Genomic DNA, 71,465 nt, shown 5'->3' on the forward strand with positions numbered 1-71,465 from the left:
ATGCCCAAGTGCCCACACTCGTAATTCAATGCCTGGGGAGGGCAAAGGCAGCTTCTCCTGCCTCCTCTGAAGGCTGGAAATTGCCTCTTTCCCAACTTCTGGTGGGCCCAGTAGGCTCATGTTTTGCCCTCCCCAGGCTACAAAGGCTTCCTTGGAGCTAGGGGAGGGTAAAAACGCCCACCCACCCCCCGGAGGCGCTCTGGAAGCAAAAAATGGCCTCCAGGGCCTCTGTGAGCTAAAAATCAGATGGCAGGCAGACACATGCACACTGGAGCTGAACGAGGGCAACAGCTCGCGTGCCAGCAGATAGGGCTCTGTGTGCAACCTGTGGCATCCATGCCATAAGTTCACCATCACTGGAATAAAGTAAATTGCAATCTGTCCTCACCTTACGACCGTCATAGTATCCCACAGTGTCATGTGACCAAAATTTGAGTGGCTTGACAACTGGCATGTATTTACCAGGCTGCAGTAATCTTGGGTCACATGTTTGCTATTTTCTGATCTTCCCAGCTGTCTTCCAGCACTCAAAGACAATATTCCTAAGAGTTCCAGGTTCCTAAGAGGCCAGTAAGGGGCGTATATAAGTGCACTGGTGTGCCTTTCGTCCCCTGTCCAATTGTCTTTCCTTTCTCTCACTTATCATATATATTTTCTTTCATATATCCTCTCCTCTAAGTTCACTTTACCCCTTATATGTCTATTTTTCTTCCTATGTATTTGTGTATTGGACAAATGAATAAATAAAATAAATAAATAAATAGAGGAATCTAGATTTGCTCAGCAACTGCACAATTTAGTTAACAAGATGCAGTGATTCACATAGCAACCATGACCAAAAAAAAGATAAAATTGGGTGCAACTTATGTAAATGGCCCAAATCATAGTTACAAGTTGAGCACTAATTGCAGGCTCTGGTTCTCTATTTCTTCATTCAATAGTTCGCAGTAATGATTTCTCTGTCCCTCGACCCCTTGAATTTAATATCGGCTTCTGAAAAGAAGAGAATAATAATAATTTTATAATAATAATAATTTATTAGATTTGTATGCTGCCCCTCTCCGAAGACTTGGGGTGGCTCACATAGAACCCTGAATAGAATAGAATAAAATAGAATAGAATTCTTTATTGGCCGTGTGATTGGACACCCAAGGAATTTGTCTTTGGCGCATATGCTCTCAGTGTACATAGAGGAAAAGGATACATTTGTCAAGAATCATGAGGTACAACACTTAATGATTATCATAAGGGTCAAATAAGCAATGAGGAAACAATATTAATAAAAATCTTAAGAATACAAGCAACAGGTTACAGTCATAAGTGGGAGGAAATGGGTGATAGGAATGATGAGAAAAAACTAGTAGTGATAGTAGTGCAGACTTAGTAAATAGTTTGACAATGTTGAGTGAATTACTCGTTCAGCAGAGTTCAGGAAAAAACTGTTCTTGTGTCTAGTTGTCTTGATGTGCAGTGCTCTTTAGCAGTGTTTTGAGGGTAGGAGTTAAAACAGTTTATGTTAAGGATGCGAGGGGGGTCAGTAAATATTTCCATAGACTCTTGTTTACGTTCCAAGGCCCAACTCATTCCAAATAGCCTACCATTCTCTATAATTTCATTACTCCAATGGACTCTTAGGCCCGTGTGGATTGACCCTGTCTCAGTGAGTGATGGGAAGTGCTGTAGACACAGGCTCACATGGGAATGGTGGATCCTTCAGTTTCAGTGATTAGTTATTTTGGCCATCTGCTAATAGGTCAGCTTCAATCTTAATAAATCAGGGCATCCTGGATTTAGATTAGATTAGATTACGGTAGATTAGATTAGATTTATTGGATTTATATGCCGCCCCTCTCCGAAAACTCGGGGCGGCTCACAACAATAATAAAAACAGTACCCAATAACAAATCCAATGCCCACAAATCTAATTACAATTTAAAATTAGTAATTTCATAAAACAATCCCAATATATATAAAAAACAGGCACACAGTCAATCAATCAACAAAACAGCATGGGCAAGGGGGAGGTGTTTTAGTTCCCCCATGCCTGACGGCAGAGGTGGGTCTTAAGGAGTTTACAAAAGGCAGAGAGGGTGGGGGCAATCCTAATCTCAGAGGGGAGCTGGTTCCAGAGGGTCGGGCCCCCCACAGAGAAGGCTCTTCCCCTGGGTCCCGCCAGACGACATTGTTTGGTCGACGGGACCCGAAGAAGGCCGACTCTGTGGGACCTAACCGGTCGCTGGGATTCGTGCGGCAGGAGGCGGTCCCGAAGATATTCTGGACCTCATGGAACCATTGGGCTGGCAGGGAGGTCTTTTAATTCAACCCCCTACCCCAACAAGAGTCCTTAGACAAATGGCTGTCCAATTGTTTCCTGAAAACCTCCAGCGATGGAGCGCCCATAACTCCTCCTGGGAGGAAGCAAGCTGTTCATTGATTAATTGTTCTCACTGTCAGGAAATACCTCATTTCTCAACCAGCAAGGTAGGAATTTATAGTCCTAACATTAAAATTAGGGGAAAACTAATTCTACATCTGCCTTTAGTGTAAATCAGTAGTTAGTTCATCCCTAGCCCCTTATGACCCAACATCTAGGTGGTTTTTTTTCCTTTTCCCTGTTGTGTGAAAGTTTCCAAGATATGTTTTGATATTCTAAAATTCTAACACTCATAAAGGAGTTCTGAAGAGCCGGTTCAAATAACAGTTCTAGGAGAACACTTACTTTGTAGATTAAAGTAGGAGGAACTGATCTTCCTTTAAACTTGAAATTTCTTCTGCTCTAGACCAAAACCAATAGAGAAGAATTTTGATTTATTCAAATTTCATTTGTGCTATTTTTTTTCTTTACAAATGGCAAGGTTGCAGCAAAATCTGCTCTGTGAATGCATGCTGCTGCTCGTGGTGTGCAGTAGTTTCGCCTTGTCTCCTTTCATTTTGCATGGGGAGCAAGAATCCTGACCTCTGTCCCATCATTTCCTGCTTAAGCATTCTGGCAAAAAATAAATAAAAAGATGGGGCAGAGAAGAGACCAGAATTTTGTTTTTCAAAACTGGTGACAGACATAGCATGACATCAAAGAGCTTAATGGTTGTTGTTGTTTTTTAATTGAGAAAGATACCGTATCTACATTTCATTAACTGACTAGTTTGAGGATGCTCTGGCTCCAAAATAGCTTATTTAGATTTTTTTGACCCCTTGGAAATGTCCACTATTTATTATTTATTTATTGGACTTTTATGCCGACCCTCTGCGAGGACTCGGGGCGGCTTACAACATAATAAAACAATGTATAACATCTTAAATCCAATTAATTAAATATAATATCTAAAGAATCAAAACCCATAAAAAACACTAATTCCCATTTGATCAACTTTCTCTCAATACGTTCATTGGCCAGGTGGCAAGAATCTAATGGCCCCAAGCCTAGCGGCATAAATGAGTCTTAAGACTCTTGCGAAAGGAGGGTGGGGGCAGTACAAATCTCCAGGGGGGAGTTGATTCCAGATGGCCGAGGCCCCCACAGAGAAGGCTCTTCCCCTAGGCCCTGCCTATATGATAGTAGTTATATAAGTATCACAAAATCTCTGGGAAGCCCTCTGATGATCATCATGCTCTAGAAATAACTTTAAAACAATCCTCTTTAATAACTTTAAAACAACCTGGGAATTACAGGAACTGAATTACAGTCTCCTAAAAAATATCTGCTCCCGCTTTCTTCTAAACTAACAAATGGTTCTCAACTTTCTAATGCCGCGACTCCTTAATATTACAATGAAACAAATCTAATATTAAAACATACAAAACCCCATCATTTAAAACCATGCAGCACACACATACCAAACATGAAACATAAAAGCCTGGGGGAGCTGTCTCAGTTCCTCCATGCCTGGCGATACAGGTGGGTCTTAAGTAATTTGTGAAAGGCAAGGAGAATGGGGGCAGTTCTAATCTCTTGGGGGAGTTGATTCCAGTGGGCCGGGGCCGCCACAGAGAAGGCTCTTCCCCTGGGGCCCGCCAAATGACATTGTTTAGTAGATGGGACCCGGAGAAGGCCGACTGGGATTTGTGCAATAGAAGGTGGTCCCGGAGGTATTCTGGTCCGATGCCATGTAGGGCTTTAAAGGTCATTACCAACACTTTGAATTGTGACCGGAAACTGATCGGCAGCCAATGCAAGCCACGGAGTGTTGGAGAAACGTGGGCGAATCTGGGAAGCCCCACGATAGCTCTCGCGGCCGCATTCTGCACGATCTGAAGTTTCCGAACACTTTTCAAAGGTAGCCCCATGTAGAGAGCATTGCAGTAATCGAACCTCGAGGTGATGAGGGCATGAGCGACTGTGAGCAATGACTCCCTGTCCAAATAGGGCCGCAACTGGTGCACCAGGCAAACCTGGGCACATGCCCTCCTCGCCACAGCTGAAAGATGGTGTTCCAATGTTAGCTGTGGATCAAGGAGGATGCCCAAGTTGCGAACCCTCTCTGAGGGGGTCAATAATCCCCCCCCAGGGTAATGGACGGACAAAACATGAGCCTACTGGGCCCACCAGAAGTTGGGAAACAGGCCATTTCCGGCCTCCAGAGGGCCTCCAGGGTTGGGGGAAGCTGTTTTCATCCTCCCCAGGCATTGAATTATGGGTGGGCACTTGCACATGCACGATAGTGTGCCCTCACACTCTTTCGGCACCCGAGGAAAAAAAGGTTCACCGTCACTGCTATATACTAAATAAAATATAAAATTAGACAGTATTAATATTTATTATTTAATGATTAGAATTGGAAATTAAGATGACTTAATTGTTCCTGTTTACCAGTTGTGACTGATCTATAGGAAAATCTAAATTTCTCACCTTTCTGAGACTACAGATGAAATTTAAAAGCCTCTGATCACCTTTTAGATTTGCAGATTGGATATAGGGATATGATAATTACACTAGAGAGGATTTGGCCTATCTTCAGCTACATCAAAGGGTTTCTTTTCTCTGGCAGTTGAGAAACAATTAGTTATGTGAATATGACTGATAACAATGAGCTAGCTGTCACTGTTACCAAGTTTTTAAGTTAAGGAATTAACCTTTGAGAATTGCTGCTTTACTCTTCAGGTTTTTGGGTTTTTTTTAAAATCAAAAGTAGTATTGTCAAACTAGACCAATTTGGTGGGGGAAGGGGGAATCCATGGATTTTTAACGAAGTAGCCAAAAGTATAGATCATACTGATCTATCAAATTGCAATCTTTCTAGTCCCACATCAACAAAACTGAAACAAAACAGATGCATTCATAAAACTATTCTTACTCACAGTTGAAACTCTGCACTTGGAACTTGGACTCAGTTCCCAAGCGGCTGCATTTTGATTATGTGACTAATGGGATGCGGCAATGACTGTGCTTTTTTTTTTTAAAAAAACAACAACTTCCCAAAGCATAGAAAGATTATTTTTAATGACAGCAGAGTAGGATGCTATTTTCTCTTCAGCTCAGAAATTACCACCGGGAAAAACAGATACTAGCAAATTTCAGTTAGAAAAAACACACCTGTAAATTAGTGTCTGTTCAAAAAAAGAAATGGGAACATTTAATTCAGTAATGCAACGTACTATAGCTGACTTACGGTTTCTCATTTTTCTGTATTTTACATGCAAATTTATGTTTTGCATTGTTCTCCTCTATAAGGCCAGTTATTTATTTGTTTGTGTGTGTATGTATGTATGTATGCATGCATGCATGCATGTATGTATGTATGTATGTATGTATGTATTAGAAGAAGACAGTAGGACAGTAGGACAGGGACGGTGGGTATAATGGTGTGCTTATGCGTGGCCTTTACAGACCTCTTAGAAAAGGGGAGAGGTCCACTGTAGACAATCTAAGATTGAAGTTTTTGGGGTTTGGGGTAGAAACCACAGAATCAGGTAGTGCATTCCAGGCGTTGATCTCTTTATTGTTGAAGTCCTATTTTCTGAACTCTAGTTTGGAGTGGTTTACATTTAGTTTGTATCTATTATGTGCTTGTGTGTTGTTGTGGTTGGGTTGACCCACACTCATAAAAATAAAAACAGGAAATAGAAATTATTACAAATCCAGCATACCAAATGCAGCAATGTGCATATTTGTCAATTTTTTAAAGGGCTCATTCCTCTAAGCCAGTGTTTACCAACCTTGGTAATTTGAAGACATCTGGACTTCAAATGCTGGCTGGGAAATTCTGGGAGTTAAAGTCAAGATGTCTTCAAGTTGCCAGCATTAGGAAAAACTGCTTTAAGTGGACATAGGCCTTTTCAGTCTGCAATTTCCATTGCAGTACCACCAATGCTCAATTTACAATCACAATTGAGCCCCAAACTCATCTGGTTACGCGAAACATTTGTTAAGCCAATCACTGAAGTTGTTAAATTAGTAACAGGGTTGTGAAATGAATCTGGCTTCCTCATTGAGTTTGCATGTCACAAGGTTGCGAAAGGGGATAACGTGAATCCAGGACATTACAACCCATCATAAATATGACTCAAGCATCTGGATTTCGATCATGTGACTATAGGAATACTGCAATATTTGTTAAGTGTGAAGAACTTTTTGGGGCCCTTGTAACTTTGAATGATTGCTAAATGAACTATTGTAAGTAGAGGACTACCTGTACTAATGGAAGTGGTGGTAGTGGTGGTTTTCTTTCATTAATGTTATTAATAACTACAATAGGAATTTCTGTATTAAGGCTTCTATATATTAAGATAGAAACATAGAAACATAGAAGATTGGTCTATGGTCCATCTAGTCTGCCCTTATACTATTTCCTGTATTTTATCTTAGGATGGATAAATGTTTATCCCAGGCATGTTTAAATTCAGTTACTGTGGATTTACCAACCACGTCTGCTGGAAGTTTTTTCCAAGCATCTACTACTCTTTCAGTACAATAATATTTTCTCATGTTGCTTTTGATCTTTCCCCCAACTAACTTCAGATTGTGTCCCCTTGTTCTTGTGTTCACTTTCCTTTTAAGAACACTTCCATTCTGAACCTTATTTAACCCTTTAACGTATTTAAATGTTTCGATCATGTCCCCCCTTTTCCTTCTGTCCTCCAGACTATACAGATTGAGTTCATTAAGTCTTTCTTGATAAGTTTTGTGCTTAAGACCTTCCACCATTCTTGTAGCCCGTTTTTGGACCCGTTCAATTTTGTCAATATCTTTCTGTAGGTGAGGTCTCCAGAACTGAACACAGTATTCCAAATGTAGTCTCACCAGCGCTCTATATAGCGGGATCACAATCTCCCTCTTCCTGCTTATTATACCTCTAGCTATGCAGCCAAGCATCCTACTTGCTTTTCCTATCACCCGACCACACTGTTCACCCATTTTGAGACTGTCAGAAATCACTACCCCTAAATCCTTCTCTTCTGAAGTTTGTGCTAACACAGAACTGCCAATAAAATACTCAGATTGAGGATTCCTTTTCCCCAAGTGCATTATTTTACATTTGGAAACATTAAACTGCAGTTTCCATTGCTTTGACCATTTATCTAGTAAAGCTAAATCATTTACCATATTACAGATGCCTCCAGGAATATCAACCCTATTGCACACTTTAGAGTCATTGGCAAATAGGCAAACCTTCCCCTATGTCACTCACAAAGATATTAAAAAGAATAGGACCCAGAACAGACCCTTGTGGCACACTGCTTATAACCAGGCTCTGCTCAGAATACTCGCCATTAACAACAACCCTCTGATATCTATGCTTCAGCCAACTGCAAATCCACTGAACTATCCAGGGATTAAGTCCAATCTTCACTAATTTATCTATCAGCTCTTTATGTGGAACCGTATCAAAGGCTTTGCTGAAGTCCAAATAGGCAATATCCACGGCACCATCTTCATCCAACACCTTTGTGACATAGTCAAAGAAATCAATGAGATTAGTCTGACATGATTTGCCTTCAATAAAGCCATGCTGATTTGGGTCCAATAAGTTATTGTTTTTTAGGTGCTGGCCTAGCCTCTTTTTGAGTAGAGTCTCAATCATTTTAATTACAACTGATGTCAAGCTAACTGGCCTGTAGTTACCAGCTTCTTCTCTACTGCCCTTCTTGTGGATAGGCACAACACTGGTCATTCTCCAATCCTCAGGAACATCTCCTGTTAACAGGGATTGGTTAAACAAATCAGTCAGGGAGGTAGCAAGGACAAATTGAGTTCTTTAAGAACTCTGGGGTGGATGCCATCTGGACCCATTGCCTTATTTATCTTTAATCGTTCAAGTTCTTCTAAGAAATTGGCTTCTAAGATCACTGGAGCTGAATCCGTAAAGCTGGAAGCAATGCTATATACATCTATAGTATTATATTGTAAGGTTTCTTTTGAGAAAACTGAACAGAAGTAGCTATTGAAATGGTCAGCAACCTCCTTATTCCCATCAATGTATGTTATTCCCGGTATTAAGCTTCGTGATGCTGCAGTTTTTCTTCGTCCTATCACTAATATATCTGAAGGTTTTATCCCCCTTCTTTACAGATTTGGCAATTTCTTCCTCTTTTAAAGCTTTAGCAGCATATATTATCTGTTTTGCCTCCTTCTGTCTCATTTTATATACCTCTCTGTCAGCTATACTTCCAGACTCTTTACACCTCTTATAGGCAGATTTTTTTCATTGACTATAGCCCTTACATCATTGCTAAACTATAGCAGTTTCTACTTCCTTTTACCTTTAGTTATTTGTCTTACATACAGTCCAGTGGCTTTTAAGGTGGCCTTTTTTTAAATACAGTCCACTGGGTGCTCGCTCCTGCCATTTTATCCCTCCCCTTTAATTCATTATTTAAATATTCCCTCATTGCATTAAAATTTGTTTATCTGAAATCCAATACTTTGGTTGCAATATAGCATTGCTCACAATCAGTTTTTACATCAGATGTCTTTGAAGTAACACAGCAAGCTGCTCATGAGGAATGTAGAGTCTGGTTCAAAATTGCCAAGACAAGGATCCTATTAAGAATATTATGGGATGCTGTGGAATATTACATGTTACATTTCAAAGTTACTGTGCATGTATGTACATTTGAGATGTGTCAAATGATATTAACCAATGAAAGAACCCAAATCCAACATGTTTGAATTGTATAGAACAGTGCCAAAAGGGTGTATGTGCGTGTGCTAGCACATACGCACGTGCCAAAACCAATTCTCTCCCCCTCACACATGCACAAACCTCCCTGCACTGTCCCTCCCCATGTGCACAATCCACTCCATCCCAGTGCATGTGCACAGGCCTCGCAGAAGCCTGGGATGGTAAAAAACGGCCAAAAGGGCAAACCAGAAGTTAGGAAAAGCAGATGTATAAGTCTAAGTACTATTAATAAGAGCTTCCAGACAATGTTTTCATTCTTTATTATCATGGCCTCAAAATATAAAAATACAGGTCAAATTTAAAATTCTGGCAAAATAAGAGACCAAAGGCTGTGGTTGTTCTGATTTCTGCAAGAATGGGAACATGCAGAGAGAGTGGCAGGGAAGCTGAATTCTCCCCATAGGAAAGTATCTCCGGGACCGCCTTCTGCCGCACGAATCCCAGCGACCAATTAGGTCCCACAGAGTGGGCCTTCTCCGGGTCCTGTCAACTAAACAATGTCGGTTGACGGGCCCCAGGGGAAGAGCCTTCTCTGTGGCGGCCCCGGCCCTCTGGAACCAAATTCCCCCCCCCGGATATTAGAACTGCCCCTACTCTCCTTGCCTTTCGTAAGCTCCTTAAAACCCACCTTTGTCGTCAGGCATGGGGGAACTGAGACATTTCCCCCGGGCATATACAATTTATGAATGGTATGTTTGTATGTATGTTTGTTTAGTAAATGGGGTTTTTAAACATTTTAAACTACAATTTAGATTTGTTATGAATTGTTTTTTTATTCTGTTGTGAGCCGCCCCGAGCCTGCGGAGAGGGGCGGCATACAAATCTAAATAAATAAATAAATAAATAAATAAATAAATAAATAAATAAATAAATAAATAAATAAATAAATAAATAAATAAATAAATAAATAAATAAATAAATAAATAAATAAATAAATAAATAAATAAATAAATAAATAAATAAATAAATAAATAAATAAATAAATAAATAAATAAATAAATAAATAAATAAATAAAAAGTCCCAGACCCACAGCTTCACGGTTGACTCAGCAAGATGGGTCTACAGGGATATCAAACCCAAGGCCTATGGACCGGATCCATCTTGGGGGGGGTTGTTTAGAACTGGCTGGCAGGGCCGGCCTGGAAATAGCAAAAGACTGGACCTCGGTATCTCTGGTAGAGAAAATAGGGGGTGGGGCTGGCTGCAGCCTCTGTAACCCTTTTTCAGCCTGAACATCTCTTGCAGCACTTGCTGTCCAGACAGAAAGCAGGGTACTGGGAGGGAGTCGTGCCCCATTTTGATTGCCTATCAAAACTAAAAACAAAACAAAAGGAAAAATCTTTTCCCTTTTACATTTGAGTATGTAACAAGGGATAGGAAAGGAGAAAGGGAAAGACAAAGAAAAAGAAGAAAAGAAGGAAAGAAAGCAAGGAAGGAAAAGTAAGGAAAGGAGGGAAGGAAGAAAAATTAAAATGGAGGAAAGGAAAAAGAAGAAAAGGAAGGAAGGATATAATGAGTGAGGGAGGATCTCAGGTTAGTTGCTGCCTTAGCACTTGGCAACCACAAATGCCCCTCTCCACAAGTCCAAAATCACACCCACCATTACCACATGCACCCCAGACCTTCCGAGCACAATTATTATTATTTATTAGATTTTTATGCCGCCCCTCTCCGGAGACTCGGGGCGGCAATCCTGATACAGTCCTCAATGAAATTGAGTTCGATGCCCCTGGTCTAGCATTATTTCAACTATTAAACCAGTTCAGTTTAAACAAATAGATAAACTTAAATAAAGTTTAAACAGAGATAGCTAGTTTGGTCCAGTTCTTAAAAATGCTGATCTAGAAACCAATAAATGGTGAGCTCTAGTTCCTCCTTAGGAATGAAAAAACACTTACCAGTAGATGGACTAATCACATTTTTTCAGCCTCACAGTGTTGTTTTCGGGGGAAGGAAGATTAGGTATGTTTACTGACTGATTTATAAAAACAATAAATGTGGGATTAAAAAAATCTAATAATAAATACAATTAGCACAGGTGCCCCCCAAGGCTGTGTACTTTCACCACTTCTCTTCTCTTTATACACTAATGACTGCATCTCATACGATCCATCTGTTAAACTACTGAAGTTTGCAGATGATACAACAGTGATTGGACTCATTCGAGACAATGATGAATCTGCATACAGACGGGAAGTTGAACAACTATCCTTGTGGTGTGACCAGAACAATCTAGAACTGAACACACTCAAAACTGTAGAAATGGTGGTAGACTTTAAGAGAAACCCTTCCACCCTTCCACCTCTCACAATACTAGACAACACAGTATCAACTGTAGAGACCTTCAAATTTCTAGGTTCTATCATATCTCAAGACCTAAAATGGTCACCTAACATCAAAAACATCATCAAAAAAGCACAACAAAGAATGTTCTTTCTGCGCCAGCTCAGGAAGCTCAAACTGCCCAAGGAGCTGCTGATTCAGTTCTATAGAGGAATCATTGAGTCTGTCATCTGCACCTCTATAACTGTCTGGTTTGGTGCTGCAACCCAACAGGACCGACACAGACTTCAGAGGATAATCAGAATTGCAGAAAAAACAATTGCTGCCAATCTGCCTTCCATTGAGGACCTGTATACTGCACGAGTCAAAAAGAGGGCGGGTAAAATATTTACTGACCCCTCACATCCTGGACACAAATTGTTTCAACTCCTACCCTCAAAACGTCGCTACAGAGCACTGCACACCAAGACAACTAGACACAAGAACAGTTTTTTCCCGAACGCCATCACTCTACTAAACAAATAATTCCCTCAACACTGTCAGACTTTCTACTAAATCTGCACTTCTATTCTACTAGTTTTCCTCATCATTCCTATCACCCATTTCCTCCCATGTTGACTGTATGACTGTAACTTGTTGCGTATATCCTAAGATTTTTATTAATATTGCTTCTTCATTGCTTATTTGACCCCTATGACAATCATTAAGTGTTGTACCACATGATTCTTGACAAATGTATATTTTATTTTATGTACGTTGAGAGCATATGCACCAAGACAAATTCCTTGTGTGTCCAATCACACTTGGCCAATAAAATTCTATTCTATTCTATTCTATTCTATTCTAGTTGTACTATCTTTTTCCATTCTTCTAACAAAGGTCTTGATCATTTTCAAATTCAAGTTTTGAGACATATATGCACAGCAAATAACTTGCTGTGGCACACTATCATCCTATCCAGGCTATGCCAATCCTCTCCATCTTGTTAAAAATGTATAGTTTTGTTTTTCTTCAATATGAGCATCGGTGCTCCCATATACAGCCTGCAAAACTCCAGATGAACTCCAGAAAAGCAACAAAAAATTAATTTTTATATAGGGTGACCTCTGGGTGGCAGCCAAGGACTGTTTTTAAAAAAATATACTATACTGTATTTCCTTCTTGCTGCTCCTTAGTGGAACTCTGGAGCATTGCAGACAAAAAATGATTGCCCTCCTGTGACCATTCAATATTCTTGACTAAGTAATGAATAGATTAGAATCAAAGAAATTTCCATACTACTGCCAAGAAACTATGTCAATCTATGATTTATCAAAAGAAGTCAAACTCAACTGGAAGACTTTACTTCCCCCTGAGAGGTATAATCAGTTTTAGTATTTTAGTAAAGAGAAGGACCAGGGGAGACATGATAGCAGTGTTCCACTATTTGAGCAGTCAAGCTATTTTCCAAAGCACCCGACGTCAGACAAGGAATAATGGATGAAAAGTGTGAAGGAGAGATTCAATCTAAAAATAAGGATACATTTTCTGAGTGATAGCAATCAACTAATGAAATAGCTTGCCTGCAGAAGTTGTGAGCGCTTCACCATTGGAAGCTTTCAAGAGGAGAATGGACAGCCATCTGTCAGAAATGGTCTCTTACTTGGATGAAGGGTTGGATTAGATGACCTACAAGATCCCTTCCAACTCTTGTGTATGATGTTATCTCACCGGATGATATGAGGAAGTTGGGGGGGGGGAGGATAAGGAACGGAAAGCACATAACAGAAGAAGCACCCGGACGCTTTTTTGTGTTACACATAGTTTTTTTTAAGTGTAATTAAAAACTCCTCACGATGCTCTTTCGTTTCTTCCGTTTCCTCATTTCCGGCACTGTGTCCCCTTCTTTGGAAGGAAGACATCTTATTTTCCCACGCTACCTTACAGTATTAAGCCACCGGCTATAAATAAACATCTAAGCGTATGTGAACACACGTGCAGTTCCTCCTGGGGCGGAGATTTCCCCCCCCACAGACATACACTCTTTAAAGAGCCGAGGTCGCTCCGCCTCCCCCACTTGCGTCTAAAAAGGAAGCGGAAGTGACGTCCTGTACTTTAGTACTTAGTGGAGAGCCGGAAAGAGGGAGGGTTAAAGGCTCGGGCCCGGGAGCCGGAGGGAGCCGCAGAGCAGCTGCTACTGTCTCCGCCGTCGCTGCCCGGACCCTCCAGGTACGTGATGGAGTTTTTATTAATATAAAAAAAGTTGCGCGCATGCGCGAGAAGCCCCCCTTCTCCCTTTCTCCCCTCGTGACGGTGCCGTTGGTTGCTATAGAGACAGGAGTTCGGTGCGGGGGGGGAGGAGCGTGGAGAGCCGGCCGCCGCCGCCGAGGAAAGGTGGGAGTGCGGCCGTTCCGCGCCCGCGAAGAGATGCGAAGCTGCGGAGCGCCGCAGCTGGCGGTCCAACGGGGCTGCCATGCCGAAGAGGGGCAAGGTCTTCTCCCGCGGGTGCGAGGGAAGGGCAGAGTTTGTCCCGGCGGCTTGCCTGTCCGAAACACGGACTCGGGTGAGGAGCGCGGGCGGCTTGCCCTGCTTGTGGCCTGGGACTCGGAGGAAGAGGGAGGTCCGTTTTCACTGCGCACGATGGCCGCGGGGGAAGGGAGTTTCTCCCATGGGTGTCGCCTGGGGAAGTTAGAGAGGAGGGGATGGGCATTTTGGCGGTGGGGGCTTGCAAAGGAGGGGAGGGGTAGCAGATTAACAAAGTCGGAAGGGACCTTGTAGGTCTAGTCCAACACCCTCTCCCTGCCAAGCAGAAGATCCTACATCTGCCTCTACCTAGGATCGAACTCACACCCTCCTGATTTGCAAGGCAAGAGCTCTGCTTCCTCCACCCCCATCCCCCATTTTATATTGTACACTTTATGTTGCATATACAGTGGTACCTCTACTTAAGAACTTTTCTAGATAAGAACCGGGTGTTCAAGATTTTTTTGCCTCTTCTCAAGAACCATTTTCTACTTAAGAACCTGAGACTGGAAAAATTTCCCAAGAAATTTGAGAGTGGCAGGAAGGCCTGGCCAGTTTCCTGTCATTCCCCCTTTAATCCCAGCCATCTCCTGCTTAGATAGATAGATAGATAGTTAAATGGGCTGCCAGAGGAGCCTTTCGGTGGCACTTAAGGAGACTTTGGCAGTCCAGAGTGAACGGAGCGTTTTGTTTTATCTGGGTGATTGGAGAGGGAATAAACCACTTTGCTGTGGTGACTCCCTCACACTGCTTCCCATACACCTGGCAAGAGATTGCCTCCGTGAGCATTATTTGCTTTTACATTGATTCCTATGGGAAAATTTGCTTCTACTTAAGAACTTTTGTACTTAAGAACCTGGTCACAGAACAAATTAAGTTCTTAAGTAGAGGTACCACTGTATACTGTTTTTATTGTTATACGCCACCCAGAGTCCATTCTGGAGATGGGCGGCTTATAAAATCCAGGAAAATTGAATTGAAATTGAATTGAATTATTTGTTCTTTTAAAATTCGGGTGAAGCAACAGCCTGGCCCCAGTGGGGTGGTGAGTTGAAGTGCCTTCTGACACCTTGGTTGGTTGATCAATCGATTGACCTGCCAGCTTCACTGGTGGTGGTGAGAAAGTCTTGGGTATGTCATACCCCAAAATTCTCTTTTCTTGCCTTCCTTTTGATAAGGCACCTTATAAATGTTCATGTGACATTTCTCCACCAAGAATGAATGGGCTTTGCAGTGAGGTTTGCCTCCTCCCCCTCCTCTCTTAATTTCTGCTGCTGTCTTTTAATCGAATTGCTGTTTTTTGTTTTGTGGCAGGGTTAGGAATGGATGGCAGTTGCATGTTTGTCTTGAGAGCACCAGGTTGAGGAAGGCTGTGAACTGAAAGAGAGCTTGGATACAGCAGTATTGCACAAAGGGCAAAATGAAGAGGTGGTGCAGTTTGCAGGAACCTGTTTGAATATTCTATGAGCTGCTTTTTCATTTAGTACAGTGATTTGCATCCCAGATACTGCTTACCTTGCCTCTAAATGGCGTATTTCCATCTCTTTCCCAATAGTGTAGAAGATTTTTCAGTAGTCCCTCCAGAAGATTTGAAAAAAATATTGTTCTTCCATTTTATTAGTTGTTTATATGGGCTACTTGAATCGTTTGGTTGAAGTGTGAGAGAGTCTGCCTAGCTATGCTTCAACACAATTTCATTCTTTCTATCTTGTTTTTTTTTTTGGTTAGTTTCCAGTCATGAGATCATGAGGTAAAAAGATACCCAAAATTGAGATTATTCTTATAGTTTAATAAAAGTTGTTTTTTGGGGTGGGGCATTTTTGTAGCTTCCCTTTGCTTTCATCAATATTGCAGTCTTTATTAAGAATATACAGGTAGTCCTTGGCTTACAACCTTTTGTTTACTGACTGGAAGTTACACAAGCACTGGAAAAAGTGATTTATGACCATTTTTCACACTTAGAAGTATTGCACCATCCCCATGGTCACATGATCAACCTTCAGATGCTAGGCAACTGACTCACATTTATGAGGGTTGCAGTATCCAGGGATCATGTGATCACCTTTTGCAAACTTCTGACAAGTAAAGTCAATAGGGAAGCCAGATTCACTTAACAATTGTATCACTAATTTAAGAACTGTAGTAATTCACTTAATATGGGAAGAAAGATCATAAAATGGACAAAACCTAACTGTCTCGCTTAGCAGCAGAAAGTTTGGGCTCAGTTGTGGTCATAAATTGATGACTACTTATATTTTTAACATTGGTTGTGGTTTGCTCTGGTCTGGAATCCTTTTGAAGAATCTGTGTGCTCATAGAAAATCTGTGTGCAAACATACGTACCCATGTGTTTGTGGACACATGTAACAGTCAACATTTTGTATTTTTTGAAGGGTGGGAGAGATGGCAGAAATCAGTGACCTTGACCGCCAGATTGAACAACTGCGGCGCTGTGAACTCATCAAGGAGAGTGAGGTCAAAGCCCTCTGTGCAAAAGCCAGGCAAGTGTTTGTACACTTTGGAACAGTAACTGCATTTATATGACAGCATGCAGCTGATGATGTGAAAGGCAATTCCATATGACCCGTCTCCCTTTTCCTTCCAACAGAGAGATCTTGGTGGAAGAAAGTAATGTCCAGAGAGTAGATTCCCCAGTGACGGTGAGTAAGGGTTTGTGGGTAGAGGATGCTTCATTATACCTTAGATTGGTGTGATGACATCAGCAGTCAGGCAAACTTTTATTTTTTTTAATCCTTGATGCATTTTATCTAGGTTTGCGGGGATATCCATGGGCAGTTTTATGACCTTAAGGAACTGTTCAGGGTAAGTGCTGAAACCCACTCGTTCCATGCTGCCTTCTGCTGTTTTTTGCTTTCGTTCTGTACATTCCTTAATTTTATGTGTAACCTTTTCTTGTGCTCTGTGTCTTCATGCATCAGGTGGGTGGTGATGTACCTGAGACCAACTATCTTTTCATGGGAGACTTCGTTGACCGAGGCTTCTACAGTGTGGAAACATTCTTGCTACTGCTTGCACTCAAAGTAAGGAAAGCACTGATAAGTCATCATTGATTCCCCCTCCCCCCACAACATTTCCTATTTAAAAGTCAGCATGTGCTGTCAGTGATGCCAGTTTGACTAATACTTTTTGAAATCTGAAGGCTAAGCTAAATAAATCCCCCTTTTTTTACAGGTCCGTTACCCGGACAGAATCACCCTTATCCGAGGCAATCACGAAAGCAGGCAGATCACCCAGGTATATGGGTTTTATGATGAGTGCTTGAGAAAATATGGCTCTGTCACTGTGTGGCGCTATTGCACTGAGATTTTTGACTACCTCAGCCTCTCTGCCATTATTGATGGCAAGGTGAGTACGCAAGTATAATTCTTAACTCATTATGAATTATGGATCCTAAGGAGATCGGATTCTGATTTGAAGGACTAATTGTCTGAAAAATTGGGGGGTGGGGGAACATGGACAGACGACGATAGATAGATAGATAGATAGATAGATAGATAGATAGATAGATAGAAAGAAAGAAAGAAAGAAAGAAAGAAAGAAAGAAAAAGAATTCTTTATTGGCAAAGTGTGATTGGACACAGAAGAAATTTGTTTGGTGCATATGCTCTCAATGTACATAAAGGAAAAGATATGGATCATTTGTCAAGAATCATTTATTGAATTTATATGCTGATTAAAGCGTATTATTTTACTTTCCAAAACATGTATTTATGGGATAATCACTGGTGGCATGGGCCCAATTCAAAATAAATGTCTTCTCTTAATTCAAATCCAGCACTTGATTGTTTTTAATCAAATGCATAACTGAATATTAGAGACTGTAAAGGGATGGGAGGCACCTAGTGATTATGTCTTTAGCACAGTGGTTCTCAACCTTTCTAATGTTGTGACCCCTTAATACAGTTCTTCATGTGGTGACCCACAACCATAAGTCTAGCCCCAATCGTCCCAACAGAGCTTTAAGCTGATTGGCAGGAAGGTCAGAGAGACGCCCCCACTATAAATGCCTGATTGGTTGGATTGTTAAAATATGTTCTAAGGTGCCAGAATAGAAGGTTTAGTTCCCAACACCTTAGGTGACCACTGTGAAACGGTCGTTCGACCCCCAAAGTGGTCCAGACCCCCAGGTTGAAAGGATGTTTTAAGATAAGGTGATCACAGAAAAACACTGTTTAAAGATGGAGGGAGTTTCATGATGTATATTGTTTAAGTGTTGTCTTTTCTATTCAGATTTTCTGTGTCCATGGTGGCTTATCCCCATCTATCCAGACGTTGGATCAGATCCGAACAATAGATCGCAAACAGGAGGTTCCTCATGACGGCCCCATGTGTGATCTTCTATGGTCTGACCCTGAAGGTACAACTACGAGTCTCCCTTTTTCTGTGTGCCTGAGTATTATCTTGACAGTAGATAGTAGTAGCTGACGTTGCCTACAGGTTTGGTGGAATCTGATAGGAATAGGACATGCCAAAAGTAGTGTTGAAGAGTATTGTGCCTGTAATTCTTGACTCAAAATTACACTAGGAGCAAAAGAGCTAGTTGGTGTTACTGCAGACCCTGATGAGGCTGAAATACCTGTTCTTTACAAGACGTTGAAGAGAGACTGCAGTAGATTATATTCCAAGCACATTGCGATGAAGGTAAATCATGCCCAAATCCTGTCCAACTCTAGGGTCCAGTGGTTGTCACCGTTTCTTGGTCAATGAAACCACTGTTGCTAAAGACAGTTTCTGTGGTCATGGGGCCAGCATAACTATATGCCGAGATGCACAAAACTCTGTTACCTTCCCACCAAAAGGGAAGCATTTGAAGGCTTTCAAACTGCTAGGTTTGCAGGAGTTGGGGCAGGAATGGGAGTTCACCCCATCACGTGTGCTCAGGGCCCAAACCCGGGCTGTCAGCTTTCCATCTGACAAGCTCAGCATCTACAACTGCTGAGCCATTGTGCCCTTACATTGCGGAAGACATGTATAATAAACCTTGCATGGATTTGCAGTCATCAGCAAATCAGATAAATGGTAAAACTCTTTTTAAAGTCTTCCACTAAAGATAGATTATTTTCATATTCCATTTCTTTCCTACTCATAGAATTACTGTCTCAGAAGATTTTTAAAAGGAAAAAGATACTATCTTTTATGGTGGAATTTACGGGTGATGGTGTGAGGGGTTCCACAGTGTCTCTTTGTTAGCTGTTTGGCTTTCTTCAAGCCCAGATGTTTCCTTTTCCTAGCATTTGCCTGCCATTTGGTTTCCCTTGTCTTGACATTCTCCTCTTTTGCTATTCTAGACACTACAGGCTGGGGGGTCAGTCCTCGAGGTGCTGGCTATTTATTTGGCAGCGACGTGGTGGCACAGTTCAACGCAGCAAATGATATTGACATGATTTGCCGGGCACATCAGCTGGTCATGGAGGGATACAAATGGCATTTCAACGAGACAGTTCTTACAGTGTGGTCAGCCCCCAACTATTGCTACCGGTGAGAAACTGCAAGGAAATGCCTGGGAATAGGAAGAACTGTGGGATGGGGAGATGGAAATCAGCCGAGGGTATTGTCCAGGGATGTGTGGAATTGATGATCCCTGAAGCACACAAATTTGACCCCTTTTCTCTCTTCCAACCACAGCTGTGGGAATGTTGCAGCCATCTTGGAACTGGATGAACACCTTCAAAAGGAATTTATCATCTTTGAGGCAGCCCCTCAAGAAACCCGCGGCATCCCATCTAAGAAGCCTGTTGCGGACTACTTCCTGTGAATGCTGCTCCTCCCAATTCCCCCTTGTGCACCTTCTGTTTCCTATTCTGGATGGAGTGGTCAGCTTCTCTTTCAGCCTTGGCAGGGGTTCAGCTCTCTTCTTTCTTTCTCTCCCTTATCCTGGCCCTTGTCCAATAAATCCTCAGTTCTGGACCCCTTAGACTGAATTAGCCATCTTTTCCCAACATTGCTGATTCATGGGCAATCCCTAAGATTGCCATATATTTTTACTCCCTGAGAAAAACAACAACAACAATGCTTTTTAGGATTTCTGCCTGTGGAAAACCCTGGAACTTTGTCAGCTCTTTCCATGAAAAGAAATATCAGCCCAGGAACAAGTTGTAGTTCTTTTAAAGATCTCCAGTTTTGTAGAAGTCACTGAGTGATTTCTTGAGCAACTCTTGGTGGGGCTTTTCTACTCATGAAGCAGCATTGTCCAAGCTGGTGCCCTCCAAATGTATTGGCCTAAGGCTCCTATCATCCTAGCCAACTTCCACCATTCAGAATTAGGTGGTGGGAATTGTAGGATAATCAAGTCTGGAGGACACTAATTTAGAGAAGGCTGTTCTAGAAGAACTGGAAATTATTGCTTAGAGAATATATATGTTACAAAGAACTGGATTCAGAAGGAGAAGCCAGATTGATCAAAGAAGATCTGATCTTGTTAGGGGAGCTAATTATCTGGACTAATTCCACCCAATCCCGCTGTGTTGCTTAGATGAAGCTTTTTTCTTTTTTCTCTTGTCAGCTCATTTTGGAACTCTATGCTTTTGGTGCCACGCTGAAAGATTTAAGCAAAGAACAGGAAGTGCTTCAAATTTTTCCTTTTTTTAGGTTGCTGGAAGACCTACAGTGTTGAGGGTTTTTGGCACTTCAGTCCGTAATTTGCTTCAGTTATATGGAATTGATTGAGCTAACACGAAGTCTGTGTGCCATCGTTCCTGTTTCCCACTCTGCTCCGTAAAAACTATATGGCCAGTGGAAGACAAGACTGTCCCCAGCGTACTATACCAAAAAATCCTGATCTTGCAAAAAATATATATATATTTTTTGTAGTCATGGGGGTGGTTGGGTGTTCCAAATGCCCTCTGGAATACATTCAGCTTTGGATTTATTACGATCTTTTGTTGGCAGATCTGGTTCTGTTACTTCTTTTCCTCCCTGACTATGGAGATTGGGACCACATCATGCTAATGAATTTGACCAATGGGACATGTTTTCTCTTTTTTCTCTCTCTCATCTTCTGCCCCTGTGGGGATGAGGTAGCTACACCTTTAATTCCCCAGGCTGACATCTTCCCCTTCCCTTTCCCTTTATTCCTGTGAAGGAATGTGCAGTCCAGGTATCTATTTAGAGTTAGAAGGGGGAAATCCTGCCGTCTCCCATGATCTGTCTCTTGCTCTAATTTTGTTTCAATTTTGTTTTAACTATTTACAACTTTTTAGATAAAAAAATATAATAAAAGTTTAAGAAAAATTGAGTATTTTGTATATTGTTTATTTGTATTGCCACATCATTTATGAACTAGTGCTACAGAAATATTTGCAAAATATGTCTTTTCTTATTGATAGTCAATTTTCTAATTAATTTGGTAGTAGCATAGAAAGGGAGACTAGTTTCAGATCAAAATAAGAGAATTTGCATCATCTCATCAAGTCAAATGGGCTCTGCCAGCTATGGGATTTGGTTTTAAACATCCAATAAAAATACATTAAAGTAACCCAAACAAGTTACTAGTTTTCACACCATATGTACCATTTCAATATCAACGCTAAGGTGATATGTTATGCAGACATGTAAAAAGCATGTACATATGTTAGTCTGTAAGGTGTTTCATAAGGAATAGCTGAAACATAGCTATCACTTGGGATGTTGAATAGAAATTTTCTACCAGGGAAATAATTGGAAAAGAAAGTTTGAATGAGCATCTTGACTTCCTTATATTCATGTGGGGGTGTTGGGGGAGAGTGTTGTGTCAGTTGCAGCCTTTGGGGATTTAAACTATAAACTATGTCGATATAATAAAACTCTACTCTCTTAAATGAAAGAGGAAAACATGAAATTTTGCAAGTAGAAGCAAATCTAATGAAGGTATCCAGGTTGTGCAGGGGTTAAAGCATTGACGGCTGTGAACCAGGATAGCCAGAAGGAGGTCCGTAGACACGAGGTGAAGGCGGGTATGGTGCAAAACTGAATTTGAAAGGAGAGTACGAGGAAGCTTCTGGTGGTTCTGCACTTGCAAGGAAAGGAACCATATCCAGGTTGGCCCAGCTCACTGGGAGCATTGCTCTGAAATCCGTTTGCTCAGATGGAGGCTTGATAGGGAGAGAAGATGGAGGAGCTGCTATTTCTTCGCTTGAGCTGTGAAAAAGCATAGCATAAATCAGCACCTAAGAATTGGTAGGTCATTGACTGATCCTCCTATTTTGGGGTTCACATAATTTCCCATGTATAGTTCTGAGGATTTTCCACTCTGATTTCCCTACATAAGGTATTTCTAAACTTCCTTAATCCTTTCTTATTCCACTGAAAATCCCAAAGGTGCTTTTTGAAGAGGCAACTGGACTTAAATCTGTTTTTTTCTTGCAGAAGAAAAGAATGTAAATGTCCAGCTGTCTTCAAGGAGTATAAACCCTTCCATTCTCCACCATCCAGTCAGTACTGAAGAAGCTTCTCAGATGAGAAGTGAAATTCCTTCAAAGAAAACCAGAATGTCCAGTTGCACCTTTGGGAGAACCATGACCTGGGTGACTGATAATCTCCATAAACGTTTACGTTTTCCTTTTCTTCTTCTCTTGTAATACCTTATTTGATTTAAATTAAGAGTACCCAACCTTGGCAAATTTAAGACTTGTGGATTTCAACTCCCAGAATTCCCCAGCCAGACTCCTGGAAGTTGAAAAATCCACAATTTTTAAAAGTTGCCATGGTTGGATATTGCTGGTACAAACAATAACAGCATGGATTTTGACTTTCTTACGGGATTGAGTTGAAAGGATGATTGCAAATCTGCCTGATATTCTTCTTTTAAAATATTTTTGCATTGCCCTGAAAGCAATGATGGAATGCAGGATGATATTAAGAAACATAGAAACATAGAAGTCTGACGCCAGAAAAAGACCTCCTGGTCCATCTAGTCTGCCCTTATACTATTTTCTGTATTTTATCTTAGGATGGATATATGTTTATCCCAGGCATGTTTACATTCAGTTACTGTGGATTTATCTACCACGTCTGCTGGAAGTTTGTTCCAAGGATCTACTACTCTTTCAGTAAAATAATTTTTCAGTAAAATAATATTTTCTCATGTTGCTTTTGATCTTTCCCCCAACTAACTTCAGATTGTGTCCCCTTGTTCTTGTGTTCACTTTCCTTTTAAAAACGCTTCCCTCCTGGACCTTGTTTAACCCTTTAATATATTTAAATGTTTCGATCATGTCCCCCCTTTTCCTTCTGTCCTCCAGACTATACAGATTGAGTTCATGAAGTCTTTCCTGATACGTTTTATGCTTAAGACCTTCCACCATTCTTGTAGCCCGTCTTTGGTCCCGTTCAATTTTGTCAATATCTTTTTGAAGGTGAGGTCTCCAGAACTGAACACAGTGTTCCAAATGTGGTCTCACCAGCATTCTATATAGCGGGATCATAATCTCCCTCTTCCTGCTTGTTATACCTCTAGCTATGCAGCCAAGCATCCTACTTGCTTTCCCTACCTATTAACCAATAGGTTATTGCCTCTGGCAACACAGCTGATATTAAAAGATAAGCTTCAGGAAATTTTTTTACATGATTGGGACTGTTGCCCAATAAAAATGCTTTTGATCTTATCATCAGTGAAGCAAACTGTTAATGTACTGAAACATTTGTAGAAGGCCTCCATCTCTCATCACACCAAAATATTATTTTACATATAATCAGTAATGGGCAGCCAAAATTTTTTACTGCCACACTGTGCATGTGGCTTATTTTGTGGGTGTGGCTTAATGATCATGTGGCTGTAGGAGTGGCTTGCCGGCCATGTGACCAGGTGGGAGTGACTGTTAAGTGAACTGTTAAGTCCTCGACTTACAACTTTACCAGTGTCGCTCGCTGGGATGACAATTTGCTTGGCATTTCCCGTGCTCTCCTTCCTGGGTTGCCCCCCCTCCCCACCTCAGGCTGGGTAGCTAGGCGAACCAGTGCTGCCAGAAGCATAAATGCTGCCAGTGCCGTTTCCATTCATGCCTTCTGCTTGCACCTTAGGAGGTGGCCACGTGAGGCTGGAGGGGAGCCGGGCAGGAGAGAGGGAAGCTCGTCCAAGACCAGGAAGGAAGAAAGAGGAAAAAAGCAAGGAGCACAGACGTAGCAGCAGCAGGGGAAAAAAGGAGATCTGAGCCAAGACCGATAATCCAGGAAGTGACTGCCGCTAATCAGCTGGAGCTGCGCACGCAGCTTCATTTCCACCGGTGGAACTGTGTTCCACCCTGTCCTGCCTGCTGCCCACCCCTGCATATAATACATAATCTTTGCCAGAAAAAGACACTTTTCAGTGCAGGATTTGGACAACGATCACTTGCATAATAAACTTTAATGTAAATCTGTTATGTATAGTTGTATCTAAAACATTTGATAGCCACCAGTCATATATCCTCTCTTAGAGATATACAATGGTACCCCTACCTACAAATGCCTCTACTTACAAACTTTTCTAGATAAGAACTGGGTGTTCAAGATTTTTTTGCCTCTTCTCAAGAACCATTTTTTGCTTACAAAATTGTAACCAGAAAAAGCAGGGAGAAGCCTCCATGGGGCCTCTCTAGGAATCCCCTGGAAGGAAACAGGGCCTGAAAAGGCAGAGAGAAGCCTCTGTGGGGCCTCTCTAGGAATTTCCTGGGAAGAAACGGCCTCCACCCTCCCTGTGGTTTCCACAATCGCAAGCATTATTTGCTTTTACATCGATTTCCATGGGTAAAATGGCTTCATCTTACAAACTTTTTTACTTAAGAACCTGGTCACGGAATGAATTAAGTTCGTAAGTAAGAGGTACCACTGTATCACTAGATTCCTCTAAGTCTTAAGTTTGACAAATATTCAATGGTGTGCTGAAACGAAATGGTTTTCTATAGCATTTTATTTGGAGGAGGATGAGCTTGTTTGTTTTGGATAATTTTTCACTCTGGATTTAAATTTCTGTGCTGGAGAACCATGCAGTCGGGCAAAAAAATAAAGCCCTCTTTTCCAAATGTTTGGTTTTCAAAAGTGGATACATAAAAAAGGCAGTGTAAAAATGACTAGAACAATATATTTCTCTTACATATAATAAGGATGTTTTCAGGACAGGGATATTTTTAAGAGCCAGTTTGGTCTAGTAATAAGGCACCAGGCTAGAAGCCCAGAGATGCTCACAAGAGGCAGTTATAACCCTGCCTTAGCCATGAAAGCTAGTCGGGTGACTTTGGGTCACTCTAGATCCACAATGTGCTACTTTTCCTCCACATTGGTTCAGGTGACAAGATGATTAGTCGATTCCTATGACAACCATTGGATCAATACTTAATTGATCTGAAAAAAGCAGACTCTCTTTTTTTGCGGAAAAACATTAGAAATTAAGAAAAATTCTCAAGTCAGTCCTGCCAATCTGGAGGAAAAGTAGGACACTTCTTTATTAGATAGCAACTAAAAAAATCTGAATATCTGAGGCTAGCTAAACGATCTAGTACGAAGGCACCAGGTTAAAAACCAGGGGATTGTGCGTTCTTTAGGCACGAAATCCAGCTGAGTGGACCTGGGTCATTCTCTCTCAGCCCAGTGGGGAAAGTAGGAGGAAGAAGGAGTGTTAAATATGTTTGCTTACTTGAGTTTTTTGTAAAAATAATAAAGGCTAGATATAAATAAAATAAATTTACAAAGGTTAAGATCCGTCTTAGATTTGGATAACTGGCTAATATGGGAAATATAAGCAGTTAGGAGAGAATCAAGGAGAGAAGCAATTTAGGAGAAATTTCCTGACAGTGAGAACAATTAACCAGTGGAACAGCTTGCCTCCAGAAGTTGTGAATGCTTCAACACTGGAAGCTTTTAAGAAGATGTTGGATAACCATCTGTCTGAAGTAGTGTAAGGTTTCCTGCCTAAGCAGGGGGATTGGACTAGAAGACTTCCAAGGTCCCTTCCAACTCTGTTGTTATTGTTATTGTTAGTTACTCACTTTAATATGAAACCACCGGGTGAGATTATTGATCAATTCAAAGTACAGTATCATCACTACTGATGATTTGTACCTCTCTATTCCAGGCTGTGCAAGTTGGAGCTGTTGTTCAGGCCTATATGTGTCCAACATGGGCAGCATAGTTCCCTCTAAGCTGAGCAGTGAGCGATAGCTCACTTAAAAATCATCATCAACTCAGAGTTTTTCAAACCTGCCCAGAAGCCGAGAGGGAAAGAGTGAGAGGGAAGGAGAGAGAGAGGAAGAGAGGAAGAGAGAGAAACAGATAGAAAAAAGAGAGGAAGGAAAAGAGAAAGAAAAAGAATGGGAGTAAGGAAGAGAGAAAGAAAATCAAAATCTAGTTTGAAACTAGCTCAACTATTTAAGTGGCATTTTGATATTGATAGAGTTGCCCTATTATGAGCTCACTGTTATAGACACACAGTACAGTATTTTATTTTGAAATTCTCTGAGGCAAAGCAGGGCGGATTTTTGTTTGTTTGTTTGTTTGTTTGTTTGTTTGTTTATTTATTTATTTATTTATTTATTTATTTATTTATTTATTTATTTATGTGCCGCCCAGTCCCAAAGGGACTGCCGCTCAGATACTATACTTTTCTGCCCACCCCCCAAAAAAAAAATTAGAGGGAACACTGATGGGCAGCTCTCAGACATGTGGACTTCAAATCCCAGAATTCCCCTGAAAGCTATATTTGAATTGGGCAGGTTTAAAACCAAATAAATAAATATTCTGTTACCTGCCGTAGGGTGATCCTGGCCCCCTTAAACCATGAAAAGCAGCTGGATGTTGTACATAAGCCTCAGCCCCATTGAGATTAATTCCTGCAGGGGGGTAGAAGGAGCAGGAAGGCTGTGGAAGGACAGGGGGCGGCTGTTGTTCCAGAGGCCCCTCTTCTGTCAGGGTGGAGTCGCAAGGGCCTTTCTTGCTCTCTATGGGAAGGAATCAGCAGAGACAACCGGAAGAAAAGACAAAATTAACAGTTAAACAACTACATACTGGGAACATACTGTATTTGGCAGAGACACAGAGCGCCTTATGAAAGAGATAATACAAAAGAAGTGAAATGACTGTAGATTTAATTGAGGGGGAAAAAATCTTAACAAAGAAACATAGAAGACTGACAGCAGAAAAAGACCTCATGATCCATCTAGTCTGCTCTTATACTACTTTTTGTATTTTATCTTAGGATGGATATATGTTTATCCCAAGCATGTTTAAATTCAATTACTGTGGATTTACCAACCACGTCTACTGGAAGTTTGTTCCAAGCATCTACTACTCTTTCAGTAAAATAATATTTTCTCATGTTGCTTTTGATCTTCCCCCCAACTAACTTCACATTGTGTCCCCTTGTTCTTGTGTTCACTTTCCTATTAAAAACACTTCCCTCCTGGACCTTATTTAACCCTTGGACATATTTAAATGTTTCGATCACGTCCCCCCTTTTCCTTCTGTCCTCCAGACTATACAGATTGGGTTCATTAAGTCTTTCCTGATACGTTTTATGCTTAAGACCTTCCACCATTCTTGTAGCCTGTCTTTGGACCCGTTCAATTTTGTCCATATCTTTTTGTAGGTGAGGTATCCAGAACAATTTGTCCAGCCTATTGGAAATCAAATGAGGGGATTCTATAATTAACTGATTCTTGGAGTTGTTTCTAATTTGAGCAGGCTGTAAGCCCTGTGAACAAACAAACCAAACTAATCTGTATAAGTGAGGTTCTTCTGGAAAGCTCATTTCAGTTCAAGTTAATAAGAGTACTTTCAAGGAAAAAGGAAGGGATAATTGCAGATGAAGGAGAAGAAAATGGAGAAAGAGGTTTTGGGAAGAATTATGGAGGAATATTAGAAAAGCAAGCAAGAAGGGATTATTCTCAAATGTGTGCATTGGGTAAATGATGGGTATCTAGGAAAAAGATGGAAATGTAGACATTTGGTCAATTGGTGAGACTGCATTTGGAGTACTGGGTTCAGTTCTGGAGACCTCACCTAAAAAAAGATATTGACAAAATTGAATGGGTCCAAAGACGGGCTACAAGCAATGTACTCTCTAATTTTTTTTCGGTGTGGGCGAAAAAGTATAGTGTCTGAGCGACAGTCCCTTTGGGACTGGGCGGCATAGAAGAATAAACAAACAAACAAACAAATAAAAAACCCACCCTGTTTTGCCTCAGAGAATTTCAAAATAAAATACTGTACTGTGTGTCTATAACAGTGAGCTCATAATAGGGCAACTCTATCAATATCAAAATGCCACTTAAATAGTTGAGCTAGTTTCAAACTAGATTTTGATTTTCTTTCTCTCTTCCTTACTCCCATTCTTTTTCTTTCTCTTTTCCTTCCTCTCTTTTTTCTATCTGTTTCTCTCTCTTCCTCTCTTCCTCTCTCTCTCCTTCCCTCTCATTCTTTCCCTCTTGGCTTCTGGGCAGGTTTGAAAAACTCTGAGTTGATGATGATTTTTAAGTGAGCGATTGCTCACTGCTCAGCTTAGAGGGAACTATGGCTACAAGAATGGTGGAAGGTCTTAAGCATAAAACGTATCAGGAAAGACTTCATGAACTCAATCTGTATAGTCTGAAGGACAGAAGGAAAAGGGGGAACATGATCAAAACATTTAAATATGTCAACGGGTTAAATAAGGTTCAGTAGGGAAGTGTTTTTAATAGGAAAGTGAACACAAGAACAAGGGGACACAATCTGAAGTTAGTTAGGGGAAAGATCAAAAGCAACATGAGAAAATATTATTTTACTGAAAGAGTAGTAGATGCTTGGAACAAACTTCCAGCAGACGTGGTTGGTCAATCCACAGTAACTGAATTTAAACATGCCTGGGATAAACATAGATCCATCCTAAGATAAAATACAGGAAATAGTATAAGGGCAGACTAGATGGGCCATGAGGTCTTTTTCTGCCGTCAGTCTTCTATGTTTCTATGTTTCTAATTATCTAGAACGGGTGGGGAACTATGGCACTTTTATGATTTGTGGACTTTAACTGCGAGAATTCCTGATCCAGCCATGCCAGGAATTCTGGGAGTTGAAGTTTACAAGTCATAAAAATGCTATAGTTCTCCACCTCTGATCTAGAATCATGGTTATAAGTGATAAAGGAGAATCTGCAAGTGAAGGAGATCAGAGTGATGAAAACATCAGACATTACAAAGTGAGCTTCACCCAGAATGCAGCTGCAAGAGCAATCATGGGCTTTCCCAAAAATGCCCATGTAACACCAACACTCCACAGTCTGCATTGGTTGCTGATCAATTTCCGGTCACAATTCAAAGTGTTGGTCATCACCTATAAAGCCCTTCATGGCACCGGACCGGGGTATCTACGAGACCGCCTTCTGTCGCACCAATCCCAGCGACCGGTTAGGTCCCACAGAGTGGGCCTTCTCCGGGTCCCGTCAACAAAACAATGTCATTTGGCGGGGCCCAGGGGAAGAGCCTTCTCTGTGGTGGCCCCGACCCTCTGGAACCAACTCCCCCCGGAGATTAGAATTGCCCTCACCCTCCTCGCCTTTCGTAAGCTCCTAAAAACCCACCTCTGCCGTCAGGCATGGGGGAACTGAGATATTCTTTCCCCCTAGGCCTTTACAATTTATGCATGGTATGTTTGTTTGTATGTATGTTTGATTTTAGAAATAAGGGTTTTTTAGCTGTTTTAGTATTGGATTTACATGCTGTTTTTATTACTGTTGTTAGCCGCCCCGAGTCTGCGGAGAGGCGTCGTACAAATCAAATCAAATAAATAAATAAATAAATAAATAAATAAATAAGTTTTCTATATGCATTGCAACATTGCATATACTATGCCCAAAGGGATAAAGCTCATCATTTTGACATAGTGCGATCCTAAAGATGCCATTGGGATTCTCTCATTTAATGTTGATTAATCACATAATTTCAGCTAGTCCTAAATGAAGAATCACATACGAATTACATGTAATGCACCTAAAAACAGGTGGGGCTGAAATTGCATCATAACTACAGTTTTCACTTTTTAGCCCACAGTTTGCAAACACAGAAGAGAGAGAAGATGAAGTTAGGAGTAGTATTTAAGAAGTTAAACCGAATAAGATACCCGTGTTGTTCTCACCGCTTTCGCCCTGGTTTGCTTCGCATTCATTGACCTTCAGTTTCCTTTTGATTCGGGCTTCACGCTCCCTGTATTTTGTAATGGACCATAATAAGATCTGATAAAACAGCAGTCAGGGCTTAAAACACCTTTCAGGATTATGCAGTTGCAGGTTGTTGGTCTAGCAAAGTCCATCCCACCGGCTTTCTAGAGTCTTAGCATTTTGATTCTGACAATTCAGCTTGTTGGAATGAAATCTCTGATCCAGATAACCTGGAGGCCCCAACCCATACAGCTGTCCGTAAAGGGATTACAATACCATTCAGCCTCAGCCATCGAGAAGGCCATATTTTGCAGTGGGGAAACATCAGGAGGCCCATACCAATGTTTCTGGGGGTTTGATTTCTGCCTGCTCACCTTTTGCTGTTCATGCCATTTTCTCGGAAGCCCTTTGCAAAAGGATTGCTTTCTATCTTCATTTGGGTGATCTGAATGGATGATGAGGAATGACAGAAATAACAAATGTATTTATTTTTAATTTTTTAAATTTTTATTTATTCGATTTTCCCCCCAATAAATTTTATTAATTTTCATAAAATAGACAAAACTGACAAACATACATTTAACATAAAATGGGGTTGCAACTTCCCCGCTTATTCTAGAAGTAAAATTTTAATACAGAAAAAAGAATACATTATAAACACTTTAAATCTACTTATTACTTTAAATGAAAAGAAGAAATTTGTTTAACCTTGTATAGTAAGTCTTCTTATATAAACTACTTCCAACATAAAATTTAAGTCATATCTATATAGTACTTCTACAATTCTCCTATTCTTTTTACTTTTACTTTTTCTTCTTATTTATCCATGTATACACTTTGTTCCAGATCTCATAAAATTCTGTTTCCTCTTGGTCTTTTAACCGTCTTGTCATCTATTCGATTTTTTAATGTCGCCCTTCTCCTTAGACTCGGGGCAGCTTACCACATGTTAGCAATAGCACTTTTTAACAGAGCCAGCCTATTGCCCCCACAATCTGGGTCCTAATTTTACCCACCTCGGAAGGATGGAAGGCTGAGTCAACTTTGAGCCGGCGATGAGATTTGAACCGCTGACCTACAGATCTAAAGTCATCTTCAGTGGCCTGCAGTAGAGCACTCTACCTGCTGCACCACCCCGGCTCTTATATATACTTTAGAGTTAAAGGAATAAAAGTCGTCATACATATTTCTATTAATAAATACATTCTGCTTTATATATTTCTGGGTTATTTCTAAAAAAAAGTGTAAAATTATATTGAAGTTACTTCCAGAACTTTTGGTGTAGTAGGATTTTAAGTTTTATTCTTGTTTGCAAAATGTATACATGTATACATTCCTGGAGGCCAGATATAGCATAATAAGAGAAGATGACAATGATGAGAAAGAGAAGGTGACAAAAATGGGAGGTATCCCAGCTAAGCTGAAAACAAGAGGGACAAGAGAGAATAATGTATGTTTAGAATAGCACACATTATAGACAAACTATAATACTGTCAATGGCTTTTGCCCACAGTAGATTTAGATATCAGTTAGAGGTTTGGGGAAGATTTCCTAAAGAGGTCTAGAGCCAGTTTGATGTGGCACTTAAGATGCTGCCCGAGAAACCAGGAGACTGCGAGTTCCAGTCCTGCATTAGACATCAAAGCTGGTAGGATAACTTTGGGTCAATCACCAGGATACATTGAATTCTAGCCCTGCGTTAGGCATGAAAGCTGGCTGGGTGACTTTGGACAGTTGTTCTCTTTCAGCCCAACCCACCTCACAGGGCTGCTGTGATGGGGAAAACAAGAGGCAGAAGGTATGTTAGATATGCTTATCACCTTGAGTATAAAAACAATAAAGCTGAGGGTACAAATAAAGATACAGTATAAAGTTCTTAATCATCTTCCTATCCTTTTGACAATATCTATTTTTTTCCTGGCTCTGTAGGTAGCTGCAGCCAGCAAAGGAATTCTTCAGCTGGAGATAAAACATATATTGTTCTTTTTAAAATATGGAGATGGCTTATTTGAAGCTTTCCTTTTGAGCACTTCACTTTTTAGCTACATTAATGATTGATACTCAGGTAAGTATTCACATTACAGAGACATTTTCTGTGTTTTTCTTTTCTTTTCTGTGTTTTGGGGAAATTAAGTTTCTGAAGTGGCTTTGTATATTAAGGTGAGATCAGAAGTGGTATTCAGCAGGAAGCTATGATCAGTCCTGGTGAACTAGTTGGAGAAATTTGGGGTAGTAAAAATTTTGGTAGCCCATCACTGCATCTGTCTGAAGTAATGTAGAGTCTCCTGCCTAAACAGGGGGTTGGACTAAAAGACCTCCAAGGTCCCTTCCAACTCTGTTGTTGTTAGAACGTTCTACCTGTCAATGACTATTTCGGCTTCAATTGCAACAACACAAGAGTACGCAACAGATTCAAACTTAATATCAACCGCTCCAAACCTGACTGTAAAAAATATGACTTCAGCAGCCGAGTTGTCGAAGCGTGGAACTCCTTACCTGACTCAGTAGTGTCAACCCCTAACCCCAAACAATTTTCCCTTAGACTCTCCATGATTGACCTCTCCAGGTTCCTTAGAGGTCAGTAAGGGGCGTGCATAAGTGCACCAGTGTGCCTTCCGTCCCCTGTCCAATTGTCTCTCCTTATCTCATTTATCTTTTCTTCCTTTCATATATGTTCACCTATATTTTTACATCTTTTCTTCTATTTGTTTCTTTAATTATATTATTACATATCTTTTTCTTCAATGTGTATTATGTATTGGACAAAACAAACAAACAAACAAATAAATAAAATAAAATAAAATAAATAGATGGATAGATAGAAGACAATGAGGGACAAGCAGTCTGGAGATATCATGGACTCTACAAATGAGAATAAGTCTACAGTATTAAACACAAACAAACCATTAAAAAAAAATCCCTGTTCTTGTTCTCTCACCTGTGGGTTCTGGTAGGCTGTGACAGTCAGGAACTGCGTCTCAGGAAAGGTGAAGGAGCCACAGCCACCTCCTGCTCCACGGCGCCCTCCAGCACCCACCACATGCATCCTGGGCTGGTAACAGTGCATGGAATGAACGATCAACTAACAACAGAAGAACCAATAGTGAGTATTAATTTACATGTCCATCTAATGTTCCTCCACTTTCCAACTCCATTTTAGTTTTCTGCAAAACCGAACTGTCCATGCATGCTGTCATTTTGGGCAAAGCATAAAACTGCATGATTCATTATCCTTATACATGAGTTCATTTTGTATTTAAAAGTTCATTTTGTATTTTTGTATAAAAAATTGGTGCAGATACATGGTGGACCACATTCACTATGAAATTATGGAAATTAGACTACATAATTATAATGAAGAGAAATTAGCAGCAACAATGAGGCGGTGGGAAAATTCAAAAATTATATATTAACAACATCAGTAAGCGATGCAAATGTAAGAAATAAAATTCAATCACTTTATAAAGAATGAACAATGTAACCCAGAGATGAAGCAAATGAAGGATATAAAATTGAATCTTCCCGGGTGAAGGGAAATTTTATTTTTCTGTTTGGTGATGGTACACTTTATGCTTTATGTTTTGTTTTTTGTAAAATTTTAAAAAAATCAATAAAGTTATATTAAAAAAAAAAAAGAGATCAGGACTTCAACTCCCAGAATTCCCCAGCCAGCATTTGGGGAATTCTGGGAATTGAAGTCCTGATCTTTTCAAGTTGCCAAGGTTAGGAAACACTGAGCTAATTTATTTTTTGCTGTACATCCATGAACAATTTTTTAATAATAATCTAACACATTATCAACAAAATCAAAGTTTAAATATTGTGTGGTTGCTATAGTTTTTTGTTTTTTTTAAAAGAATTTCAGAATGTAATATTCTGGGGAAGATTTTGCTTCATTTTTGGCATTAGATTCACAAAATCCTGGAGCTCGGATGGTTCCCCCCCCATTTTTTTCTATAACCCCTTAAAAGATCTTCCAACATGTGTCCCATTTCTAAATCGTTTTGTATTGGGCTATTAGTATATTGTATCAATTATTGTCTCCCGGATGTATATCTCCTCTTCCCCATCTGTCTTTTTCCCCTTCCCAGTTCCCAATCATACATGTCCATGAGGATCCAGGGTATTGTTGGTGAGCTTGAGCCGATGGAAAGATACAGGTTGGCGCATCCAGTGAGCACCTGATGCAGGTGAGTCGGGATGGATGTAAACCCGGTCCGGAAGTGGTAATTCTGCCTTGCCACTGGCTTCCCACTTTTTGCCATGCCACTTGTAGCGGGAGCCTCCTACAGGGATGACATCCACCAGAAGAAGGTACTTAGCTTCAGGATCCAGGCCTGTGACTGAAACTTTTAGCTGTGGAAACATTCGCCTGGAAAGTGATTAAAATATGGATTAGAAAATTCAATCTAATTGAGGAATGGAATGTGACACAGAAGAAGAAAACATAGAAACATAGAAGACTGACGGCAGAAAAAGACCTCATGGTCCATCTGGTCTGCCCTTATACTATTTCCTCTATTTTATCTTAGGATGGATATATGTTTATCCCAGGCATGTTTAAATTCAGTTACTGTGGATTTACCAACCACGTCTGCTGGAAGTTTGTTCCAAGAATCTACTACTCTTTCAGTGAAATAATATTCTCTCATGTGGCTTCTGATCTTTCCCCCAACTAACTTCAGATTGTGTCCCCTTGTTCTTGTGTTCACTTTCCTATGAAAAACACTTCCCTCCTGGACCTTATTTAACCCTTTAACATATTTAAATGTTTCGATCATGTCCCCCCTTTTCCTTCTGTCCTCCAGACTATACAGATTGAGTTCATGAAATCTTTCCTGATACGTTTTATGCTTAAGACCTTCCACCATTCTTGTAGCCCGTCTTTGGACCCGTTCAATTTTGTCAATATCTTTTTGTAGGTGAGGTCTCCAGAACTGAACACAGTATTCCAAATGGGGTCTCACCAGCGCTCTATATAATTCATCTTAATTCAAGGCTAGTGGTAGCTAACTCTAGTCATGCACCCACTGTGCTATAGCTGATTTCTAGAAAGTTCTAATAATACAGGATGAGTGGACAGGGTCCAAATCATGTTATTTGGCTCCATTTATTAATACAAGCATAGAAACTTAGAAGATTGACGGCAGAAAAAGACCTCATGGTCCATCTAGTCTGCCCTTATATTATTTCCTGTATTTTATCTTAGGATGGATATATGTTTATCCCAGGCATGTTTAAATTCAGTTACTGTGGATTTGTTCCAAACATCTACTACTCTTTCAGTCAAATAATATTCTCTCATGTGGCTTCTGATCTTTCCCCCAACTAACCTCAGATTGTGCCCCCTTGTTCTTGTGTTCACTTTCCTATTAAAAACACTTCCCTCCTGAACCTTATTTAACCCTTTAACATATTTAAATGCTTTAATCATGTCCCCCCTTCCCCAACCGTCTTCTGCTGCACGAATCCCAGCGACCAGTTAGGTCCCACAGAGTGGGTCTTCTCCGGGTCCCGTCAACCAAACAATGTCGCTTGGCGGGACCTAGAGGAAGAGCCTTCTCTGTGGCGGCCCTGGCCCTCTGGAACCAACTCCCCCCGGAGATTAGAATTGCCCCCACCCTCCTTGCCTTTCGAAAGCTGCTTAAAACCCACCTCTGCCGCCAGGCATGGGGGAACTGAGATACACTTCCCCCTAGGCCTCTACAATTCTATGCATGGTATATATGTATGTATGATTGGTTTTTATATAATGGGTTTTTAACTGTTTTTAGTATTGGATTTTGTTATATATTGTTTTATTGCTATTGTTAGCCGCCCCGAGTCTGCGGAGAGGGGCAGCACACAAATCCAATAAATAAATGAATGAATGAATGAATGAACCAACCAACCAACCAACCAACCAACCAACCAACCAACCAACCAACCAGCAGTCCCTCATTTAGCCCTTAAAATATCAGCGCTGATTTACTTGACGTATCCTTGACTCATAACCAAACTGGGTTCTTTTATCCTCTGCACATGTACAAAGCCTTCTATGCATGCGCAGAGGTAAAAGAACTAAATGGCAGCATCCAGGCAGTTGGGCGAAGCCATCTGGGACCAGTTCTCCTATGATTGAAAGGCACAAGTGAACAGGGAGTATTTGACCCCTGCTCTATACCATTTCAGATAGGTGGCTGTCCAGTCTTTTCTTTAAAACCTCCAGTGATGAAGTCCCTACAATGTGTGATGGCAAGCTGTTCCACTGGTTAATTGTCCTTATGAGGAAGTTCCTCCTTAATTCTAGGTTACAGTGACTTAAAATGGTCCAACTACTGAAGACCCAGGGTTAGAAAACGTTTTTACACTAGAAATTAAAGATAAAAGTGGTTTTTCACAGTATTCATTTCAGGTACCCTGTTATTCTCTGGTACCCAGAAGCTACATCTGTTTCTCAAAACCTTGCTTCTATTATAATAACTCAGGAAAAAAATAAATAGGGACAGAGGAACATTTTTTGACCTAAGTGCTAAAGCCCACTGCAACAATATCGCCAAAAAAGCTTCTAGAGTTGTTAACCTGATCCTATGCAGCTTCTGCTCAGGCAATCTCACACTACTCACAAGAGCCTACAAAACGTTTGCCAGACCCATCCTAGACTACTGCTCTGGAACCCATACCACATCTCAGACATCAACACCCTTGAAAATGTCCAAAGATATTTTACAGAAGAGCCCTTCACTCCTCCACTCGAAGCAGAATATCCTACGAAAATAGACTAACAATCCTAGGCCTGGAAAGCCTAGAACTACGGCGCCTAAAACACGATTTGAGTATTGCCCACAAGATCATATGCTGCAACGTCCTACTGGTCAATGACTACTTCAGCTTCAACCGCAACAACACAAGAGCACGCAACAGATTCAAACTTAATAGGAACCGTTCCAAACTTGACTGTAAAAAATATGATTTCAACAATCAAGTTATCGAAGCGTGGAACTCATTACCGGACTGAATTGTGTCAACCCCTAACCCCCAACATTTCTCCCTTAGACTCTCCACGATTGACCTCTCCAGGTTCCTAAGAGGCCAGTAAGGGGCGTAAATAAGTGCACTGGTGTACCTTTCGTCTTCTGTCCAATTGTCTTTCCTTTCTCTCACTTATCATATATATTTTCTTTCTTTCATATGTCCTCTCCTCTAAGTTCACTTTACCCTTATATATATTACTACATGTCTATTTTTCTTCCTATGTATTTGTGTATTGGACAAATGAATGAATGAATGAATAAATAAATAAATAAATTTATGTCTTTTAATGCCTTAAGAGCCTTCCTAGATTAAATTAACAATATAACCAAGTAAATTATTTTCTATCGGTATCCTAAATAGAGTTTACAAAATGAGCAAAATGCAGATATACTGCCTTGGAACATGGAGGCTTCATGGAAGCTGACCAAAGAGAGATTTAACCTGGAAACAAGGAAGAACTTTCTAACGTTGGGAGCAATCAACCAGTGGAATGGCTTGCCGGCGGAGGTTGCGAACACTCCAACACTTGAGACTTTCACATAGAGATTGGACTGACATTTTTCTGGGGTGGTGTAGGGTTCCAGCTCGAGCAGGGGGTTGGACTAGATGACCTACAAGGTCCCCTTCCAACTCTAGTAAACAAATACATTAAAAAAAACCATTAGAAATGGAGAATTAGAAGGGACCATTCAAGCCTCTTAAGACTAGCCAGCCCTCGGTTCAGTATCAGATTGCTTATCGTTGGCGCATTTGTCAAAATCCCATTTGCAAAGTATTTAAACTATCATTCATCGATATGTGTTATAGCCATAGATCCTTAAACCTGTGAATTATATAAACAAAGCCTCCCCCACCCCATTATTCCAATCTTTTTGCATGAAGATTCTTCTCCCTACCAGCTTCTAGCGAGAAGTGGGGAAAACATTGTGCAAAGCTAAGAACATAAGAAAAGCCATGCTGAATCAGGCCAAAGCCCATCGAGTCCAGCATTCTGTGTCACATAGTGGCCCACAACTAGCGTGTTAAAAATGATTCAGGTTGCAGTCATAATCACTTACACAAAATCAAGACCCACTGGACTTCAGACGGCTAAGGATAAGAGAAGGATAAGATTACAGTGTCAAGTCTATTGGGGAGATGTTTTGATTTTAGGGCAGAAGAAAAGCCATCGGAAGCTCTGATGTACATGTTCCGAGGCTGATCCCTGCCACTGCAAAAGAGAGAGAGAGAGAAAGTGTTTGGGTGTGTGGGGGGAGATGATGGACCGGTATCTCACCTGCCTGCTTTGGTGATGATCATCTCGGTGCCAATGTCGCTGAACCGCTTCCAGAGCTCGCTGTTCTCCAGGCTCATCCGTACTCCAGGGGGTAGCTGTGCAGTTGCTGGGGGGCCTGTTGGGAGTGTCTGAGATGACCCATAAGGGAGGCCGGGGGGTGGGGGCAGGAGGCGCCCAGCGGGGTCCAAACCTGAGAAGAAACCTTCCAATTTGGGAGCAGCTTCCAGCTCTGGTGACAAAGGAGAAAAGAGACTCGAGAGGAGAGTTAAGAGATTTGAGGGGGCATCATCGGCTGCTGAGCCATGTGGAGTAAGGAGAAGGAGGGGGTTGGAGGGGTACCATCAAGGAATTTGTCACTCTCCTGCTGGTTTCCGCCCGTTTTCTTCTCTCCCCCCCCTCTCCACCTCTTCCCTGACCAGTTGGTCTTGGGTGCTAAATATCCAGCTGATGGGGGTGGGTGGATGGGAGCCAAGAATTTATGGGAATTCTCCATCTTTCTGATCTCCCCAGCCCTGACCTTCCACTGGCCTGTCTAAATCACAAGCTGCTTTCCTTTCTAATACCTGTTTACTACCTACTGCATCCCGTTTTGGACTCTAGAAAGGGTGCAGAGAAGAGCAACAAAGACGATTAGGGGATTGGAGACTAAAATATGAAGAACAGTTGCAGGATCTGGGCATGTCTAGTTTAATGAGAAGGATTAGGGGAGAGAATACAATAAAATAGAATAGAATATAGAGTAGAGTAGAGAATAGAGCGGAGGTCTTCAAACTTGGCAACTTTAAGACTTGTGGACTTCAACTTCCAGAATTCTCCAGCCAGCTATGCTGGCTGGAGAATTCTGGGAGTTGAAGTCCACAAGTCTTAAAGTTGCCAAGTTTGAAGACCCCTGGAATAGAGAAATAGAATAAAACATAACAGAACACAACAGGAATTCTTTATTGGCCAGGTGTGATTGGACACACAAGAAATTTATCTTTGGTGCAGATGCTCTCAGTGTACATAAAGAAAAATAAAATACCTTCTTCAAGAATCATAAGATACAACACAGTGATAGTCATAGGTTACTAACAAGCAATCAAATGGTACTAGGAAACAAAACAATATAAATTATAAAGCTACAAGCAACATGGTTATAGTCATAAGAGGGAAGAGATAGGTACTAGGAAGGATGAGAAGAATAATAGCAATAGTAAATAATTTGACGGTGTTGGATGATAGCAGTGTTCTAATATCACACAGAGGCAGTCTAGCTATTCTCCAAAGCACCTGAAGGCAGAAAAAGAAGCAATAGATGGAAACTAATCAAGGAGAGAAGCAACTTACAACTAAGAAGAAATTTCCTGACAGAACAATTAATCTAAGGAACAAGTTATCTCCAGAAATTGTGAATGCTCCAACACGAAAGAAGAGTTTGGACAACCATTTGTCTGAAATGGCGTAAGGTTTCCTGCATAGGACTAGAAGACCTCCAAGGTCCCCTCCAACTCTGTTATTCTATCCTGTTCATCTGAGGATCATTCTCAGCCTCTTGGGTGCCTGGTGGACTTCCCTTACTTTTGTTTTTTTTAATATACGTCCCACTTTACCAACCTCCTAATTCCCATTATCTGGTTTCAGCTCACAATTGATTTTATTTATTTATGAAATTTATTTGTATCTAACAACTCGGTAGCTTTAAACATAAACGTTTTTGGTCCACTATTTCCACACTAACACAGTCGCGTCATGAAATCAGCTTGTTAACCCTCTTAGCTTAAATATCCTGGCTGCCGCTGTCTTTCTTGAATTCAGAGCCCCAAAAACGTTGCAGATTCTACTTCGGTTTCTTCTACAAGAAGAAAGTTTCTGCATATCAGCTTTCTGCTTCTTAATCTTCTCTGAATCTTCTTCAGAAAGTCTTAATTCTCATCTGCTTCTTTAAATGCCTGTCACAGTCAGACCGTATCCATCGCAAGAGCTACTCCCAGGAAGTAGCTATTCTATCCCGCTCCCTTTCACATAAAAAAATGCCCTGAGGTAGAGAGTCTGAATAATAGCGCCTGGCTCTGCAGTAGGATGCCATGGAACCTAATGTTCTTAAGTTCACCATCCTCACCAGGATTTTGGGCTCCTTTCCATTCATGGCTTTACCAGTTTTTTCCTTTCCCCCCACCACTTTGCCACCTCCTCTCCCAATTTCTCACCTGAGTATCTGAAGGCTTCATATTGGGGTGCCTGACTCTGGGGGTAAGCCGCTCCAGGAGGGGGTGGTGGTCGCAGAGCGTAGGAGCTCCCATACGGGGGAAATATCTCTGACGGGTGGTACATGAGTGATGGACAGAAACCTGGAGGCCAGAACTGGCTTCTCTGGGCAGGGAGTGGGGGTCACTGGCTCCTCTGGGCAGGGAGTGGGGATCTTGTGGATGGGGACAGGTGAGGCTGGAAGCCAGGGCTCCTGCCTTGAGGGTGGGGGGTAGAGGAGAAGGCCTAGAGGCTGGAAGGTTGGCTTGGGGAGCAAAGTCGAAGGTGATTTGGAGGGAGAAGGGAGGGAGGGAGGGTCCGGAGGCAGAAAAGTAGGAGCCGTTTAAGGAGCTGGGAGCCAGGTTCCCCTTGGCTTGGTCTCTTGCAGCAAGTCGGGGATGTGTCCACCTCCAAATCCTCTCTTTCCCTGAAGTGCCCCTGGTTGGGGGCTTGCATTTATGATTCCGCCAGGGCTCTTTGAAGTGAGACCCCAAATGGCACATTCACACCTCAAGGGGGGAGGGGTTTGGGGCTGGTAGCAGGGGAGCTTCAAGAAAGTAGCAGCAGACATGTAGCCTCAGCCATGGGATGTCCCATCTTTACACACCTTCCAGCTATTTCTGCCAAGACCCCTCTACTTCCCAGAAGGTCTGTTTTCTCCTTCTGCCTCCGCTTCTGTTCAAGCCCCCTGCCCTCCTTTACTAGGCTGGGCTCCCCTCCCCAGTCTCTCCCTGCCCCTAATTCACAGCTAGAGCTGCCCAGCCAAATCTTCTCCCACCTACATCTTCTTCCCAACTCCATCTCAGACTTCATTAAGAGTGTTGGCCCGAATCTCTTTCTGCCTTCCACCTCTTGAATCCTCCTAATTGCCTAATTAACACCTTGACTCCAAAGTTTCCTGATTGATCCTGGCCTATGGGATTCTGGGTTTACAAGTGAGTGAAGGGAGGGGGAGTTGCCAGAGTCATTTATCATCCAGATGTTTTCACAGCTGGGCAGGACAGCTGCAAAAGACTTACCAGATGCTGGGAGAGGCAAGCGTGATCTTCTTAACCATAGCTAGGGTGAAAGAACCATACTTCAGATTCTTGAAAGCCCATCTGATGATAACTTTTTTGAAATATAGTTCTAATGGGTCATCAGAATTGCTACCCAGAGTTATTTTAAAGAAAACCATAAAAAGTTATCTTCTGCCAAAGTATGTTGAGAATAAACTTCCATAATCTAAACCCAGATTGAAGTATGCTGGCTTAATTTTTTATGTTGCAGGGAAACAACAGAACCTTCCAGTATCTTAAGATCATTATTACTATATGTGCTTTTCCTGGTAGTATAAAGAAAGAAGAGAGATAATTAAAGGAGCATTCAGAGACATACGAAATATAAGAGGTGAAGACAGTGATAATAAGATGAAAGTTATGTCAGTACCCAGGTAGCTTTGACTGATCTCAGAAATGAAGCAGGATTCAACTTGGATTCAGTAAGGTGCATTGAGAAGTTGAACAAAAAGAAAAGACAAGTAGCCAACCACCAATTGCCACAAAAGTACAGTGATATTTATTTGTTTAGGAAATTCATTGGCCACTCTTCTTGTATCTGACGATTCTGGACAGCTGTCTCCAGAAGTTTGATTGAAAAGACAGTTTATCATCACCTCGAGGTTCGATTACTGCAGCGCTCTCTACGTGGAGCTACCTCTGAAAAGTGTTCAGAAACTTCAGATCGTGCAGAACGCGGCCGCAAGAGCCACCGTGGGGCTTCCTAGATTCGCCCACGTTTCTACAACACTCCGTGGTCTGCATTGGCTGCCGATCAGTTTCCGGTCACAATTCAAAGTGTTGATTATGACCTTTAAAGCCCTGCATGGCATTGGACCAGAGTACCTCCGGAACCGCCTGCTACCACATGAATCCCAGCGACCGATAAGGTCCCACAGAGTTGGCCTTCTCCAGGTCCCGTCGACTAAACAATGTTGTTTGGCGGGCCCCAGGGGAAGAGCCTTTTCTGTGGCGGCCCCGGCCCTCTGGAATCAACTCCCCCCGGAGATTAGAACTGCCCCCACCCTCCTTGTCTTTCGTAAATTACTCAAGACCCATCTATACCGCCAGGCATGGGAAGTTGAGATACCTTTCCCCCAGGCTTTTTTTTTTTAAATATTTATGTGTGCATATATATGTGTTGTTTGCTTTTTAAATATGATAGGGTTTTTATGTGCTTTTTTAAATATTAGATTTGTTTTCGCTGGAATATTGTTTTTATTATTGTTGTGAGCCGCCCTGAATCTTCAGAGAGGTGCGGCATACAAATCTAAATAATAATAATAATAATTATTATTATACACAAAATGGGTTTCAGGTGTGACATAGAAAGTTTTGCCTTAGTGACCTGATCAATGCACATCGTCTGGTCAAAACCTTAGTTTGCGGGACCACAAAAATGTTGCCAGATTGTCCCGTTTTAAAATATGGTGGCTGAACACTGCAGAATCAGTGGCAATTGATCAGAAACAGAGAAATCTGGAGAAGAAATGGTGGGTTTTTTTGTGGAGAGGGGACATACTGTACTTAATTCTTACATTAGATCTGCGCCCATTTATCAGGGGTCCTCACATTTTTTAAACTGGGGGGGGGGCTAATTCATGGTCCCTCAGACTGTTGGGTGTGTGGGTGCATGTGTGTGGACTGGTGGGTGGGTGTGGCTAGGTGGTCATTTGACTTGGTGGACATGGCCAATTTAACAGTCCATTAAACAATACACCCAAATTAAACTTTAATTTGCTTTGCTTTTGTTTGCGTGTTGGTTGACTTTTCTTTTTACCAGAGATGAGGAATTAAGAGACTGGCCTGCCTTCTCAGAAAGAGCTGCCCCCCCCCCTCTCTCCCTCCCCCTCCCCAACCCCAGTTTGGTTATTGAAATTAAGGCTGGCTTCATCTCAGCCAGAGAAGAGCAACACTTGCATGCTGCATCCTGGTAGAAATTTCCAGGATGCGTGTGCAGCTGGCCGCCCCTAATGCGCCCCTGCATGAGTTTTATAGTTTTAGATATTATATTTGACTACTTCTATTGTTTGTTTGTTTGTTTGTTTGTTTAATTATTTAGTTATTTAGTTATTTAGTTATTTAGTTATTTAGTTATTTAGTTGTTTAGTTGTTTAGTTGTTTAGTTGTTTAGTTATTTAGTTATTTAGTTATTTAGTTATTTGCCAAACAAGTATAGTATTGTAGTACAGTACATATTAACATAACATAACATAAGTAGAACATAGTAATAGAAAGGATAATAAGACAATAGGACAGAGACATTAGGCACAAAAGTGCACTTATGCACGCCCCTTACAGACCTCTTAGAAAAGGGGAGAGGTCAATTGTAGATAATGTAAGGTTGAAGATTTTGGGGTTGGGGGAGGCAACAACAGAGTCAGGTAATGAGTTCCAGGCAGTGACCACTCTATTGCTGAAATCGTATTTTCTGCAGCCAGGTTTGGAGCGATTTACATTCAGTTTGTACCTATTACGTGCTCTTGTGTTGTTGTTGTTAAAGGTGAAGTAGTCACTGACAGGGAGTACATTATGATGTATGATTTTATGAACAACAGTTAAATCAGTTTGGAGACCAGGCAGTTATAAATTTTCTAGATTTAGTATTTGAAGTCTGGAGGAGTTCTGTATCAACTTGTATTTGTATTTATATTATTGTTGGGATTGGGCACCATAGAAGTCGAATAAACAAAGAAACAAAGAAACAAATTTGGCTTCTCCACATGTGCTGCAAGTGACATTTTGTGTGAGGATGCTTGCGCGAGCAAGATTTTGGCAATTTTCACTGATTTTTTGCTTCTGCCCATGTGCAGAAGCGAAAATATCTGCAAAAATCACTGGAATCTCACTCACATGCACCAAATCCTGATGGGCACATACGCACCAGCAACGGCCTCAGAGGGTGCTCCGGTAGAAGGTAAGACAAGGGCTCTGGGTATGTTTTTCCTATCACAGTAAATGAGGTTGAATGTGTATAATTTTAGAAGAGCTGTGTGCGCGTGTGTGTATACACACTTTATATATATGATAGCAAAGTTCCAATATTTGAAGGGTTGCCACAAATAACAGGAAGTCAAGGTATTTTCGCTATTTTCGAAAGCACCTGAGAGTAGGAAAAGAAGGAGTGGATGGAAACTTATCAAGCAGAGATTAACTCATATAGTGACTGCTGCTAGAATTGTATATGCACAAAATTGGAAATTAAATAGAATACCATTAGAAAAAGAAGTGTCAAAGAAGATTATGGATTGTGCTGAAAAGAATAGACTTACAATGAAAATTAAAAACAAAGGATTTGAAATTTTATAAAATCTAGGGAAAATTTTATGTGTGGATGGAAAATAAAAATAGATAAATAAGTATTTTGAAATGAATATAAAAGAATTAGAGACAGGATGGTAGAAACCTGGTTGACAAGAAGAGAAAGGGTGGCAGCACTAGATAATTATGTAAGTAGTATAAGATTTATGTATATGAATGATAGAACTGGAGAAGAGATATGTAACTTTTTCTATAGTTTTTTGATGATTTATCTTTTTTATTAATATTTAATTAAAGTTAGTTCTTATTTTTAATTAGCTGAGTTGTTAGATGTTGTTGTTATTATTATTATTATTATTATTATTATTTAGATTTGTATGCCACCCCTGTCCGGAGACTTGGAGCGGCTCACAACACAAAACACGGTACAAATCCAACAATAAAAAGCAATTTAAAACCCTTAGTATAAAAACAATCATACATCTCAAACCTCGCGTAAAACGGAAATGGAAATATGATTGATGAAATGCAAATAGAATCTTAGGATGTTTTATTAATTTTTTATATAGGAAGACTATGTATGTGTGTGTGTATATGCGTGTGTGCACGCGCATTGATGTTTTATGGACATTATATGTGCATTATATATGTATTCACTTAGAAATTTTAGATAATGATATACGTGTTTCCGTTTATGTATATTTTAAGGTGGAGGGGAAAAAAATAAAATAAACTTCATATCAAGGAGAGAAACAACCTAGAACTAAGGAGAAATTTCCACAATTAATCAGTGGAACACCTTGCCTCCAGAAGTTGTGAATGCTCCAACACTGGAGGTTTTTAATAAGATGTTGGATACCCATTTGTCTGAAGTGGTGTAGAGTTTCCTGCCCAACCAGGGGTTAGGGGACAGTACAGCACTCTACCTGCTGCGCCACCCCGGCCTACTGGTGTTTGATGCCGTTCCTGATTTTCTCGCCAAAGAGTGAAAATGTGTTGCATTGGCTATGATTTCTAGGTTCCTGACAGGGGAGGAAGATCCAAAATAGAAATTTTACACATGATATTGAAATATTTCCATCTTACACCAACACTCCGCAGCCTGCATTGGTTGCCGATCAGTTTCCGGTCACAATTCAAAGTGTTGGTTATGACCTATAAAGCCCTTCATGGCACCGGGTCAGAATATCTCAGAGACCGCCTTCTGCCGCACGAATCCCAGCGACCAGTTAGGTCCCACAGAGTGGGTCTTCTCCGGGTCCCGTCAACCAAACAATGTCGCTTGGCGGGACCCAGAGGAAGAGCCTTCTCTGTGGCGGCCCCGACCCTCTGGAACCAACTCCACCCAGAGATTAGAATTGCCCCCACCCTCCTTGCCTTTCGTAAGCTGCTTAAAACTCACCTCTGCCGCGAGGCATGGGGGAACTAAGATACACTTTCCCCCTAGGCCTTCACAATTTTATGTATGGTATGTTTGTATGTATGATTGGTTTTTATATAATGGGTTTTTAACTGTTTTTTAGTATTGGATCTTTTGTTTTACTGCTGTTGTTAGCCGCCCCGAGTCTACGGAGATGGGCGGCATACAAATCCAATAAATAGTAGTAGTAATAATAATAATAATAATAATAATAATAATAATAATAATAATAATAGTAACTTCCCTTTTCTAAAGTTCAGCCCTTACCTGAATTTCTACTGTTTAGTTTTCTAGTGCACATAATGTTTACTCAACTTTTCCAAGAACTAAATGTTGAAGAGTCATTCATGAGTCAGTTTGTTACAGAGAAAAACAGGCATGGTCACCACCCCAACTTACTTTAGCTAGATCAAAAAAAAACCAAACCCAGAGATTTTATTTGTTCCTCTTGGGAGGAAGTACAATTTAGAAACATTAACTGGAATTTCTAGGTTCTGGGGGAAGTAGGGATTAAAATTGCTTAATAGGTGATGTTTGTCCCAGAAGCAAAAATTTTCTAAGAGGTGAATATAGGAATGAAGGGCACATGACAGGCAAAATTAATTTCATCCATTTTATAATTTCCCCCCCTTGCTCTGATTTTAAGAAGAGTTGGTTGCTATGCAACCAAATGAAAATTGCATTTTTTTCTCTCTCTAAAAACAATGTGGGTTAAGTAAAAATAGTATGCTCCAGATAAAAACAAGGCAATGCAGCACAATGGTAATACCTCCCTAGAGTGTTTTTGCTGTGGGATTTGAGTGCCCTCATATGGTGCATTAAAGAAGTGTGGGAAATCTGGAATACAATTTGGAGCAGCCATGTCTACCAATCCTTTCAATAGAACATGCGAAGGTGGGAAGGGATCTTGGAGGTCTTCTAGTCCAACCCTCTGCTTGAACAGGAGGCACTATATGATTCTGCATAAATGGCTGTTCTCCTCTTAAAAACTTCCAGTGATGGTGCACCCACAACGTCTAAAGGCAAGCTGTTCCACTGGTTAATTGTCCTTGTTGTTAGGAAGTTTCTCTTTAGTTCTAGGCTGCTTCTCCCCTTGATTAGTTTCCATCCATTGTTTAATGACTTGCCCTCTGGTGCTTTGGAAAAGAAGTTGATCCTCTCTTCTTTGTGACAACCCCTCAAATATTGGAACATCGTTATCGTGTCTCCCCTAATCCTTCTTTTCAATAGACTTCACACAAACAATTTCTGCAACTGTTCTTTATAAGTATTAGTCTCCAGTCTCCTGGTGGAACTCCCTCTCTCCTAGGAGCAGTAATGGGCAGCCAAAATTTTTACTGCCACACTGTGGGTGTGGCTTATTTTGTGGGTGTGACCTAATGGTCATGTGACTGGGTAGGAGTGGCTTGCCGGCCATGTGAACAGGTGGGAGTGGCTTGAACGATCATCACTTGACTTACAACCTCACCAGTGTCGCTTGCTGGGGTGATATTTTGCTTCGTGTTTCCTGCGCTCTCCTTCCTGGGTCGCCCCCCCTGCCTCAGGCTGGGTAGCTAGACGAATGGATGCTGCCAGAAGCATAAATGCTGCCAGTGCCGCTTCCACTCAAGCCTTCTGCTTGCACCTCAGGTGGGAGGTGGCTGCCTCAGGCTGGAGGGGAGCCAGGCAGAAGAGAGGGAAGCTCGTCCGAGGCCAGGAAGGAGGAAAGAGGAAAAAAGCAAGGAGCGCAGCAGCAGCAGGGGGAAAAAGGAGACCCGAGCTGAGACTGGTAATCCAGGAAGTGACAACTGCTGATCAGCTGGAGCGGCACATGCAGCTTCATTTCTGCTGGTGGAACTGTGTTCCACCCCATCCCGCTGGCTGCCCACCCCTGCCTAGAAGGATGAAATATTTGGGGAAATATTAAAAAGATAGAATATTATGTTTCCCTCAAGAAGAAATGGAGGAACACGTGTTTAAAGACAGAAAGCAGCCCCCAAGATTTTCTTTAAAACAAAAAACTTTTTATTGAGTTTTTTCACATTAAACAGTCAAAACATAACTTCACTAATACAGCTTGTCGCTATTGGAAGTTTCTTTTTCATTCTACATTTTCCGATTATGATTTCAAAAAGAATGTTAACTTTCTAGTCTTCAGAATCCCTATGGAAAATCAGGTTTTCCCCCTCCCATAGGAGCAGAAAATTCAGAGCGGCATACACTGGCTAGAAAAATGTCATTGACAAGAAAATGTCATTGATTAGAAAACTATCATTGACTAAAAATGTCATTGATTAAAAATGTCATTGAGTAGAATATGTAATTGATTAGAAAAAATGCCATTGACTAGAAAAAATGTTATTGATCAGACAAAATAATGTCATTGGCAGCTTTTTCACACGCCTACAGGTAGTCCTCTACTTATTTCTGCAACAGAACCTAACATTTTCATCATTAAGCAAGGTATCTCTTAAGTGCCCCATTTTACAAACTTTTTGCCATGGTTGTTAAGTGAATCACTTGCTAAGTCAATCATGCAGTTGTTCATTGAATCCAAGTTCCTCATTGTGTTTGCTGGTCAGAAGATTGCAAAAGACAACCGTGACCTGGGACACTGCAACCATGATAAATATGACACTTGCCAGGTGTCAGAATTTTGATCCCATGGGGATGTTGCAACAGTTGTAAATGGGAAAGTCAAGACGGCAATGCAACACAGATAAAAATGGCTTCCGTTGCACCATCCCCAATGGCTGCTTCAATGACGTTTTTGTCCAGCCCGGCTTCCCACTCCCATTACCTCTTCAGAATAAGCATTGGAAAGGATCTCAGAGATCTTCTAGTACAGTGACGGCGAACCTTTTTTTCCCTTCGGTGCTGAAAAAGCGTGGGCATGCAATATTGTGCATGCATGAGTGCCCACACCCATAATTCAATGCCTGGGGAGGGTGAAAAGAGCTTCCCCTGCTCCCTGGAGGCCCTCTGGAGGCTGGAAAAAGACTGTTTCCCAACTTCTGATGGGCCCAATAGGCTCATATTTCGCTCTCCCCAGGCTCCAAAGGCTTCCCTGGAGTCAGAGGAGGGTAAAAACGCTCTATCCCATCCCCTGGAGGCTCTCTGTAAAGCAGAAACACCCTCCCAGAGCCTCTGTGCAAGCCAAAAATCAGCTGGCTGGCACACATATGGCTTAGCTGATCTAGGGCAACAGCTCGTGTGCCAGCGGATATGGCTCCCCGTGCCACCTGTGGCATCCGTGCCATAGGTTCGTCATCACTGTTCTAGTGCAACCCTTGCTCTAACAAAATAGCTCATACCATTTCCGACAATTGTGCACAATCTCTTGTTTAAAACCTCCTGTGTCTTCTTCCTTCTCCTGCAGGCTGAGTTCCTGTTCTGGAAGGGCCTGGGTGCTCATTACTCCCCAGAGATGCCCCCCAGAGCCTTGGGACCGAATCTTCCAGGAGAGGCTCTTGGGCCATGTCCGACCTCTGGTGCTTCTCCCTGCTGTCCTGCTCTCTGTCTCACTTCCTCGCCACCCTGCCTGGTACCGTTATTGCCTCTCTGAGAGCATGAAACGGCTGCCGGTGGCCCTGTTCAGGGTTAACCTTGTTGCCGGCTTTGTGGCCCTCCTCACCCGCTTCGACAACGAGACTTCAGGCATGCCATCGCTGGAGATCTTCTGCTGCTGCGGTCTCCACCTGCTCCTCGCCGGGTCCCTGTGTTACCAGAAGGTGCCGTGTTTCAGGTCTCTGGAGGCCGATCAGCACATCTTGCTCCACATCTTACTCAATGTCATCACCATCAGATGTGCATAGAGCTCCTTCATGATGGTGGCCAGTGGCCACACGTGTGCCAGGGTTCCTTGACTATCTTCTCTGTGCTGTTGACCTTCTGTATTGAGAATACCTGGCTGACCGGCTACGACTGGTTTGGGCTGGTGGGCAGCAAACTGGGTTTGCTCATCACGTTGGTGCTGGAACATTGAGTTTGTACAAAAGCACCCAGATCTACAATACCATTGGTTATGTCTTGGCCTTTTCAGGAAGTGTGGCATTGGCCCTAGGGCTGGTCATTTTCTGAATGCTGGACTTTCTGGCTAAGCTGATGACTATGACATTTGTCTTTTTATTATTATTATTATTATTATTATTATTATTATTATTATTATTATTATTATTATTTAGATTTGTATGCTGCCCCTCCCTCTCTGAGGACTCGGAACAGCTCACAACAATAAAACATCATACACAAATCCAATGTTAAAAACAGTTTTAAAAGGCCCCTATTAAAAGCAGTCATACAACACAAACATACCATACATAAAGTCAAGGCATCTGAGGATATATCAATTCCTCCATGCCTGGCGACATAGATTGAGTTTTCAAAAGTTTGTGAAAGGCAAGGAGGGTGGGAGCAGTCTTAATATCCGGGGGAGCTGATTCCAGAGAGTCGGGGCCGCCACAGAGAAGGCCCTTTCCCTGGGTCCTGCCAGACAGCATTGTTTTGTCAATGGGACCCGGAGAAAGCCAACTCTGTGGGACCTAATTGGTCGCTGGGATTCGTGCAGCAGCAGGCGGTCCCGGAGATATTCTGGTCCGATGCCATGAAGGGCTTTATAGGTCATAACCTTTGAATTGTGACCAGAAACTGATCGGCAACCAATGCAGACTGCGGAGTGTTGGTGTAACATGGGCATATTTAGGGAAGCCCATGATAGCTCTCGCAGCTGTATTCTACACGATCTGAAGTTTCCGAACACTTTTCAAAGGTAGCCCCATGTAGAGAGCATTACAGTAGTCGAACCTCGAGGTGATGAGGGCATGAGTGACTGTGAGCAGTGACTCTCGGTCCAAATAGGGCCGCAACTGGTGCACCAGGCGAACCTGGGCAAACGCCCCCTTCGCCACAGCCTTCCATTGAGGACTTGTATACTGCACAAGTCAAAAAGAGGGCAGGGAAAATATTTACTGACCCCTCACATCTTGGACACAAATTGTTTCAACTCCTACCCTCAAGGCGTCGCTACAGAGCACTGCACACCAAGACAACTAGACAGAAGAACAGTTTTTTTCTGAACGCCATCACTCTACTGGGCAGATAATTCCCTCAACACTGTCAGACTTTCTACTAAATCTGCACTTCTATTCTGCTAGTTTTTCTCATCATTCCTTTCACCCATTTCCTCCCATGTTGACTGTATGACTGTAACTTGTTGCTTATATCCTAAGATTTTTATTAATATTGCTTCTTCATTGCTTATTTGACCCCTATGACAATCATTAAGTGTTGTAGCACGATTCTTGACAATGTATGTTTTGTTTTATGTACGCTGAGAGCATCTGCACCAAGACAAATTCCTTGTGTGTCCAATCACACTTGGCCAATAAAAAATTCTATTCTATTCTATTTTTTCCAGGGGAACAAAAGTATTTCCCCTCTCCATCCTTCGGCTCATTTCGGAAAAGTTCGTCATGCGGCCGCACCCCCTTCCCGCCTTTCTCATTCATGAATAGTCAATAAGCTGCCTCCAAAATCTTCGGGAAAGGAGCCTTTTTCCGTAAGGACTGTACTATTACCAAAAGTGTGTGTGTGGGGGGACAACGAAATAATTAAGGAAATTGTATATCGATCTAGCTTGAGAACAAGTTCTAATAAGGCGGCTCGGGCAATAGAATAAGCTTTCTGGAATCGTTATTCCTTCCTAAAACAGCCTCTTATCTTTGCAAACAACAACAACCACCCACAACAGCTTCCATTGCATCACGGCCGCCGAACAGATTTTGTTTGAAAAACGGCGAGTAATTCCAGCCTGCACGCCAAATAATCTTTTATCCGAGCTTTTCAGTAACCTAATTACTTTCCTAGTTTATGCACATTTAGGATCTCTGATCAACAGGCGTTTACAAACAAATAAAAATCAAACAGCACGACTGAGCGGAAAGTTGCGCAAGACGAAAACGATCCAGGTGGATCCCCCCCCGCAACGCACAAATTGTAACGATTTAAATAAATAACATTTCTATCCTTTATTAACTGTGCGTCCCCCCCCCCCCAATTTGGTTCGACCCTTCCTCCCACTTCGGCGCCGCCTCTTGTTTTCATTCAGTCCCTAGCCACGTGCCCTCAGGTTCCCGGAGAGGCCGCAGCTCCGCCCCTTTCTGGCTCTTCGCCCTTGCCGTAGTACTCTGGTAACCTAGTTTAGTGGGGGCGAGGTTATATAAAGGTAGCGACGGAGGCGTTTCGGCCAGTCACCTGGAGGACGCCGAGGGTGAGGACGGCCGCAGGAAAGAAAAGAAAGAGGGGAGGAAGGGTCTTCAGTTATTTAAGGGGGTTCTCCGACCCCGCCACTTTCTCAAGTGACCCCACCCGCTTTTCTTGGGGACAATTTGCAACTTTTCCCAAGTTCAGCGCTTTTTTTGGAAAAAAAAAAGAAAAAATATGGGGCGTGGATAGGAAGGGGGTCTTCGGTGGCTTAGTTCTCCAATCCCCACTCCTTTCTCAAGCGCCCCCCTCTTTCTGAGGGCTTTGCAAGGTTTTACAAAGGAAATATTTTTGGGGGTGTGAGTGTGTTTCTGGACTTTGTGCTTCCAGGAGGTATTGGGGGTGTTATTTATTTATTTAGGGTGGTTTTTTAAAATGACTTCTCCCAAGCAGCCACCTTTTTTTTCCTGGGAGTTTTTGCAGGTTTTTTGGGGTGTTTTTTTTGCAAATGCTTCTTTGCGAAAACAAAACTGCATTTGGGAGGTGGGTCTTGAGTTATAAAAGGTTTTTTTAAAAAAAGTTTGCAGTTTTTCCAAGTGTACAGTACATGGTTTCACCCCCACCCACCCCAAATCTGTCAATGGCCTTTTGGAAGTGGTTTCATTCTGGACTAATACTTTACAAGGAGCTTTTAAGTGTTTTATTTATCAAATTTATATGCTGCTTGTCTCACTATCCAGAATGGCTGGGTGGGCAATTTGGGAGCCCTGGGAAGCTTCAGATAATTTGCTAGTTGGAACTTCAGATTGGTTTACTGAATGTTTATCCCACCTTTATTACTTTATAAATTACTCAAAGCAAGGATTATTCCTAATCCTTTTTTCTCCACAACAATCCTGCGAGGTGGGCTGGGCTTAAAGGAACTGCTCCACAGTTACCCACTAACTACAAACTTGGTTTCTTATTGAATCCACTTTATTTTGTATCCCTTTGTATTATTTTGTTTACATTTTTCTTACATCGTAAGCGCCCAGAGACTCTGCAACAGTGAGATGGGTAGCATATAAATTTAGTAAGTAAATAATACCCAGTCAGACCTTCCCAAAATTCTGCTGAGTCAGATTTTCAAGTTCTTTCTCTTTTTTTCCAAAAGCCCCTCCTGAGGGGGGGGGGGGGCAGGTGAGAATGTCAAACACTTTATACCAAATTTTATAATTGGTGGAATGTTAAAAAATAGTTTTAATAATACATGAATAAATTTTAAAATGTACTTATTAAATTAAATATACAATAGTATGTTAAGAAATTTAAAGGATAAGGTTTTTAGATTGAATAAGTGATTTCAATTATTTTATATTGTTAAAATAGATATAAAGAAGTAGATTTTAAATTGAATAATTACATAGTATTGTAGGACTTTAATTAATTTTAAGTATAAGATTTTTATTAGTTTAGTTAATTGATTTTAATTAGTTTAATTACCTGATTAAAATGATATTTTAGTAATACATTGACAAAAATTCATAGATATTAGAATTGATTTTAATTATATGAACTATAATATAAAAATTGAAATATAGATGTAGATTTTATAGGAAAGCAGAGTATTATAAACTATTTCTGTACTTATCTGATCATAGTTAGACCTTTTTTTCTGTATTAGTTAGACTTCTATGATTAGTGGAGCAATGGTAGCTCCTTTAAATGTTAAATGTTGTTTGTATTGTCTGTCTTAAAGAAAAACAATAAAAATATTTAAAAAAAGAGAATGTCAAACACATTGATATGGATAAATCCTGTTGCTTTTCTTTCCTTCCCAGGTAACAAAATGAATATCATTTGTTAAACATGCAGATTGGCAGGTCAGAGTCTAACTCAAAACGAATGGTGACACAGGTATGAAAATGTGAAACGTTTTTTAATTTGGGCAGTGAAAGAAAAGGGTCTCCTGTTAATCTCTTTGGCACTAAATCTAAGAAGAGATTACTAATCTTATCAGAAGTTTTATTTACCTATTTTTTATTTATAAATCATCTTTATTACTTCTATAAATAAGACTGCAATTACTGGTGTATCCTCCCATTTTTGCCACAACTAGTCTGAGGTGGGTTGAGATGAGAGACGGGTCGGCTCAAGGTAACCCAGATGGCTTTCATGCCTAAGTCTGTACTAGAACTCGCCATCGCCTGGCGATTGATCAAAAATTATCCCGCTGGTTTTCATATCTAAGACAGGCCTAGAACACACCTGGTGATTGGCCCAAAGGCACCCAACTGGATTTCATACCTAAGGTGGACTGGAACTGCTGGACGTCTGGTGATTGATCCAAAGTCGCTCAGCTAGCTGGCTTTGATGCCTGAAGCAGGACTAGAACTCCTTAAGTCAACCTAAATAAACACATTCTTTTTCTCCCCACTCCCAAATATTAATTTCCCCTCTAGCCATCCTTCCAGCACCCGGCATTCACCCACTCTTTGCTTGCAGTTTCTAGAAACGGATGTTGGTAACTGAAACAGGCATCAAATACCCAGAGAACACCAAAGGCGGTTGCTCCATTCTTGGAGGGCTGATGGATCCTCACCCAGGAGACATTGAAAGGACCACGTGGTGCCAGATGTGCGCAGGTGAGGATTCTGGCTGTGCCCCCATCTGTGCGGTAAACCGATATGGCCGGGGACATCATTACTTTCTGTTTGAGAGTGGTACGGTGGCCTAGAGAAGCACCTTTCAACATTGACCACAGGTGAGGGATGAGGCAAGGCTGGCCAAGACCACCATCGCCACCACTTCCCTGACCCATCACTTATTGGTCTGGCTCCCTTTTCCCTGTTTTTAAACATCTCTGCGTTCCAGAGGCCTGATGCCCGCTCTGGCTTTGCCCCCCCTTCTGACTTTTGCAGGTGGTCCAAGAATCCAGCCATCCTCTAGAGTCCCTGAAACAGTGTCTGAAAGGGAAGGAAGGCCGTGCGAGGGAACCTGATGGTCAAACGGGTGGATTTCTCCGCCTGCACAGTCATTTCGCCTGATCCCAACCTCTCTATCGACCAAGTAGGCGTCCCATGCTCCTTTTCTGCCAACATGACCTTTGCTGAGATCGGGCCACCTTTCAACCTTGACCACAGGTGAGGGATGAGGTAGGGCTGGCCAACACCACCATCACCACCACTTCCCTGACCCAGCACTTATTGGTCTGGCTCTCTCTTTGACTCTGCTGGCTTCTCCCCCGTCCTCCCCCAGGCTGCAGGAGCTGGTGAGCTGAGGGAACAGTCAGTATCCTGCAGCCAAATACTGTACAGTACATCATCCAGCACAACAGACAGGATTGATCTCTGCTTCCACTCAAAGTCCAGTGACCTCCACTTGGGTACAAGGTCAGTCTGGCTGGAAAAGGGGAGAGTGTGTGTCTGTGAAATGGTCATAGTGGGGCAGGAGAGTAGCCCTAACTTGTGGGGTGTGAACCAAGATGGCAGGCAAGGAAATGGTGAGACTGATCTGAAAAGGGGCCGGGTGGATTATCTTAGAAACAGAAACATAGAAGACTGATGGTAGAAAAAGACCTCATGGTCTATCTAGTCTGCCCGTATACTATTTCCTGTATTTTATCTTACAATGGATATATGTTTATCCCAGGCATGTTTAAATTCAGTTACTGTGGATTTACCAACCATGTCTGCTGGAAGTTTGTTCCAAGGATCTACTCCTCTTTCAGTAAAATAATATTTTCTCATGTTGCTTTTGATCTTTCCCCCAACTAACTTCAGATTGTGTCCCCTTGTTCTTGTGTTCATTTTCCTATTAAAAACACTTCCCTCCTGAACCTTATTTAACCCTTTAACATATTTAAATGTTTCGATCATGTCCCCCCTTTTCCCACCAACTCTGGCTGGGCAGCGTTGGGACTATGAAATGCTACACAAATAGTGCTCAGCTTCCAACAGTCTGTTTAGTGACCATTCAAAGTTACAGCGGCCATGAAAAAAGGGGGCTTGTGACAGTTTTTCACATTTACGATGGTGGCAACTGCTGTCCCGCAATCATGCGATTGAAATGCAGGCACTTTTGCAGCCTCCTGACAAGCAAAATCCACTTAACAACCAAAGCTTCTTCAGCTCTGACTGGCGGGTGGGGAATGGAAGGGTTTATATCCCTGGAGACAGCTAGTTATTTGCATCCTTTTAGAATACAATAGAATTTGTTATTGACAAGTGTGATTGGATACACAAGGAATTTTTCTTGGAGCATATGCACATCAAGAATTATAAGGTATAATACTTAATGATAGTCCGGCTAGAAAAAAGCACTCAAGTCATATTAGGAACCAGTCAATATAAATTGTAAGGATACAAACAACAAAGTTACAGTCATACAGCCGTTTGTGGGAGGAGATGGGTGATCGGAGCGATGAAAAGATCAATAGTAGTGCAGACCAAGTCAATAGTTTGGCAGTGTAAAGGGAATTTCCCCCCCTAGCTGAGTAGTGGCCAGAACAGCTCTCTAATGGCCAGTTCTGTGCAAGGAGAATCCATTCCTCCACTATCTTGTCAGTGCTAGAGAAGCTTCTTTGATAAGAAGTGAGATGTCCAAAGGAAAAAACAAAGTCCAGTTGCCCCTTGGTGGGGGAAGCACCTTTGGGACGACTGGTAATTCTCTCTCTCTGCTCTTAGCATAGAAGACAGGAGGATGTGGATTGTGACTTTGGTATCCTCTTTTCTTCCTTCCTGTCCCTGATATACGGCGTATATAAGTGCTAAGGGGAGTATATAAGTGCACTGATGTGCCTATCGTCCCCTGTCCAATTGCCTTCCCTTATATCATATATCATATATATTCTCTCCTTATCTCTCTCTCTCTCTCTCTCTCTCTCTCTCTCTCTCTCTCTCTCTCTCTCTCTCTCTCTCTCTATATATATATATATATATATATATATATATATATAATATCATATTTATTCTCTCCCTATCTCTTATATATATTCTCTCCCTCCCATCTACTTCTCTTCTTTTTTACTTTCTATCTTTATATATATTACTTAATGTCTATTCTCTTCCATATGTATTGTATATTGGACAAAGAGTAAAATAAATAAAATAAATATTCCCCCACCCACTCACACAGGGGGAAGTGATGAACTTGCTGATGTTCCCCTCCACTTGGGATGGCATAGTGCCCCAGCCGACCATCCTGAAACCTCGCCTGCTCTGGATTGGGAAGCAGATCTTCTGCCTCATCATCTCGGGACATATTAACAGCACCCACCCAGACAGCAAAGACAGCGGCCGGTGAAAGCACATCTCTCTGGGCAACACCAAGGTACCTCGGCTGCTTCTTGCTGGGAAGGGAGGGTAAGGGGTGCACATCTCTCTGGAGATTCTTTCCCCCAGGATTGAAAAACATCTTGAAAAAGAAAAGGTACTAACACATAGAAACGTACAAGATTGACGGCAGAAAAAGACCCCATGGTCCATCTAGTCTGCCCTTATCCTATTTCCTGTATTTTATCTTAGGATGGATATACAGTAGTACCTCTAGATACGAGCTGCTCTACATGCGAGTATTTCAAGATACGAGCCACGAGGGGAGAGACATTTCTGTTCTATTCCCGAGCTCAAATTCGGGATACGAGCCGAGCGTCCACTAGGTGGCGCAGGAATCCTTGCTTTTGGTTATCTCAGAGGGGAAAAACAACTTGTTCCATATACGAGTTGCCTCGAGATACAAGCTCCCTTATGGAACGAATTATGCTCGTATCTAGGGGTACTACTGTATGTTTATCGCAGGCATGTTGAAATTCAGTTACTGTGGATACCATTCTATAAAGCCTTAGTTAGACTGCATCTGGAGCATTGCATCCAGTTTTGATCACCACATTATAAAGAAGATGTAGAGACTCTATAAAGAGTGCAGAGAAGAGCGACAAAGATGATGAGGGGGACTGGAGGATCAAACCTACGACGAACAGTTGCAGGAACTGGGCATGGCCAGTTTAGGGAAGAGAAGGATCAGGGGAGACATGAGAGCGTCTTCCAGTATTTGAGGGGCTGCCACTGGGGTGGGGTCGAGTATCAAGCTACTTTCCAAAGCACTTGAAGGCCAGACAAAGAATAATGGGTGGAAATTAAATAAGGAAATTCAATTTGGAAATAAGATGAAATTTTCTGACAGTGAAAACCATCAACCCATGGAACAGAAGTTGCCTTTGGAAGGTGTGGGAGCTTCATCCCTGGAAGCTTCCAAGAAGAGACTGTACTATCATCTGTCAGAAATGGTCTCCTGTTTGGGCGGGGGTGGGGTGGGGTTGGACTACAAAGTCTTTTCCAACTCTTGTTAACATTTACAGAATAATATCTACAGAGCACCTAACCTGTTATGGAAGTGTTTGGCTCCTCCGGTGGTGAGGGAGGAGAGCTGGAGGGGGTAGGATGTACCCTTCATTCTCTGCTTTGCTTCGGTGGTGGAGTTTCACCCTGGGATTGAGGTCAAGACTGGCCCCACATTCCTCCTTCTAATCTCCAAGTGATTGTGGAGAACGGAGAGCCGATCATTTTAGATCATGTGGCCATGGGAGCATGCCGCAATGGTCATTGAGTGTGAAAACAGGTCCTAAGTCCCTTTTTCCCCAGGACTGTTGTAAATACGGTCACTAAATGAGCCATAGTAAGTTGAGGACTACCTACGTTTAGTTCTGTGTTTTGCAAGTTGGGAATTTTTTAAGCCGGCTGGGGAATTCTAGGAGTTGAAGCCCACCCCGCTTCAAAGTTCTCCAGCTTAGAAAATATTTGGATTAAAACTCCTTAAAACCCACCTCTGCCGTCAGGCATGGGGGAATTGAGACATCTCCCCCGGGCCTATACAATTTATCTATGGTATGTTTGTGTGTATGTCTGCTTTAATAATGGTTTTTTTCTTTTAATGTTTTTAAATTATTAGATTTGTTATGAACTGTATTATTGTTGTTGTGAGCCGCCCCGAGTCTACGGAGAGGGGCGGCATACAAATCTAATTAATTAATTAATTAATTAATTAAACACGCAATGATACACACCCTCCCCTGCAAAACATACACACTGAATGTTGAGGATGTAACCGCGCGGGGAGAGGGAATGGCTGCCACATTTTAAAATGAAAAATGGTCTTAGTCGTTTCTGTTAAATCAGAGGACTGGAGACCATGGGCTAATAACAGCTCTTTTATTAGCAGAGAACGATCAGCAGCGTTCAGCTCAGTTCACAGTCTCCAAGTTGCTCAAGCCGCGTCTATTTATACTTTTCAAAAGTGCGGGAAAACCATTTGACAGTTATTTGGTTTTGGCGGCAAGTCTATTTGACTTGCCAATCAGCAATCAGCTTTCAACAGTTAACAAGACATAACACCCCTCCCCTCATAGGTGGCCGATATCTGTCAATCATTTAATCATGTTACGTAGGCCTATAATTAGATTGGAGGTTTGGATGATCTTTGAGACCTGCGCAGATCAGTTACTGGAGAGCTGTCCTCCTGTGAGGCCGGCTCTTGTACTGCTCCGCCCTGGTTAAGAATTTCTTGGCCTGTGGGCTTCGATGAAGCCTTACCATCGCCGGCCTCCAGGGGTCCAGGGCAGCCATCACCGGAAGCCTGAAGAGGACTTGTTGAGTACGATGCTTGATTTTCTTCGTTTGTAGATTGGTCGAGATCTGGAAAAGGCAGAGTATTGGCGTTAGAGGGATTGTTTTGTATGACCCGCTTTTTTAATTGGTCTATGTGTCTCCGCCACTCTCTGCCATTGGTTAATTTTATTAAATACGACTTTGGTCCAGTTCGTTCCTCGATTTGCCCTTCTCTCCAGTGTAATTCAGAGTCAAAGTCTTTGGCGAAGATTGAGTCGCATGGGTTAAAATGTCTTTTTGGAAGAAGTTTAGGTTTGTCTTTTTGGGTAGAATATTCAGGGTGTACCCGATTCAGTTGAGAGCGGAGTCTCCTTCCCATGAGGAGCTCTGCTGGACTTTTGTTGGTAGTTGCGGATGGAGTTATGTGTTGGGCCAGGAGGAATTCGTCCAGCCGTTCTTGCCAGTCTCCAGGGGCAGATCGGCTGAGAGCCTCCTTGGTGATCCTTACCATGCGTTCCTCAAGGCCATTAGCGGCCGGAAAATGAGGAGAGATTAGAGTATGCGGGATTCCTAGCCCCGCTAAAACTAGCTCCATTTGGCGGCTGGTTAATTGTGGGCCATTATCGTAATATAATCTTGATTTAATTTGTGTATATGGCCACCACTCGTATTTTTATTCCTCTATATTGTTTTCAAATTCCCTTCTTTATCTAATATCTGTGAATATGTGACCATTTTATCTAAGCCTATGGCGTATGGCCACCAGTCTATTTTTATTCTTTCTTTCTCTAATAGTAATATTTTCAAATTCCCTTATTTATCTAATATCTGTGAATATGTGACCATTTTATCTAAGCCTATGGTGTTTGGATATATTAACAGCCTCCATTCCTGAGAACCAAGCTGGGACTTTTGCGTAATATTGTCTTTTAATTTTGTTCCATGTTTCTAACAACGATACCCTAATTTTATGATTCCTAAAATATGAGTATGTTTTGTGTTTCCTGTGCCAGAGAAAGCTGTGCTACCCCGCCTGTAGATTGTGCCCTTCAATTGCCAATAGTCTGATATTCTTTAGTTGGATCCATTCTTTAAGCCAAACTAGTACAGAGGCTTTGTAATATAACTCAAAGTGTGGGAGTTCAAGTCCCCCCTGCTTTCTGCTATCTTGTAACCATTTCAGTTTGAAATGCACACACCCCCTCCTCCTCCCCCCTCCCTCTTAAAGCTGCACCTAGGCGCACTGCAACTTTGGAGGAAAAATGGATGATCTGCTAAGTTTAAGGAGCAGGGAAAAGTTAGCTCCAAGTGCTTTGAATTGACCATGCTATTTGACTTGGTTTGCCCAAGCTCGGCAGAGAGGCAGGGATAAATTCGTCAGAGTCTTGCTATCAGCAAACCCTGTGCTGTCTCCTCCAGTACAGCCCCTTTCCAAGGTAACAAAGGTTGACCCCCCACACTTCCCCCTTTCTTTTAAAGAGAAGCTGCGTGTTGAATCCTTGCTGGAATGAAGGACTGCAATCTTGTAGTAAGTAATGGTTCTTTATGAAACAGGAAGTAACGGTTTACAGAACTAAACAAGACAAACATGGCCATGCCTGGCAGCTATATATATACCGGGCTGCCAGGCTGAGCCAACCAATCACCTTGCAGTATTTTCCCACCCAAGGAATATGGGGCGGGTACAAGGCCTAACTGTCCTCTGGACACAACACCCCTTCTCACCTGGTTGGTGCACACAAAATCCTCTAAATAAGCGGGATGTTTGTGTGGCCTTGATGAACGGCGGGGTTCGGCCCCTGGTAGGGGCAATGATGATTCTGTTTCTCTAGACAATGGTTGTGGTTGATCTTCTGTGTGTATTTCCTGGTGTAATGGTTGCGGTATCGGTCTTTGATATTGATTGTCCAGGGAGGAAGTGATCTCTGTATAGTCGGATGGTGTGGTGCAGGTTGCCGGGACGGATGGTGCTTGTGACGCCGGCGTAGCAGCTTCTAAGGTTCGCCGGCGTAGTAGGTCTATGTGCCGACACCAGGTCCGTCCATCAATTAGTTGGACCCTATAAGAACAAGGGACTGTTATTTCAGAGACCCAACCTGGCTCCCAACGGTGTTCTCCCCCCCCCCATAATTTTGGGCATATACCAGATCTCCTTGGACAAATGCTCTCATGAAATTTGGTGTTTCCCTGTCTGTATTAGCAGTATATGTGGGATGAATCCTATCTAACCTAGTATGCAGGCGTCGGCCCATAAGTGCCTCTGCTGGGCTCCTGCCTGTGGTGGGGCAGGGGGTTGAATGCTGAGTTATCAAATAGAGATTTACCTTGTTCCTCCAGTCCAAACCTTTGAGATGGCCGAGGGCCTCTTTTGTAGATCTCACGGCCCGTTCCGCCCTGCCGTTGCTACTAGGGTGCCAAGGGGCTGTTAAAATTTGTCTGATTCCTAAGGCGGCTAAAAATACCTGGAATTGTGAGGATGTGAACTGTGGTCCATTATCGGTTACCAACTGGTCGGGTAACCCGTGCATGGAAAAATGTCGAGATAGCACATTAATTACACTCTCCGATGTCGTGGATTGTAGTATGTCTACTTCTACCCAGCCTGAGTAAGCGTCTACTAGTACCATGAATTGTTGATCATGGAAAGGGCCAGCCAGGTCAAGGTGGATTCTGGACCATGGCCCTCTAGGTATTTCCCACTGTCTTGGATGAGCTTCTGGTGGCATGGGTCTGGAGTTCTGATATTCCGGGCAGCGATCTACCCAGGTCTGGATGGCTTGGTCTAAACCCGGCCACCAGACATAGCTGCGAGCCAAGGCCTTCATCCGAACAATGCCTGGTTGGCACTCATGGAGGAGGCGCAAAACTACATCCTGTAGAGAAGGAGGAACGATGACTCGTGATCCCCACAGTAAACACCCTCTATGCATAGATAACTCACTCTGTTGGGTTTGAAATGGGGCAAACCTGCTGGGTAGAACTCCTGTGGGCCACCCCCGTTTAACCCAGTCTATGACTTGGGAGATGGAGTTATCGGAGGAGGAGTGGGCAGCTATGTCAGATGCAGACAGTGAATTGTTAACTTCCTCTATGAGGAGGACCTGTGATGTAGGTGAGGGATCTATAACTGGTACTGGCAAGGGACAGCGGCTAAGGGCATCTGCGTGTGCCATATCCTTCCCGGGACGATATTGCAACTGGTAAGTATAGGCCGCTAAAAATTCCGACCACCTGGTCATTCTAGGGGATGTGAATTGAGGAGACTCTTTAGTGCCCGCTATTATGCCCAATAAGGGTTTGTGGTCAGTTTGCAAAATGAAGGGTCTGCCATACAAATAATCATGAAACTTCTTTACTGACACGACAAGGGCTAAGGCCTCCTTGTCCATCTGACTATAATTTCTCTCGGTGTTGGACAAGGTTCGTGAAAAATATGCTACGGGGGCTTGGGAACCATTGGGTAATTGGAAGCTCGGCGGCAATGATGTAAGGGGTTTCCCCTGGCCGCCGAGCAGCTGAGAAGCTCGGCGGCGGTGCAGCAGCAGCATGGGCGGCGGTTTCTCTCTCGGCCGCCGAGCAACTGAGGAGCTCGGCGGTGCGGCGGCAGGCGACTAGAGTCCGGTGGCCACTGAGCAGCTGGGACACTCGGCGGCGAAGAAAAAGGGGTTTCCCTCGGCCGCCGAGCAGCTGAGGAGCTTGGTGGCGGTGCGGCGGCAGCGTGGGCGGTGGAGGGAAATCTGGTGGCCCGAGCAGCAAGGAAAAGTTCGGCAGGGTTTTCCTTTGGTTTCTGCGTGGCTCGGTGTGGTGCCGTGAAAATGGCTGAGGGGAACCCGAAGCAGCAGCGGTGGCTGAGGGAAGTCCCTGGTTACCTTCTCTCTGGTGCACGTTTCCTCGTTGCCAGATGTTGAATCCTTGCTGGAATGAAGGACAGCAATCTTGTAGTAAGTAACGGTTCTTTATTAAACAGGAAGTAACGGTTTACAGAACTAAAGAAGACAAACATTGTAGTAACCAGAGACTTCGTATAGAAATGGCCTTTATTATAGGAACACACGCCAAAGCAGGCAGGCACAGACTTAAAACATTACAGAACAACACTAGCTCTTTATACCCAGAGCTGGCTGAGGTACTAACCAATACACATTCAGTAACTTTTCCCGCTTACACTGTTACTGTGTATACGCGTCCAATCAGCACCCTGGATAGGGCACCAATAGCCGCGGCTTGCAGCCGGCCAGTTGTCAAGTAGACACTTCACTCCTTTCCCTTTGGTTGGAGCACACATAGTCATTTAAATAGGCGGGCTTTTTACAAATCCTGCTGGAGCGCCTGGGCTCCACGGCAACCTCTGGAAGTAACTGGAAGTGATTCGCTCTGCCTTGGGTCAGGGCTGGACAAGGCTTCTGGCTGGGCTTCCTCTCGGGTTAAATTCCCAGGGTTTCTTGCAATGACCGGTGCATTATACAATTCCCTTTCGGGGACCCCGCGCCGGTCACCGTTCCCGGCAGTTTCTAGAGCCCCTGCCCTGTTCAAACGGATTTGATCCAGATGTCTCTTCCATATCCGACCATCCACTAACACTGTCTCATATGAATGAGGCCCCAATTCCCTGCTCACGGTAGCCCGTTCCCAATTCCGACCGCCCGAGTATGAGCGGACATACACTGAATCACCTACCTCTAGCTTCCTGTCCGGCGGTTCTGGCCACTGCGCGGCTTGAGAATACAATGGGTGTAGCCGGTCTAGGATAATCCTGAGTTTCCTACCCATCAATAGCTCCGCCGGGGTCTTCCCGGTTGCCACACAAGGGGTGGAGTGCTGAGCTAGTAACAACTCTGTTATCTTCTGATGCCAAGACCCCTGTGGCATTCTCTTGAGGGCATCTTTGGCCGAGCGAACCATACGTTCAGCCTGCCCATTACTGGCCGGATGCCAAGGCGATGCCAACGCATGTCTGATGCCCACAGACGCTAAAAACGATTCAAACACCACAGACGTGAACTGTGGCCCATTGTCTGATACTAAAAGGTCAGGAAACCCGTGCGAGGCAAATAAGGATTCTAAAACTTCAGTGATGGCCTGAGACTGGGTAGACCGCAGGCGGACCACCTCCAACCACTTAGAGTGGGCATCTACCACAATTAGGAAATTCTGCCCCATAAAGGGGCCAGCAAGATCAAGGTGCAGCCACACCCAAGGCCCTGCAGGAGGTTCCCAACATAACAGCTCAGAGCAAGGGGGAAAAGGCCGACTTTCCTGGCACACCATACATGCCGCTACCCGCTGTTCAATCTCCCTACCCATGCCTGGCCACCAGACGTAATCACGGGCTAGCCCCTTCATGCGGACTATGCCCCGGTGCCCCTTGTACAAAAGCGATAGGACCCTACAGCGCAGATTAGGGGGAATCACCACTCTACTTCCCCTAAGTAAACAATCCTTTTCTATTGAAAATTCGTTCCGACAACGAAAGTAAGGAGTAAACACCTCCCCTGGGGCGGAGGCAGGCCACCCTCGGAGCACCCACTGCTTAACCCTAGCTGATATCTGATCACACCCTGTTTCTCTAGCCACCTCAGGGGCCGCTAACAATAAGGGTCCCTCCCCTAATGACATGACTGTACAGGCTGGAGCCGGGTCAGACAGAAGATCCGAGAGGGGACATCTACTCGATGCATCTGCATGTGCAATGTGGCGCCCCGGTCTATAGATTAAGGAATAGTTGTAATTAGCCAAAAAAACTATCCAATGAGACATCCGCGGAGATAAAACAATTGGGCTCTGCCGGTTTCCCGCTAGCCCCAATAAGGGCTGGTGGTCAGTGACCAACTCAAAATGCCGTCCATAGAGATAATCATGGAACCGGCAGACTCCCGCGATTAGGGCTAATGCTTCCTTATCGATGTGGCCATAGTTCCTCTCCGCCTTGGCTAGGGTGCGAGAAAAAAATGCCAACGGAGCCTCTTTTCCGTCGGGTAGCCTATGGCTTAACACTGCCCCCACGCCGTACTGAGACGCATCGCATGTCAAGACTAAAGGCAAAGCAGGTGAGTACTGGGCTAATATGCTATTAGAGGTTAGTATCTCTTTAACTGCCCCAAAAGCCGACTCCTCACGCCTGCCCCAATGCCACACAGCCTCCTTATCCAGTAATCTGTGCAACGGCTCTGCAACCGACGCCTTATGAGGCAAAAACACAGCATAAAAATTCAACAGCCCCAAGAATGCCTGAAGCTCTGACTTCGACTGGGGCCTCGGTGCCTCCCTAATAGCCCTCGTTTTCTCCGCTGTGGGGTGAATTCCCTCAGCATCTACGGTAAACCCCAGAAATTCCACCCTCGGAACACCATACACACATTTTTTGGATTTTAATTTTAACCCTGTGTCCCTGAACTTAGATAAAACCTGCCTGACTCTTAGCTCTAACTCCTCGACAGTACTACCTGAAACCAACACGTCGTCGAAGTAGGGCACCGTTCCCCCTATTCCATACAGCAACCTTTCCACGAGCCCTTGGAATACAGTGATCCCTCGAGTTTCGCGATCTCGATCTTCGCGAAACGCCATATCGCGATTTTTTTAAAAAATTAATTAAAAAACCCCCACTTCCGCGTTTGGTTTCGGGAGTCAGCTGGGAAGCGGCGCGGCTGTTTTAAAAGGTCGCAGCCGGCCTGGGGGGCTTCCCAGCACTCCCCCGAACCCCCAACCCAGGTTCGAGGGGGTGCTGGGAAGCCCCGCATGCCGGCTGCGCCCTTTTAAAACAGCTGCGCCGCTTCCCAGCTGAGTCCTGAAATCAAACGCGGAAGTTCGAGAATGGGGCAGGAAAGAGTGCAGAAAAACGGAGGGAACCCATGGAGATCCAGGGGGGAGAATGGGGCAAGAAAGAGTGCAGAAAAACGGAGGAAACCCATGGAGATCCAGGGGGGAGAATGGGGCAGGAAAGAATGCAGAAAAACGGGGGAAACCCATGGAGATCCAGGGGGGAGAATGGGGCAGGAAAGAGTGCAGAAAAACGGAGGAAACCCATGGAGATCCAGGGGGGAGAATGGGGCAGGAAAGAGTGCAGAAAAACGGAGGAAACCCATGGAGATCCAGGGGGGAGAATGGGGCAGGAAAGAGTGCAGAAAAACGGAGGAAACCCATGGAGATCCAGGGGGGAGAACGGGGCAGGAAAGAGTGCAGAAAAACGGAGGAAACCCATGGAGATCCAGGGGAGAGAACGGGGCAGGAAAGAGTGCAGAAAAACGGAGGAAACCCATGGAGATCCAGGGGGGAGAACGGGGCAGGAAAGAGTGCAGAAAAACGGAGGAAACCCATGGAGATCCAGGGGGGAGAACGGGGCAGGAAAGAGTGCAGAAAAACGGAGGAAACCCATGGAGATCCAGGGGGGAGAACGGGGCAGGAAAGAGTGCAGAAAAACGGAGGAAACCCATTGAGATCCAGGGGGGTGAACGGGGCAGGAAAGAGTGCAGAAAAACGGAGGAAACCCATGGAGATCCAGGGGGGAGAACGAGGCAGGAAAGAGTGCAGAAAAACAGAGGAAACCCATTGAGATCCAGGGGGGTGAACGGGGCAGGAAAGAGTGCAGAAAAACGGAGGAAACCCATGGAGATCCAGGGGGGTGAACGGGGCAGGAAAGAGTGCAGAAAAACGGAGGAAACCCATGGAGATCCAGAGGGGAGAACGAGGCAGGAAAGAGTGCAGAAAAACGGAGGAAACCCATTGAGATCCAGAGGGGTGAACGGGGCAGGAAAGAGTGCAGAAAAACAGAGGAAACCCATTGAGATCCAGAGGGGAGAACGAGGCAGGAAAGAGTGCAGAAAAACGGAGGAAACCCACTGAGATCCAGAGGGGTGAACGGGGCAGGAAAGAGTGCAGAAAAACGGAGGAAACCCATGGAGATCCAGGGGGGAGAACGAGGCAGGAAAGAGTGCAGAAAAACGGAGGAAACCCATTGAGATCCAGAGGGGAGAACGGGGCAGGAAAGAGTGCAGAAAAACGGAGGAAACCCATGGAGATCCAGGGGGGAGAACGAGGCAGGAAAGAGTGCAGAAAAACGGAGGAAACCCATTGAGATCCAGAGGGGTGAACGGGGCAGGAAAGAGTGCAGAAAAACGGAGGAAACCCATGAAGATCCAGGGGGGAGAACGGGGCAGGAAAGAGTGCAGAAAAACGGAGGAAACCCATGGAGATCCAGGGGGGAGAACGAGGCAGGAAAGAGTGCAGAAAAACGGAGGAAACCCATTGAGATCCAGAGGGGTGAACGGGGCAGGAAAGAGTGCAGAAAAACGGAGGAAACCCATGAAGATCCAGGGGGGAGAACGGGGCAGGAAAGAGTGCAGAAAAATGGAGGAAACCCATTGAGATCCAGAGGGGAGAACGGGGCAGGAAAGAGTGCAGAAAAACGGAGGAAACCCATGGAGATCCAGGGGGGAGAATGGGGCAGGAAAGAGTGCAGAAAAACGGAGGAAACCCATGGAGATCGAGGGGGGAGAATGGGGCAGGAAAGAGTGCAGAAAAATGGAGGAAACCCATGGAGATCCAGGGGGGAGAATGGGGCAGGAAAGAGTGCAGAAAAACGGGGGAAACCCATGGCGAACTTCCGCGTTTGGCTTCAGGAGTCAGCTGGGAAGCTGCGCGGCTGTTTAAAAGGTCGCCGCCGGCATGGGGGGCTTGCCAGCACCCCCCCGAACCCCCAACCCGGGTTTGGGGGGGTGCTAGGAAGCCCCCCATGCCGGCAGCGACCTTTTAAAACAGCCGCGCGGCTTCCCAGCTGAGTCCTGAAGCCAAACGCGGAAGTTCGCCTTTGACGTTTGACTTCAGGACTCAGCTGGGAAGCCGCGCGGCTGTTTTAAAAGGTCGCCGCCGGCCTGGGGGGCTTGCCAGCACCCCCCCCGAAACCCCAACCCGAGAGGGAAAGAAGGAAGGAAGGGAAGGAGGGAGAGAGAAGGAAGGAGGGAGAGGGAAAAAAGGAGGGAGGGAGAAGTAAGGAGGGAAGGAAAGAAGGAAGGGAAGGAGGGAGGGAGAGAGGGAAAGAAGGGAAGGAGGGAGGGAAGGAGAGAGGGAGAGGAAAAGAAAGAAGGCAGGAAGGAAGGAGCCAGGCCCATTTCAGCAACGCCTAACCCTCTCTGGTGGATCTCCTCCCATGGATCACTGAGGGAATCAAACTCCCCCGCCCCCTTTCTATCAAGTTCGCAGCACCCACGCCTGTCTATTCCGTGCAGTTGCTCTTCCTCCTGATGGTGGAGAAGCCCGATAGTAAAATACAGTGTATGCCACGGCGCTCGCCTTGGCCACTAAACAGACCAAAGAGACTATGCATAAACTGCCGGTGCTCCCCCCCCACTCCTCCCCCCCGGATTTCCTCCCCCCCCCCCCCCGATTTCCCCTTATTCCCCCTGCAAACAGCGCGGAGGGACTCGGCTTCTCACCTCCCGCTCACCGCCTGCTGGTTCCTGGCCGTACTTGTCCTCTTCTGATGCCGGCTGTTCTCTCTCCGGCGCCCGGGCTAGGCGGCTCAGGGGACGGCGCGGCGCTTTCCCCCAGGCCCCAGTCCAGCCCGGTCTTCACGCTGGGGAGGAGCCAATTCAGAGGAGCGCAGAGGCATAACTGCCCTGCACTTTGAAAGTGCTGCGCTCAGCAGGGGCAGAGCGGGGAGGAGCCACGGCAGGTGCGAAAGTGCTGTGCTAAGATCTCACGTTGCCTGCGTGGCTGGTACCGGTCTTCTTCAATCGCCGGGGCCCCCTCATGGCCAGGCCCCTGACGCTACTACCGGTAGTACTGCCCTATCGGCAGCCCTGTTCACATGCATAAGTGCAGTCCTTGTGATGAGGTGAACACATGGACCGTGTTGCACGAACTGCACTCTGGCTTGAACATCAGCTAGATCAGGGTAACTAGAGTAAACGTGGACCTGTATTTATTTATTTATTTATTTATTTATTTATTTATTTATTTATTTATTACTTAGATTTGTATGCCGCCCCTCTCCGAAGACTCGGGGCGGCTCACAACACGTGGAAACAAATCATAAATAATCTGACAATTTAAAATACTGTATTAAAGATTTAAAACGACCCCATATACTAGCAGACATACACACAAGCATACCATATATAAATTAAACATGCCCGGGGGAGATGTTTCAGTTCCCCCATGCCTGACGGCAAAGGTGGGTTTTAAGGAGTTTACAGAAGGCAGGAAGAGTAGGGGCAGTCCTAATATCCGGGGGGAGTTGGTTCCAGAGGGCCGGTGCCGCCACAGAGAAGGCTCTTCCCCTGGGGCCTGCCAGCCGACATTGTTTAGTTGACGGGACCCGGAGAAGGCCCACTCTGTGGGACCTAATCGGTCGCTGGGATTCGTGCGGCAGTAGGCGGTCTCGGAGATATTCTGGTCCAATGCCATGAAGGGCTTTAAAGGTCATAACCAACACTTTGAATTGTGACCGGAAACTGATCGGCAGCCAATGCAGACTGCGGAGTGATGGTGAAACATGGGCATACCTAGGTAAGCCCATGACTGCTCTCGCAGCTGCATTCTGCACGATCTGAAGTTTCCGAACACTTTTCAAAGGTAGCCCCATGTAGAGAGCGTTACAGTAGTCGAGCCTCGAGGTGATGAGGGCATGAGTGACTGTGAGCAATGAGTCCCGGTCCAGATAGGGCCGCAACTGGTGCACCAGGCGAACCTGGGAAAACGCCCCCCTCGCCACAGCTGAGAGATGGTTTTCTAATGTGAGCTGTGGATTGAGGAGGACGCCCAAGTTGTGGACCCTCTCTGAGGGGGTCAATAATTCCCCCCCCCCCAGGGTGATGGACGGACAGATGGAATTGTCCTTGGGAGGCAAAACCCACAGCCACTCCGTCTTATCCGGGTTGAGCTTGAGTCTGTTGACACCCATCCAGGCCCCAACAGCCTCCAGGCACCGGCACATCACTTCCACCGTTTCGTTGACTGGGCATGGGGTGGAGATGTAAAGCTGGGTATCATCAGCGTACTGATGATACCTCACCCCATGTCCTTGGATGATCTCGCCCAGCTGTGAAGTCCATAGCTGAATGAAAAACAAAGTCCCATATGATAACATTTTCCTACGTGTCTATGTGAGTAAAGTAAAGATGTCATTTTCTTCAAGTAAATGTTCACAGTATCTGGAAAACCTAGTGGATAGCAAAAATGAACCTTCTATCCAAAGCACTGTGAGCACTGAATTGTGCCCTTCTTGGCTCATAGTTAAAATAAACAACAAATTCAGGTTTATGGAGCAAGTCTTCTGACTTTCTGATTTGCAAATTCTTTAATTAAATCTTTGTAACTGAGTTGTCTTGCAAGCTCATGTTCAATGAAAAGTATTGCTAGGCTGTTTAGATGTTGTTCATTCATTGTAGAACGCAGGTAGTTCTTGATTAATGAAAGTTTGCTAAATGCCCTCTCTCCTTCTGCCACTGGAAGTGGGAGTGTGGTAAAA

At 43.3% G+C, this 71,465-nt stretch overlaps 2 protein-coding genes and 1 long non-coding RNA gene across 4 annotated transcripts; 2 read left to right on the plus strand and 1 right to left on the minus strand.

Moving 5' to 3' along the window:
- The first annotated feature begins 13,504 nt into the window (after positions 1-13,504).
- On the plus strand, positions 13,505-21,156 carry LOC139155859 (serine/threonine-protein phosphatase 4 catalytic subunit). The gene is made up of 9 exons (XM_070731199.1): positions 13,505-13,611; positions 16,299-16,406; positions 16,514-16,565; positions 16,678-16,728; positions 16,845-16,946; positions 17,098-17,271; positions 18,157-18,283; positions 19,215-19,404; positions 19,552-21,156. Exons 2-9 carry the CDS (start codon positions 16,309-16,311, stop codon positions 19,679-19,681), a joined length of 924 nt encoding a protein of 307 aa, XP_070587300.1. The 5' UTR covers positions 13,505-13,611; positions 16,299-16,308; the 3' UTR covers positions 19,682-21,156.
- Positions 21,157-21,161: 5 nt separating this feature from the next.
- Positions 21,162-41,313, minus strand: LOC139155858 (T-box transcription factor TBX6-like). 2 transcript variants are annotated; one of them, XM_070731198.1, is made up of 8 exons: positions 40,481-41,313; positions 38,295-38,484; positions 34,109-34,376; positions 32,943-33,086; positions 30,379-30,449; positions 29,983-30,050; positions 26,621-26,813; positions 21,162-22,041 (listed from the first exon to the last, which is right to left on the minus strand). In XM_070731198.1, exons 1-8 carry the CDS (start codon positions 40,602-40,604, stop codon positions 21,792-21,794), a joined length of 1,308 nt encoding a protein of 435 aa, XP_070587299.1. In that variant the 5' UTR covers positions 40,605-41,313; the 3' UTR covers positions 21,162-21,791. The 2 variants fall into 2 exon arrangements, with proteins under 2 accessions (XP_070587299.1, XP_070587298.1); XM_070731197.1 differs by having other exon boundaries at positions 21,690-22,041; positions 38,295-38,523; positions 40,481-40,687.
- Positions 41,314-54,234: 12,921 nt separating this feature from the next.
- Positions 54,235-57,764, plus strand: LOC139155862 (uncharacterized). Its single transcript, XR_011557126.1, has 5 exons — positions 54,235-54,311; positions 54,900-55,039; positions 55,316-55,537; positions 55,653-55,786; positions 57,531-57,764. It is a non-coding gene; the product is annotated as an uncharacterized lncRNA (long non-coding RNA).
- The last annotated feature ends 13,701 nt before the right edge of the window (positions 57,765-71,465 follow it).

The sequence above is a fragment of the Erythrolamprus reginae genome, unplaced genomic scaffold (genome assembly GCF_031021105.1).
Source record: "Erythrolamprus reginae isolate rEryReg1 unplaced genomic scaffold, rEryReg1.hap1 H_7, whole genome shotgun sequence".
Taxonomy (NCBI): Eukaryota; Metazoa; Chordata; class Lepidosauria; order Squamata; family Dipsadidae; genus Erythrolamprus; species Erythrolamprus reginae.

Bases quoted from the DNA above. Each gene is read 5' to 3' on its own strand.
- LOC139155859 (XM_070731199.1), top strand. From the start codon at position 16,309: ATGGCAGAAATCAGTGACCTTGACCGCCAGATTGAACAACTGCGGCGC. The intron at 17,272-18,156 runs GTGAGTACGCAA...TTTTCTATTCAG, and splicing joins CTGCCATTATTGATGGCAAG to ATTTTCTGTGTCCATGGTGG. The intron at 19,405-19,551 runs GTGAGAAACTGC...TTCCAACCACAG, and splicing joins GCCCCCAACTATTGCTACCG to CTGTGGGAATGTTGCAGCCA.
- LOC139155858 (XM_070731197.1), bottom strand. From the start codon at position 40,604: ATGTACCACCCGTCAGAGATATTTCCCCCGTATGGGAGCTCCTACGCT. The intron at 38,524-40,480 runs GTGAGAAATTGG...CTTTGTCACCAG, and splicing joins TGAAGCCTTCAGATACTCAG to AGCTGGAAGCTGCTCCCAAA. The intron at 34,377-38,294 runs GTGAGATACCGG...ATCACTTTCCAG, and splicing joins ATCATCACCAAAGCAGGCAG to GCGAATGTTTCCACAGCTAA.